Source organism: Colius striatus, chromosome 11 (genome assembly GCF_028858725.1).
Source record: "Colius striatus isolate bColStr4 chromosome 11, bColStr4.1.hap1, whole genome shotgun sequence".
NCBI classification, from domain to species: domain Eukaryota; kingdom Metazoa; phylum Chordata; class Aves; order Coliiformes; family Coliidae; genus Colius; species Colius striatus.
The window spans coordinates 13149501-13220553 of record NC_084769.1 but is presented as its reverse complement, the minus strand read 5'-3'; the positions used below and the strand labels follow the sequence as shown (position 1 = coordinate 13220553).

The 71053-nt window shown below is 43.8% G+C and overlaps 2 protein-coding genes across 6 annotated transcripts; one reads left to right on the top strand and one right to left on the bottom strand.

Moving 5' to 3' along the window:
- Positions 1-28134: 28134 nt before the first annotated feature.
- On the bottom strand, positions 28135-49008 carry IQCB1 (IQ motif containing B1). 4 transcript variants are annotated; one of them, XM_062004732.1, is made up of 14 exons: positions 48940-49008; positions 48308-48581; positions 47331-47493; positions 45564-45693; positions 43307-43400; positions 42161-42260; positions 41198-41370; positions 38406-38518; positions 37260-37369; positions 32351-32493; positions 31776-31924; positions 31194-31322; positions 30658-30814; positions 28135-29591 (listed from the first exon to the last, which is right to left on the bottom strand). In XM_062004732.1, exons 2-14 carry the CDS (start codon positions 48423-48425, stop codon positions 29365-29367), a joined length of 1806 nt encoding a protein of 601 aa, XP_061860716.1. In that variant the 5' UTR covers positions 48426-48581; positions 48940-49008; the 3' UTR covers positions 28135-29364. The 4 variants fall into 4 exon arrangements, with proteins under 4 accessions (XP_061860716.1, XP_061860717.1, XP_010204049.2 ...); XM_062004733.1 differs by having other exon boundaries at positions 48308-48575; XM_010205747.2 differs by having other exon boundaries at positions 48308-49008.
- A 289-nt stretch (positions 49009-49297) lies between these two features.
- On the top strand, positions 49298-62996 carry EAF2 (ELL associated factor 2). 2 transcript variants are annotated; one of them, XM_010195404.2, is made up of 6 exons: positions 49298-49481; positions 51969-52063; positions 52725-52861; positions 53784-53929; positions 57480-57746; positions 62200-62996. In XM_010195404.2, exons 1-6 carry the CDS (start codon positions 49379-49381, stop codon positions 62244-62246), a joined length of 795 nt encoding a protein of 264 aa, XP_010193706.1. In that variant the 5' UTR covers positions 49298-49378; the 3' UTR covers positions 62247-62996. The 2 variants fall into 2 exon arrangements, with proteins under 2 accessions (XP_010193706.1, XP_061860760.1); XM_062004776.1 differs by lacking the exon at positions 49298-49481 and adding an exon at positions 49708-50666.
- Positions 62997-71053: the final 8057 nt, after the last annotated feature.

The following is a 71053-nucleotide window of genomic DNA, read 5'->3' as shown; positions in this document are numbered from 1 at the left end:
ACCTTGACTCTCTCTTTTGCATCTTTTGATAACCATAATTTTATGGGACTCTGGAGTCAGAAACTACTCTACATCAGGAACAGATCCCAAGAGCAAAATTCAGATAGTTTCTCCTACATCACGTGTTGCTCTTCATCAAATTTATTGGGCAAGGTTCCTAAGCATGTGGAGGCCTGACTGGCACTGACAGAGGCTCTCTCTGGTATAGCAACCCTTTAATCAGACTGTCAGAATCATTTATTTGCTTGTGTCTCATGTTCTTGAATACTTCAGTAAATTATTTTTTCCCAGTTGACTATCAGAGGCAGAGGCTGCTCTTTCAAGTTGGATTTGCACCTCTTCCATTCCCCTTCATTTCAATTAGCTATGGAAATGATTTTTGTCCCAGCTCCTTTTGCCTGTCTGCCTATATCAGAAGCTTCAGGAACACCAATGGCTGGAGAAGACTCCAGTTAGCGTCTTCCCAGCAGAAAAGCTTGTGGCTTGCAATTAGTAATCTTAATAGCACTGCTTGACCTGCTGCTGGACAGGTTGGAGAGCACAGAACCAGCTGCAGCATCCTGCCTTTCCCCAGCTGGAAGCAAGTGCTGTGGGTGGTAGGAAGAAGGGAGGTGGTACCACAAACCGGTGGGGCCGGCCACGGGCAGGACCTGGTTTATTGCACTGGGAGACAGAGGAGGCTACAGGAACATAATAGCTTCTTGAAATTAGATCTCTGCCTGTGGGGAACTGTTCCATGGTGTATGCAGCTATTATTTTTCTGCTAACGACTCTGTGACTGCAGAGACGTGGCAGCTGGTGAACTGCCCAGAGCAGCTTAGGGCTGAGCAAAAGTAGTCAGTTTGGACAGGGCAGGAGCTTGAGTTCGTCCACTTAGAGACACCGGGGTAAAAATGCCATTGGGCACAAATGTCAACAAGCTGGAAAGAGCACATACTCCAGAGGGCAATGTCCCAAGTGTGGTCTGCTCTAAACAGCTGGTCACTAAAGGTTTCTCAGAGTGGATTCCTTATATCAAGATATTTAACTGAAATGGTATCAGATATATTCATGACAATAATTTCTCTGGGCTGTCTTTGACCCTAGATAGGCAGTAACTCCCAGGTGACTCCAGGGGAAAGGGATTTGGGAGAGATCAGACTGGAGACCATTTAAATCTATGTGACTTCTCACCACACACAAACCTGGCCTCACCTGCCCCAGTGTGCATCATGTCATGTGCAGTTTACTGGCCATGTTTTTAAAGTCATCATTAAGAAACAAAATCTATGACTGATTAATACCAACAGATGTGCTCTTGGTATGCTTCTAACCACATCTATGTGTTTTAACTTATCAGTATTGCCAAAAGACTCTCTTGTTTTGGTGGTCCACCAATTCTTACCCTACAGTGAAAGTTGATGGAGGAGGAGGCAGGACATGACACTTTGTCTAGAGCCTGCTGTTAAAAAAAAAAAAGCATTTTTCTGTTCAAATGCACTGGATACTTTCTGCAAGTGAGCTGCATTTTCTTGTACTGCCAGTTAGCCATTGCACATGTAAAACCGTGAAGAAAGGTGAAGAATAAATGCAGCAGTTCTGCAGCTCTGACTGATGAAGAACAGTAGATGAGACCCCTTCCTCCTGTGCTGTGGATCTCAGATACTAGCTACAACACACAGTCCCTATGACATTTAAGTGTGAAGGAGACTCACCTTGGATCCACAGTCACAAGACACCCCAAGCCCCTTGCTAGGGCACTGAATTGCTGCAGGATCTGAAGCTGGCTGCTCCAAATCAGTTCTGGGCTCTGTCAGAGTGTGGTATCATTGCTTTGATGCTATTCTGCAAAATGTTCCAAGTGTCTCATGAAGGTTGCTATATTCATTGTTGGGTTTTTTTTTTATAACTGGGAAAAAATAAGGCACAGATCATAGCAGCTGATGAAAGCCATTGCATATGCATTTGAATTACCAAGGCAGTCCTAAGAACTGAACCAAGAGCATCGTGGCTGAATTGCAGGCAACCTACTGGCTTTGGTCTAATAATTTGGCTCCTGCACAGCACTGAAAGTCTTCAGGCCTTTGGGGTTATCTCAAAGTACCCACAAGGAGAGACAGAACCACTGCATAGATACAACTTGGTGATACCAATCAAAAGAGGAGAAATATTGTCTACGTGGACACCCAGCCACTCATGGGAAACAGACACAGATCCTTTGTAAACACCTTTTATAAGGAGAACTCTGAGAAGACAGGTTGGAGGATGCTGCAACCAATGTGATGGTAAAAATCTCACACAACCCAGCATCTCAGAAAAGGTTTTAACCTCAACTTTATAAATACCACCCATCAACAATTCCTGCATGTAGCTATAACACCTCAGGAAGTTTAATTACCACGTAAGAAATATAAGATAAAATGAGCTACGTGACCTTTCCCACCCCAGATCCTGTAGGTCAGCATTATTTAAGACAATTGGGAACCTGAAAAGCTAAACATTAGTGTTGGCAGATGAACAGATGGATGGATTGCTGCCAGCAGAATCCATCTTCCCACTTGCCTCCATAGGACTGGGTGACATTCAAAAGTAACTACTTCCCTATGCAAAGAGAAATGCATTCCATGCAATGAGCAGGCTTTAAAATGGACTCATTAGCTGGCAGGACCAGTGGCAAAATGCTTTATGGCTGCTCCTTAATGTTGCAGGCGAGGCTGTAAACAACAGACGTCAGGCTGTGACAGAAGTGGGGAATGTAGTGACCACAGTGGATCTGCTGTAAGCCAACCCCCAAGCAAGCTGTAAAAATCTGTCTGGATACTGTCATTTTCCCTTTGTTTATAGATGCTCTCAATCTAATTAACTTTTTAATCAGAGCAGATAAAATATTGTCATTAAAGGTGATGCTCCATCTACAGTTTCATGAAAAAATTCCATCTGTGTTGAACTTGGAATTTTTGCTTTTTTTTTCACTCAAACCCCCAAACACTGGAAAGCAGAGGAAAGTTCATTTTGCAGATTTCTTAACCCGGCCAGTGACTGTGCATGGAAGTCACATCAGCGTGCCTGGAAGTTGCCAGATGGCACTTGGTCCAGAGCCGTCAGACTCAGCTCAAATACCCGCTGCCTAGGTGCAGAGGACACTCCTGCTCCCTGAGCAGGGCAGGCACCACAGGAGCTGTGACATGATGCACCAGAATCACAGAATCATAGAATGGTAGGGTTGGAAGGGACCTTTAGAGATCATCTAGTCCAACCCCCCTGCAGAAGCAGGTTCAACCAGATCAGGTCGCACAGGAATGCGTCCAGGCGGGTCTCAAAGGCCTCCAAGGAAGGAGACTCCACACCCTCCCTGGGCAGCCTGTGCCAGGGCTCCCTCAGCTCAACACTGAAATAGTTTTTTCTTAGGTTTAAGTGGAACTTTTTGTGTTCCAGCTTCATCCCATTACCCCTTGTCCTGTTGCTAGCTACTATAGAAAAAAGGGATGTCCCAGCCTCCTGACACCCACCCTTTAGATATTTATAAATGTTAATAAGATCTCCCTTCAATCTCCTCCAGACTAAACAGCCCCAGTTCCCGCAGTCTTTCCTCGTATGAAAGATGTTCCATTCCCCTGATCACCTTGGTGGCCCTGTTCTGGATTCTCTCCATCACTTCCCTGTCCCTCTTGAGCTGAGGAGCCCAGAACTGGACACAGGACTCCAGATGAGGCCTCACCAGGGCAGAGCAGAGGGGGAGAAGAACCTCCCTTGACCCGCTGGCCACATCTTGATGCATCCAGTGAATCACCTTTCCTTCCCTGATAGACAGGGTACTGAAACCCACAGACTCACATATATCCCAGGACTTTCTGAGGCTCAGTAAGGTTTCAAAGCTAGAAGAATTTCCTTCATCTATTAACTATCACAGTCAGCTCTTAGACTACAACACGTTTCTAAACCAAAACCAATGACTAATGTGTACATTTGTACCTATAGTACCCCAAGGGACAGAGATCTCTGACTGGCCTACAGTTACACTCAGATTGTCAGACTGTTTTTTTTACAACTGCTGAAGTCTTCAGGATTTTTCATATGTGTTGCCAAACATCAGTACTGTTGAAAAAGTCACCCAGCACAGTCAAGTGCAGAAATAGCCCCAACCAACACCTGAACCTGGGACTCCCGGTCAATGAAGCTTCCTGACTAACCCACTGCAGCATCTGGCTTCACTGAACTTGCCTGTGTAATCTGAACCAAAAAGCACTCATTTCCATCTACTGTTGCCCATATGCCACCTCTAACTATACTTACATATCAGCATTTATGCAGCATTCAGTACAAAATCCATATGGCTCCTTTCAGCAAGCAGCAACAGCAAGAAGAGTGAGCTGCAAAGACAGTCTGGAGATGGAGCTTGTAGTGATTTATTTTAAACACCATATAACATTCATTGCAGATGGACAGTGATGGAAGAGCTATTACAACCTGCTCCAGATGGGCCATGTTTTCTTTTTTGCATGTAGCTAAAATGGATTTCTTTTAAATGATGCATGCTACTGACCCCCTGGAACATGAGTCGGGTAGCAGCTCAGATCCAGGCCTAGGTGTGACACTCCAGAGTGTCAGAGCCTATAGTACAACACTGTGAGAAGAGGGTGGCTCCTCACAGTGTAGGAAATAGAAACAACCTCTAATAGTACAACAACCTCTAATGACCTTGACCAGCCTCATCTGCGCCCTCCACCCTTGCTCCTGACACTCCTGGCCACTTGACTTCTTGGGGTGACATCAGCACTGTATTGGCATTGTGGCTTTCTCTGGGGCTTATTAGGCTGTTGTTTGAGCCCTGACACAGTCATGGAGCCCACTCTGCTCTTCCCATTTAGGCGCAGTGGGACTGTACCGTTTGTCCAAGGTTGCTGTCTCAGCCTGCCCTGTTGCCTGGTGTCCACCTCATCTTCCTTTCCAGAGACATCCATCCTTACTTGCTCCCTGATAAGGAGTTCTCTGAGCCCTTGAGCCTGGGAATTATTACTTTCCCAGGTTAAACGAGGAAAAAAAATGTTCACATGGAACACAAAAGTAGAAAGTCCAGTTTTTTAACGTGCCATGCAGCAACCACTGCCAGACTTTCCAGGATGTAGGAGCAAAGTATCACCCAGATGGGAGCCTTTGAATGTTAACAATTTGCTTTAACAGATAAAGGGTAGAAGTGTGTTTGCTGCAATAGCCTAAATCATAGAAAAAAGCAAGTGGCAGTCAATTAACTATTTCAGAGAATCATAGAATGGTAGGGGTTGGAAGGGACCTTTAGAGATCATCTAGTCCACCCCCCTGCAGAAGCAGGGTCACCTAGATCAGGGCGCATAGGAACATGTCCAGGAGGGTCTTGAAGACCTCCAAGGAAGGAGACTCCACAACCCCTCTGGGCAGCCTGTGCCACTGCTCCATCACCCTCACAATGAAATAGTTTTTTTCATATATTTAAGTGGAACTTTTTGTGTTTCTGGATAATGCTTACCTTAACCATCAAGACTACAAGATCATTACACTTTCACATCCACTGAAAGATAAAAAGGCTACATGTCCGTCAGAGATTGAAGTCAGAGTGGTGAGTCAGGGGCCTCATGCTGCTATTATCCCCAATCTTACAGATGATGAGTTCTTAACTCCAAAAATTGTTGTATCCCTTGCAGGCACATGCTGTGTTAGACTTAATCTTGACAGATAGCAAGGAATTGATCACAGAATTAAAAACATAACTGGTTGCTTAGTTACCAGTGATCACTACACAGTTATATTTGCTGTGTGCAAACACAGCCCAGCGCAAACCAATTATCCATCATTATGACTCTAAAAATGTCAATTTCGGAGAGCTGAAAACAACTGTCAGGAAGGTAATAAAGGAAATTTGAGTAGAAAAAATACAAATGATAACTAGGAGCCTGTTTTTTTTTTTTGCTAAACATTCAAATACCCACAATCCTGTGACTGAGGAAAGTAAATATGTTGGTTTGAAAAAAACAGGAATCTTGTCTATTGGGAAAGTAAAAGCAAGCATGTTACATGACTAAACACTGGGAAAATGGTAGTAAATAAAAATGACAAGCTAAGAATTGCACAAAACCGATAAGAGAAAAAAGACATTGGGAGAATGAAAGAGCTTCGGGATTAATGATGACATGAAGGAGCTGAAGTAAGTTGGGTGCTAAAAACAGCATAGTGTCATTCCAAGAATGAAGTGGAACTACAGTCAGTAGCGGTGCCATGAATGCTACCTCTGTCAGCTGCAATAACTGTCTTGGTAGCTCTGCAACATTAATCTGAGATTAATTTCTTTTTTTGGTTCTGTTAGAATGCTGAAACATGAGATAAGAGTGGCCTTGGATTTAGGGCAGTTTGGAAAATACATTTCATAAGAGCAGCACGTTCCTGTGTGGTTGTGAACAGAAGCTAAACTAAAGCAGACTACAGAAAGGTGCTTGATTTCATAGTGGAGATATTTAACCTCCAAAATAATTTTCTGGGGGCTGTGATGACCAGCGGGAATGGCTTGGGCATGGGACTGCCTTATGTCTACGTGAGGCAGTCTGTAAGAGCCAGCAGATGAAATGGCTGCAGGTATTTGCAAATGTCCCTCCCACTTCTTGAAACATAGATATATGGCTGTTGCTATTTCCTATGCTGTGATGAGACACCCTCTTACTTTGCACAATTGTGTGCTATTCTTTCATGTTCCATCCCCAAAGATCAAATCATTAATTTTCTCATAAGTGTGACCTTCCTTTAGCAAGGTCTGTCTTTCATCTATCAGTCAAACTGATGCCAAATCTGTGGATAAGCTGCTGTACTTGGATGCCTTAGCAGCAGCACATTCATGAGTATGCACCTCACAGATACCAGCAGGTTAGAAACTCATGGGCTAACCTATGTCCTGAATTTATTGCTATGGCTGTAAACAATTCGTGCTCAGCATTGTTGGTGTCCAGCCTCTCTTCTTCATCTTCCCTCTCCTATAGTATATGACAACAAAAACAGCTCCAGAGACTTCTGTCATCCTTGCATGTGTTCTGAAGTGCAGCTCTGCTATTCCTGATCATGTCCTCATGACAATTTAAGCTCTCTGAAGACAGGAATAGTCAGGGCTGAATGCAGCCACAGTAGAAACAGGTTTGAGCTGAACGCTCTGCTTCTTCCCAGTAAAAAATGCAAGTCCTGTGCCCAGGAATGATAAAAGCTGTATGGACTAAACCCTCTACAACTCCAGGGCTAGAGAAATCCCCTGCCTTGAGTAACCCACAGTTTGCAGAGGGGAAAAAAACCCAGAGGAAATAGGTCAATCTGACTTCTTTATGCAACACAGCACAACATGGTAAAAATAGATTCTGCAGGGGACATACAGCATCTTTTTTTTGCCTTTAACTCCATTATGAGATTGGTTCTTATTTGGCCAGGAGAGTGGAAGCACAGAACAGACTGAGCAATTTTGAGGTTGAGAGCAAAAGGATAGCGTGTTCCTGCCTACTTAAGACCCCTACAGAAAGTGCTAATAGTGCTTCGGTGTCACAAAGTATCTTCTGTTGTTGAGTTTGGGTAGAAGCTGAGGGAAAAATAGGCTACAAGAGTCACCAGGTAACTTTGCACTTGCTATGGCTGCTACTGCACTGTGAAGAAGTTTACCAGCAGCCTGGACAGGATTTATGCAGTGCACCAAGAGATGCTACTTGCATATGTTTAACAGTCATGCATGGCAATGTGTGCACGTGTTACATACAAGATTGATCCATACAGATGCTTACTAAGTGGGATTGGTTCATAAACATCACAATCTGCCTGCTCTGGAGAAATATTAGAGACTTATGAACAATTTCATGAGAGTAAGTCTGTATGAAGGATGGGAAGTGCCTCTCTCATCTGCTGTGGCATCCAGGCCATCTGTCTGAAGGACTGCACTGTACTGTGGAGGTCAGCATGTAGCAGCTGAGTCCATTTCTGTACACGCCAAGTCATCTTCCCCATGTGAAGACAGGACTTTACCACCTCCTGAGAGATGGGGGAGTTCTGTTACCTGTTCTGCCCACTGTAGATCTACCCCAAATTAGCATTGTCTCATACTAGTCTCCTGTTAACTATAAAGGCCCTTAACTATAAAGGTTTATGTAAACCTAGACCAAATGAAAAAGGCCCCAGGAAATAATGGGCTTACCTCATCATATCCCATCTGGAAGCACTGCCTAGAACATGGTAGAAAACTTGATTTATTAAAATTAATGAAGGAACTGGCTAGTCTTGAATAATTCATTACATATCAGCTGCTGCTGAGGTAATAGGAGCTCAGCAAGATCCTCTTCAGCACTGTCAGTGCCTAAAATCTTTAGATAAAATGAAGTAAAAGACTGGCCAGTGCAAGATTGAAGGGCTTTCTCCATGTGAAGTGAGAGGCACCAATTCCTGTCTCTGAGGTCATACAGCTGCCATCTATGAAAATCTATGAGGTCTCTCAGGTGGAAGCCAGCCTGCTACCACCACCAATTTTTGCAAGGGTACAAAGCATTTCTGCCTCAGCCATCAGCTTCTGCACAATATAATGGCTCTGTTTTTCATGATTCCTACTGAAATCCATATTTACCATAAGATAGGGATGGCTAAGGGTGTTGGTCTGCTTTTCTGATCATTATCTATGAAAATAAGTCAGCAGGGCATGCCAAGAAGTAGGCACATTCTGAGTATACAGATCTCAAGGTGCAACCTCTGATGCTGCTCAGGGCTTTTGTCAGCACCGGCACAATCAAATTACCACAGCTTGAGCAGCGTCAGAGCTGGATTTTGGAAGCATGTCAGAAGCCCTGGAACAGAATCCTACTAACTTAATCTGGTGCCACTTGAAAAAACAAGGGTTCTTTTTCAACTCTGATGAAGTCAAACCTTTGATAAATTTGTAAAAGCAGCAGCACAATCAGGCACTGTAATGAGATGCCTGACGCTCCTTTCCCTATATGTCCTCCTCCCGCAGAGGTCAGAGGAACCGCAGTTAATAAATGAAAGGACAAACAGGTAAATGCAATGAACTCCTTCATGCCTCCCAACTGCTTGTATAGGGCCTCCTAATGCAATCACAGAACTCACCACTAGACACAACTATAGACTCTCCCTGCAGTTAATCACTTTCTTTCCAACTGGGGAAGATGGAAACCGGTCCCATGGGCCAGCACTGTGTCTAGCGCTGCTCTCAGCTCCTGCTCTGTTTTGCATTGCCTTCCTTTGTTCCCCCCTTGGGGACCTGGGAATTTGTGATGGCCCAATGGTACAGCAGCTCTGGATTGTATTAACACAGCTGGACAAGGCAGCAATTGAATTGAGATCGTGATGAATAGGGAGAGAATCTGCTGCCTTGTTGATTGTCTTAAGACAGATTTTACTTCCAGATGCCATTCCTGCCTCAGCCAGAGCAAATGATTCTTCCCAGGCCTCGGTGCCTGAAATATTTTGGTAGAAGTACCCTGATGGAGGCAACTGGCATTAAGAGACATTTCATAGAATCACAGAATCATTACAATCACTTAAGACCTTTGAGTCCAACCACTCACCTCACACTGCCAAGCCCACCATGAAACTAAACCATGCTCCTCAACACCTCATCTATGTGTCTTTTGAATATATCTAGGGGTGCTGACTCCATCACTTCCCTGGGCAGCCTGTTCCAATGCTTAATAACCCTCTTGGTGAAAAAGTTCTTCCTAATGTCCAGTCTAAACCTCCGCTGGCGGAACATGAACCTATTACCTCATGTCATTTCATTCAACCTAGCTCTAGCCCTTTCCTCTCCTCTCCAAAAAACACTGCTTCATCAATCATCTGTGAGAATGTTTTAAACCTTAAAGCCAAATCCCCTTGCCTTGAAAAGAAAGGCAACACATTCTCCTCTTGCTGCCTGTTAAAAGCATCTCTGTGTGAGGTCACAGGATATTGATTTATACTCCTGAGCTTTTTGTGGACACAGGTTAAGATCGTTTGGAGAAGCTGTAAACTGATGTTGTGACTTCTCACTCTGAAGTATGTTACAAAGATTGTAACTCTAACAGCCTCAGAACGGGAGACGCTGTGAACAGGTTGTAACCTGGTAACATGTGAGACTGAAGTCTGGTCCCCAGTCTCCTGGGGTCCTCTCAGACAAGATACTCAAAATTCCAGTGTTTCAGCTCTGATATCTAAAAGAGGAGATAATAAAACTACTTTCCAGCATCTGTGAGAACTAGATGCTTCCATTCTTTGAAGTCTTTGAGCATTAAAGAAAGCCAGGTAAGGTTTCTTAAAACTGAAATGTAATTACTTGGAACTAACTGAACTCTAGGACCTGTGTTCAAGTGTAACATCTCCAAGCCACTGTCTGAGTACAAGCTGATAAGACTCTGGCTACCATGGGAATGAACTGTTAGAGAGTAATGAAAGGGATCTGAGGGTGCTGGTGGGCAGCAGGATGAGCATGAGCCAGCAATGTGCCCTGGTGGCCAAGAAGGCCAATGGCATCCTGGGGTGTATTAGAAGGGCTGTGGGCAGTAGGTTGAGAGAGATTCTCCTCCCCCTCTACTCTGCCTTTGTGAGACCACATCTGGAATTTTGTGTCCAGTTCTGGGCCCCTCAGTTCAAGACAGGGAGCTGCTGGAGAGAGTTCAGGACAGGGCCACAAAGATGACGGAGTGAGGCATCTCCCTTATAATGAAAGGCTGAGGGAGCTGGGGCTCCTAAGCTTCAAGGAGAGTGAGGGGTGATCTCATTAATGTTTAGGAATACGTAAAGGGTGGGTGTCAGGAGGATGGAGCCAGGCTGTTCGCAGTGATGGCCAATGATAGGACAAGGGGCAATGAGTACAAGCTGGAACATAAGAGGTTCCAAAAGAAACGTAAGGAAAAACTTCTTCCCTGTTCAGGTGAGGGAGCACTGGCACAGGCTGCCCAGATGGGTTGTTGAATCTCTTTCTCTGGAGACATTCAAAACCCACCTGGACGAGTTCCTGTGTGACCTACTCTAGGTGGTCCTCCTCTGGCAGGGGGGTTGGACTAGATGATCTTTTGTGGTCCCTTCCAAACCTTAAAGATTCTGTGATTCTGTGAAATGCAGGTGTGTGGGCAAGCACAGGGCTGTAGTATCCACAAGGCATACATGCCTTTTTCCACACACCACCAGGGTAACTATATGTGTGGTTGTGTCTATGCAGCTGCTTTTAGTTTTTCACTATTGTTTTCTTTCTCCCTCTTTTTTTTTTTAAAACAGTCATCTGTTATCTTCTGGAAAGAGCATCTCACTCGTGATGATGTACAATCGCTCTGGGAGCTGCTTTAAGAGACATGATGCCCCTCTGACTTTCCAGACAATAGCAGTTGCTATGCAGTTTCCTTTGCTTTGTTCCTTCAGGAGACAAGTTGGTATTTACAGCATTTTCTCTAAGCAAGGCACAGTCCCTGAGATATGCTCATGTGAGAGTGCTTCAGGGAATTCCAGCTGGGAGGTGAGAGTAAAGGATTTTATCATTAAAGAAACAAAAGACGGCACAAAAAAACCCTTAAAACCCCACAGGAATCCTGGAAGAGATGCTGTCCCTTCCAAGTGATTGTGTGAGGTAGGGACTGCAAGAGATGTAGGGAAGCAAGAGTTTTACCAGTTCCAATACAATCTCATTTTTTGTCAGGAAGATATTAAAAGCCCATTTCAATGCAAACCATTTTGAGGAAGGGTGGAGGTTGGAACCTGTTCAAACATTGACCCGGTTTCTACTTTCACAGCTTGAACGGCAAATAAAAGTTGGAGAAGGGCACAAAGCAACATAGTTCTTATTCCAGGCAGAAAGGAAAGCAAACATAGTGCAAGTCAAGAGTAGCACAATTTAGATGCTTCTGTTAAGTTTGTTTGTTGGTTTGTTGGATTTCTTTTTTTAATCTCAAAGATACGAAATAGATACACTTGAGCTGGTGAGAACTTTGGGGACACTGGTGAGGCTGGGCTGAGATCACAAAGAACTTTCTAAGTTGCTTGAAGAGACACCCTTGTTTCCTCGGGGTGTGACAGTGATGAGGGAACAGAAGGGCCCTTAGAATCACAGAATCGTTTCAGCTGGAAGAGACCTTTAAACTCATCGAGTCCAGCCTTTGTCCCAGCCCTATCAACCACTAGATCATTTCCCTAAGTGCCACATCCATCCCTTCTCCCATTTCTCCCAGTTCTGCCCCCAGTGGTGCTGTGCTGAAGGCACACTCGGTGCTGCAGATGGGTGAGCCCAGCTAAGTGTTAAAACTTGGCTTAGTCTAAGCAAGAAAAAAAAAGTCAAATGCTTTTTTGTTTTCTCAAAGGATATGGTGGCATTAAGGCAAAAGTGTGTGTTTGTTCTGCTTTGCCTACAGCAGCATAGGCACCTTCTCCAGTGAATCACAAAGTCCCCAAAGCTTTTTGCTCCTCCTAATTGAATGCCAAGTGTCCTGGGGATGTGCTGCCAGGTACAAGGACACTCTGACACTGCTTTGCTAATGTGTGATGGGTGCCTGTGGCTGAAGCTCTGCAGGATTCTGCCTCAGGTCTCTAGGATGATGACATTTGGGACCCAGTCCCCAGTATCTGACTTTTCACTGTGCCTCAGCTTACCTCAGCTTTTCCTCTTAGTGCTATTTTTAATTTTCCTAAAAGCATTTTCCCAGTCTGTTGCCCAGTATCTCTCAGGAAGCTGGTGACAGCAGTTCCTCACTGTCCTCAGGGGCCAGCATGCATGGGGTGTTGGCAGGTAGGTGCACAAGATAGCTTTGGAGGTGCAAGAAGATAGAAATGGACACAAGATTGCTGTTACCATGACGTTATGGATAAAACACACATAGCAAAGTGGTGGTTCTTCTGTGAGATGGAGATAGAAGGGGCAGGGCCAGACCCACTCAGATGAATCTGAGGCTTCCGTGAAGCTACAGCAGCCATGTTAATATGCATTAGATGAAGAACAGGTTAATGTTAATTGCCTGGCTGCTTTAATTGGATATAAGCTTCTGAGTCCTTAAGTCAGCTATGTAACAAGAGAAACTGATACTTACCCCTTATGTCCTTTACCTTGGCTTGCCCAGTGCTGCATGGTCAGTACGTACGTTCCTGAACATTAGAACTGTCACAGAGCTGATGAATTTTTTTGCAAGAGGAACAAGTAACACTTCATATCTAAAGTTACTGACCAGTCTCTGAGTTGAGGCAAAGCTACTTTGTGCTGAGTTCAGTTTCTGTTCTAGAGAATGCCTCCAAGGAACTGATAACCATCAGCAGCAGGAAGATAATAATGACTGAGCTGCAGGGCTGCTCATGGGCACTGCAGCACTGTACTTGGATATCCCATGGACTCTGATGGTGTGACATTTGCATCACTCCTGCAGTGCAGTCAATGTCCCTCTGGACTTGCTAAGGAACACGTTGGTTTACTGCAATGACACGTGGAGCTAGAGGATCAGCTACCACAAAGCAGTGTTTTGAGCTGGAAGGTTATGAGCATGGCTGAGGAGGAGGTAGCTTTCTAAGGTGCTGGCACGCTTGGCTTCCCGCTGCAGCCCGTGCCAAGGGTCTGGCATGCAAAGGCATGCAGGCTGCTGAGTCCAGCTTCAGCCTTTCTCCTCTCTTTCTCCTTTGGCTCCTTGCTATCCAAGATGATGTAGGACAGGAACACTGTGGGAGACAGAAAACACCCCAGTTGCTTCTGAGCACTGTACTGCCCTGTGAGCTAAGTGGATCAGGTGGTGCACCAGGTCTGCAGCTGGGTGATGTGGAGAAGGGCCAGGCAGTTCTGGGCTCAGGCTGCCTGGGGGCCCATGCCAGAACCCTGGCACACCGGCCTGACCCCACTGGGCTGGCTCTCAGCCTGCCAAGCAACTTCCTGCCCATGTGGCTGCAAGCTACCTTGCAGTCATCCCTTTACAATCAGCAAGACATTGTCTCAGTCTCCGTATCTCAGCCCCTGGTAGAGCTTTGTATTGAGAGACATTACAGCTCAAGTGTGTAAAAGACATTACAGCTTCAGTGGTGTAAAAGCAGAGGTGAAAAGACATTAATTACCATGTACTCAGGGTCTTTCTCTACAGAAAGTGTGGGAGGGTCCCTCAGTGGGATGCAGTCTCAAACAAGCATTGCTGACAGGTTCTGTCACTTGGAGAAAGGCCCTGAGGCTAAGAGTCTCCCTGCTGCTCCACAACCCCATGGACAACTGGCCAGAAGTGCAGTCGACCACATGCCCTTCAGCGAAGCTCAGAACACAGGAACATGGACAAGTGACTGGCCACTGCCTTGTGAAGGGGCTTTCCGGGCAGGCCTGTGTTTGCAGATGCACTGCTGGAAGATACTTCTGACTGCAGCTCTCTCCCTTTCCTGTAGGACAATTCCCCTCTGTGAGGGCCACCCCTGTGTGTTGGGCCTAGAAGCAGGTTCACCTCCATCAAATAACCCCAAACCTATCCTCACGTTTGGTACATCAAACAGAAAGGAAACTGGGAGATCTAGACTATTGCATGTAAAGAAGAGTTTATCCTCAGTTACATGGATGTAAATAACCTGACCAAATTCAAGCAAAGGTACCTGATTTTGGCTACTGCTGGAGCAAGGACACTGCACGGGGTACATAGCTACACAGGGAAGCTACAGTGAAGTCAGCCACCTCTTTGAGCCATTTACATCACGAGGCAGAATGAATCAATAACATGTATCGAGCTAGGAAAGTTAATCTGCATTCACAGCATCATAACAAATTAAAAGGAAATAAAATCAGTACAATTCCACCGGCTCTCATTACTATCACAGTAGAGAGTAATTAAAAGCCATAGGCCAAATTCAACACTGGAAGAACCCTCTCCTGAAGCCAGAGGCACTGTGCAAGGGCATTGCTTTTTCCAGATGCTATGTGTTTCAAACAGCAGCAGGAATGGCAAAATAGGCAGAGGGGGCAAGGTAAGAGGAGAACCCTCTTAGGAGTCAGGCATTCTGATGCTTGCTCTTCCTCACTTGCAGTTACGCTGCTCACCTGCTGCTTTGGTGCTTAATGGGCTGCATCTCAAAAGCTCCAGGTGTTTGCTCCAGGCGGACTACAAGGATTACAAGGCCTTCCAAACCAATACACAACTGTCACTCATCAGCCCTGGCTAACAGCCCATACTGCCCCTTCCCTGCTCCCTCTGAGCTCCTTTCTCCTCTCTACTCCTCAGCTCGGTCACCTCTGCTACACTCTCTTCCTTGCTACAGAAACTCATTTCCCTCCTACAGGGCATCCTCTGCTACCCTGTTGCCTGATGAGGCTCTCAAGTAATTTCTCAGTCTTTCTCTGCTTTCCTACAAACTCCTTGTCCTTTGGCCCTCCCATATCCCTGAAGAAGGAGCTGAAGGAGGTCTATCACTAAGGCCTAAAGCCTTAGCCACCTGCATTCCCATTAAAGCTTTGGTCCAGCCCTGCACGAATTATGAGCTGGAGCTGTGCTATGAAGCTGGAATTCAACTCAAAGCAGCATCCACTGCCTACACCTTGGTACCCTGCCTCTCTGTGAGGCCTCACGTGGCTCTGTCTCAGCTCAGTCCAGCAGCTGATTCCCGTTGAGTGGAAGGAGAATGTGTGATAAAGCACATCCCTCATCACCACACACAGCCCTGTGTCTGACTAATCGGCATGAGGTGGGAGCATAGCCACTGCACAGCCACCCAGGGAGGCAGCTGATGGGGACGTGGGCTGACAACCAGCGGGACTGGGGATGTGAATGCCAAAGTCTAGGTCACAGGGCTCAAGGGCTGCAAACAACCACCAGAGAGAGGCATTGGACAGAGAAATCAGTTTGGGGAAGTCCTGTTGCCATGTCTAGCCAAAGATTAGGTCTCAGCATTCTTGTCCAGCCTACAAGTTTATGAACCTCTCATCTCCTGCTACCACATCCCGTGCATGGCTTCCACCTATGGAAGCTACGCTGGCATCAGCAGGATTAGGTGGCTACTAAATACCACAAACTGCAGACTGCACATGTGTGTTACTGCTGAGGACTTTTACACATGGCCACATTTACTGTGTGATAATTGTGATAATCTACAGAGATAATCCAAAGTGGATTGTTAATGCCATTTTAGAAACTGATGTACCGTGGTCCTGCAGGTGGAACCATGGGCTGAGAGCTGTATTTCCAGAAATACCATGCTCTAGTTTGCTGTCAGGAAAGGCAGATATCTCACTTGACCTAGCTTTGCCTCAGTATGCCTTCCAAAAGTTCAGTCATTCTACTAACACATATCCACCTCAGTAATCATGCTCAGACTCACCAACGAACAGCACAAAAGCTTCATTCTTAAAAGCACTCAGCACTCACATGCATAGCCATATGATCACAAAAGGGACTACATCATTTCACCAAAAATAACCACTCATCTTTCAAAACAATACAGCAGAGACTGCAGAGACTCTGAAAATCTGCTCCTGAAGTAAGTGCTTATCTAGGAGTCAACCTCCCTCGTTTCTCTAACTTCCATCTGAGAATAGCAGGCCATGTCCCTGGTCCAGAAAGCCAAGACTTCTCTGCTAGGACACCTTTTTGGCTAGCTTGCTGAAAATGAGCAGCATGAGCTTCTGCTGTGTCATACAAGCACATACATTCACCTTGGCTACTGTGGGAAGGAAAGGCTGGGTCTTGTTCTGGGAGGAAAGTAGAAAGCATGACCAGGCAAGGGGAAGTGTTTCTTTTGCAGACCTTAAGAAGGGAAAGCATGTCTAAATTTTTCTCTTTATGGTGGACTAGGAACATTATTTTTAATGATGTACTAAGCATATATATATAGATATAGATCACTTGCCTTTTCTATTACAACTCTGAGTTGATTTGTACAACATTTAGACATTCTCAAAGGGATTACTCTTTATGATAGTGTTAGCTTGAGGCATAACTGGAATTTTGTCCTGAATATGACTTTGCTGAAAAGGGACTGTGTTTTGACAGTCTTTATATGAGGTGAGAGACAAGTAAAAGCATGGCTCCTATTGCAATGAGGAAATAAAGTTGCTGACTTTTATCCCTCTTGACAGGCCAGAGTGAGTAGGAAGCTTCTTCCCATGAAAAGCCACCCTGTAAAAAAACATCCAAGCTGCACTACTGCATACTGCATTGCCCTAAGCATGGAGAGGATGGCTGCCATGGTTCTGGGCTATCCTAGTGCCTGCAGTTGCTTCTGGCTAGTCTGGCTGTTGTATGAATTTGCTTCATGCTACTGCTATAATGAAGTAAAGCCTGAGGAGTGTGCTGAGAGACAGAACAAAAAATGTTGCAGAGTTATTGCTCTGCTGTTTGCATTTGACCAGAAATAACAATCAATGACCACTCCTTTGGGACATGGTTGTATGGTTACCAGGTAGGACAGAACCTGCAATAGAGGGCAGAAAATCTTCCTTAAAGACACAATTGGCTGTGGAGGCACTTTTATATTAGCAGACCTGGTTTTGAGATCCAGGAATGGGATGTAAGCTTCCCACACCTGCTGGAATGTGTCCTGAGACTCAAGTGGAAGATCAAACAAGTAAGCTATGCACCTTAATCTTAAAAAGCTAATCAACCCAGGGGCTGCTTATCAGTGAGGAGGGCTTCCACTGCCTACTCCTTTCAAAAACAGATCTCCTTTTTCTTTCTTTTTTTTTTTTCTCCTGTGACCTCAGTTGATATTTTATCTCAATGACACCAAATTTTCAGAGAAGCTGAACCACTGACTTGTGAGATCTCTCACTGCAGGTATGGCTTTTGCAAGCATAAAGCATCTCAATTTCCAAAACCATGTCTCGCCCTTCAACTAGGAAGAGCACTGCCACCCTGGGGCTCACAGACAGGTTATCTTGTGTTGTGGAAACCCAAACTCTGATTGTCCACAGAGAACTGAGCTGTTGCAACAGCTGTGGTAAAAAATGGGACATATCAGTGCAAAACAGTTAAGTACCACAAGCCAGAGCCCCTGAGGGAGTGCTCTCAGGTCTTCTTGTAATTGAGATGCCTTGGTTCTCTTCAGGGCTGAGGTTTTTCCAGGTTTAACTACCACAGCACAGATTAGCAGTGACACTCTATTGATTCTTTATGAGCAGCATTTACCTCCCTAGCTCTTGAAAGGAACTTTCTTGACAAGGGTCTTTCAATAGGGATCTCCTCTTGAAAGGAGTTGCTTCTATCTACTCCTAGAAGCAGGCTAGATCATCCACATCACTATGAGTGACATGAGCACTTCAGCACAGAGCTGATCACTATCCCCAGGCATCAATGTCCTGTTAGTGCAGAGGGCTCAGCTTCAACCCAGTGCCAGCCATGGCTGGTGCTAATTCTGCTCCAGCCAAATTCTGAACCACTGCTTTGCTTCTAGACCCCTCTGCAGGACGGGTTTATTGAGCAAGGTGTTTGAGATGCAGAGATCCTCAAGCTGAGTGAAGACTTCATTAGAGGGAATGGTAGGTGAGTTGTCCTTGAGACAGGCTACAAAGTCAGCAGATCAATCTGTCACAGCAGCTCTGACTGGCTGTGACACTAGCAACTAATGTATATCACATCTGTGTTAGGTCTGAATGTAGCTGTCTCTCCTTAGTGTCTGAGGGTCTTTAATTCCTTTCTTCCTGGGGGTAGAATCATGCATTAAAGTTCAGCTGTATGTATGCCAAGGTCTTGCGAATCACTCACTTGTGGTCAAAGCCACTGTCATCTTTCAGTTGCTAACAGGCTTCCTAAACATGCCTGTAGAAACAGCCAGATTGTTACATTGCAGACAAATGAGTTTTGACAGGACACTGCCAGCACTGCTCCCAGATATCAGGGAAGCTGCAAGATGGACTGCATGGTGTCTGACTGGAGCAGTTCTAGCACTGCATCTACAGCTAGCGCAGTGTCTGGCTGCTTCTGCAAGCACTGACAAAGAACCAAGCCTGTAAACTCCCACTAGCATCTGCTGAAGCTTCATATCCTACAGGAAAAATGGATCTGTGCTTACACGTTAAGCATTTCAGCAGCACAGAAAGCAAGGGCGTAGACACTCTCTCTAGCTAAAAACACCAAGCTGTGTTTTTTCTTTATAAGGAAAAATGTACTGCTGCTCCTTGACTTCCTGTCTAGGACAGGAGATGGAGAAGGATTTCAAAAGCTTAGTTCCTTTAGTTCCTTCCTGTCTTTTGGATAGGAGCTGTTTAATTCCCAATCAAGTTATTTCTAGAAGGTGAGGGGACTGTCTCAAACACTGGTTCCACAGGGAGGAGGGCTACAAGTTGTTACATGGCAAAATGAGTAACAGCAGACCTTGGAGAATTGTTTTTTCTTTTTCCCCTTGTGTTTCACCTTGAAGCAGCTGTTAGCAAAGTCAGAAAACTCCTCTGTCCCTCAGTGTATACAATGCAGCTTGGGCAAAGGGGCTGCAATCTGTCATCTCATGAATATGGGAATTGTCTAATTCTCCAGCTATTCTTATTACCTCAGCCTGAGGGTCCCAGTTTTCCATAACTAACTCATGAAATCACAGACTTTCCACTGTCCTTGCTGTCCTTGAGCAGCAAATCACTGCTCCTCCTATAACCAATGCTGGCGTCTGCTGTGGTGACAGAGGTTTTGCCAATGCCCTTCTTGAGCAGGGGTGGCACAGTGAACAAGGCTACTGACTAGATCACTCCTGTGCAGTTCCCAGAGTTACCTTTTGTTGCTGTAACTTACAGCAGGGTGTTTTGAAAATAACAAATACTGTGTGTCACTCTGCAGTGGCTCAGGGCTTGCTGAACAGCTCTGAAGCCTGGGCAGCAGGCTGGCAGCATTAACACAGACCATCCTTGGCAGCAGAGATCCATCATCCTGTTCCTACAAGTCTCAGAGCTCCCTGTCTCCTTCCACATCCCACCTTTGAATGCACATCCTTTGAATGCTGGCACGTGATATTTGAGCAGGAAAGTCACCAAGCTGTGGACAGCTTTACAACCCTGGTTGCAGAGTACTGCATGTGATGCCTCCTCATCTCACAAACACCCACGACTGCTGCTGCCAGGCTGCTCTGGACAAAAAGAACGTGCTCATGCGCTGCAGTAGCAGCTGACGAAACCTTAACGCTGGTTTCAAGGGCTAGGTTCCTGCAGAGCACAGGCAGCTAAGAGCTTTTCTCAGAGGCCATGAAGTAGCTACAGCAGCACAAGCTACTGAGTCAGGATCATGGCAAGCTGAAACAAAAAAAAAGTTAGTTCTTTTTGTTCTTTTGTAATACTGGATTTTATTTCACCTAGAGTTTGCCAAAAGGTAATATTGCATCAACGGCAAATAGAAACTGGATTTTGTCTTCTAGTAGTTTGTTTCTTCTTCATGTTTCAAAACCAGTCCATACAGAAGACACAGAAGGAATCACCTTGGAAGTCCATGGTTTTGTGATCAGAACCTCTCTTTCAATTAGTCACATTACAGGACTGTAAATACAATAATTCCATCAATACTATGGAACAGTCATGCTGCATTTGTATTAACATAAATGAGTGCTAATGTACCATAGAGCTAATGTGACATGACAGTAATTGGCTGATGCCCAGCCATAGAGGCCCTGGAGCTACGCTTGTTTTCTCTTCTCTAAAAGAACTGTCCTCTGAAACACTGGAAAGGAAACAAACTGTGCTACCACATGTTGCCTGCCAGCAATGAACAACACTTCTTACAACTGCAGAACCAAGGTGTTTGTGGTTCAGGGAGAGGTGTAATATGTTTCGGGGAGAAGCATATTTAAAGTGGAACTTGATCCCCTACAAACTTAGGTATTAAGAAATCAGGATTTCTAGAACATCTTGTAAGACTAAATCAGCCTCGGCAAGCACCCAATGGATATTAAACCCAGAAAAGCTATAAAAGCATTCAATCTGCTCCTTTCCCTCTGTGAATACTGGGAGCTGTACATCACCACCTAGTCTGCAGTAGGCTTTTCTTACACAGATGAAGCTTAAGAAGATTAAAACTTTATAAATGCTTTGGGGTTACCGTTGTTGTCTTGTGCAGTGCTCTAAAGACAGGGCAGCAAGACTTAAATCTGAGACTGCAGCTGGGGTCCTCTAGTTAAAGGCCCTAAAGGAGCTCAACATAAGCAATGCCTAAGGATGGGAATCAGATCTCAAACACAGTCTATTTTGTGTCTCGGCCATACAAACAAGGGGACAGACTCAAAACCAGGCTAGGATCAGGAGCCTTCTGGGTTAGAGCTACAACAGGGACCACTTACTTTGCTTTTGGAAATATGTCCTTCAAAGAGTCTTAGTGAGGAGAGAGCCTCTCTCTTTTGTGATGGAAGCTGTCAAAGAAGTCGGAGCAGATATTCAGGCTTTCTGTGTTTGTCTCATCAGCAGTCTGAATGCTTTGCTGCCTGGCTGTACCCCACTGTCTAACGCATCCTCATCCATGATGGAACTCTTGAGTTCTACCCCAGCATAAACCAAAGAACCATCAGAGAGTTGATTTAATCAGAAACCATTCTTCTCAACAGCATGGCACTAAATGAACATAATTTTTGGCAATACACAACAGCAGTATCTCAAAATCCCAACGTACACATGGCATGTCAGCAACCAAACCAGCTCCAGCAGCCAGTGAAATTAAGAGAGAATGTCATTATGGAAGGTGGGAAAGAATATTCTAAACAGAGGATTTAGAATCTGTGAGATGATGGCTTACATTCTGAATTTGACTTAAATCTTTGTAGGTCTCTGATCTGCTCCTCCATCTGTAAAACAGGATCAATAAAACCTCACTATCTTGCAGCAGAGCTTCCAGTCTTAATTGACATGTGCCAAGCATTTTGAGAGCCATGAATGAAAGAAACCCTTACCAAGCCCTCAGGCCTTACTATAATACCAGCAAACAATGCAGAGTTGTTTATAATGCTTTTCAGTGCCACAATGACTAGGAAATAAGGGAAGGCAAAAGTGTAGATGCACCCAGCACTGCTTTACTGCAGCGTAAATAAAGATGGTAGCAGCGGGTTTTATAGATTTTTCCCTCCAGGGAATTCTGTCGTAGCTACTGTTTTCAATAATGCAGTAAAACTTATGCCTCTGTGGATTCAAACAGATGCCCTTGCTAACAGCTCAGGTATCAAAACCTATTATGCACTGGAAAAACGCATCTTGGAGTTGAAAAATGCAATAAATCACATGGAAACGAATTAAGAAATGACTCACTTGCACCCGCAGATTTAGAGAGAGTTGCTGCTCAGCCACCCCTTACAACAATTAAATGCCGTACCAGCACGCAATATTCCACCTTGCACAGGACAAAAGCCCCCCAGGCATCTAAAGGACTCTCAGCTGCCAATCTGCAAAGTTGTCTCTGCGGCTGCTGCTTTAGGACGCGAGCAGAAAAAGCCGGGGGCTGCCGCGACGCCCCGCGCAGCGAGGGGAGGCGGGCAGGGAGCCGGGCCAGCCATTCGCCCCGTGCAGAGCCACCGCCAAGCGCTGCGAGTGAGGGGCGAGCAAATGCAGAGGGTGGGGGGTATGCGGGTCCCCCGGCACGGAGCGGGTGTCCGCCGGGAAAGGCGCGGGGAAGGGTTTGGGGTGTCCGCCCCTCCACACCCCACATCGGTCCCGCAGCGCTCCCTGGGCTGGGTGCGGAGGCAGCGGCTGTACCCGAGGCGCGCCGCCGGGACGGGCTGAAGGACCGGGAGAACGACACCTCACGAACAAATAAATACATAAAAGGCTGCGCCCGGTTCCGCCCCGTGTGCCGCCCGGAGAGAGGGGCAAAAGCCGGGCTGAGCGCGGAGGCCAGCGCCGGCCCCGCAGCCATTCGCCTTTGTTGCAGCCCCGCGCCCGCAAGGTGCGGCGCCGGGCCGGGGCTGAGGCTGGAGCCCGCATCACTCTCCCCTGAGGGGAACGAGCCGCGCAGCGCGGCGGACAGCACACGTCTCGCGGGAGCGGCCGCCCAGAGCGACCTGCCCGCGCCTGCCCACCCGCCCGGCCGCAGCCCGCACCCACCTACCTGCGGAGCCCGCCCGGGACGCCTCGCCTCCCGCCTTTGTTGTGCATGCCCCGGCAGCGCCGAGCCGCCGGCCCGCCGCCGCCGCCCGCCGCCCCCTCAGCGCCCGCCGAGCCGCAGCCAGGCCCCGGCTTAGCCCGTCGCTACGGCAACGGCGGGCGCGCGGCAGCGCGTGCGGCGCGGGCAGGGTAACGGCCGCCGCGCGACAGCCGCGCGCCCCGCCCGCGGGGAGGGGGCGCAGTGAGGAGAGGCGGGCGGCGGCTGAGGGGCAGAGCGGGGCGGCTCCGCAGCTCGGCCTCCTGGGCACGGCGGCACCGCGCCGGCCCCTCACCGGCCACCGTGCCACCGGGCACGGCGGGCAAGGCCGGCGGCTCCGCGGCTCGCAGCATCCAGCCCGGAGAGCAGGAGGCCACTCGGCTTGGCATCCGCCAGCCCTGCTGCCCTCCTTGCCCAGCGTGCCTCGAGTTTCCGAGCTGCGTTTGGGTTAACTCTCGGCTTCCTCTTAGGGTGCTCGAGATCCCTCATTTCCCATACGTAGTAGCTCGACCACATTGAAAGTCCCTGATACCTGGTTACAGATGGCATGCTCTTTCATCCTGAAGCAAGCGTGGCTGTGGTGACCTCGGTGACTACCTGCCTTCCTCTGTCACCTTCAGGGCTTTTACACCAGATGGCCAGTCTTGCTGGAAACTGGAGCTGTTTAGAGAGTAGAGACAAAGTAACAGTAATGCCTCTGACTTTCCCTGTTCCTGAGCGCAGAAATGACTTGTCTCCTGCATTTGCAACTATTATAACTTGCCATTCATTTTAGGGGTAGCAGTGCCAGCTTGAACGCCTCTTCCCTTTCAGACAGTAAGGACTTGGCAAAGTTAATGGCTGCTTGGATTGTTCCTAGGATTAGGTGTCACGGTTCACTGGCTCTATCATGCAATGTGAGACAGAGCTGGGTCTTGCCATCCCACTTGTAGGTGTGTATGTTCATCTCAGTTCTGAGCAGGCAGGTTCTGCCTTGGTGAGATGAAGTTTCCCTGATCAGAACTGCTTGTTTTCATGGGTTTCATGAAGTAAAAAGACATTGTTTCTGTTTGAGGATTTAGATAAATAGAAAAAACATTGTGTAGAAAAAAGAGGGGGGAAAAAAGCCGAATTTGGAGAGAAATAACTAGCATGGCAACCCCGAGCTCTTTTTGGGTCTTCAACATCTGATTATACTCATGTTTTTTTCTTTCTGGGGCCTGTCAAACTCCCATTTCACCTTAAGAGAAAGGTATTTTAGTAGGACACTGCATCCTCCATGGAGGGCTCTTAAAACAAATTACAAATGCGACACAGGAAACCTCCTCAGTAAGCCTCATCTGAGAGAGGAAAAGAGAGGCAGAAACAGAGTGTGCTGAAGGTCACAGGGTTCTGCAGCACAGCTGGGAAAAATTGCAGAGGCGGGGTGTCCTGTCCTTGGTCCTCACCTGCCCAACTCTGCCCTTCTGACCTGAGAAGGCAGCTGAAGAGAACCCAGCTCTGCCTTCAAGGAGGGCGGGCACCCATCCCTTAGTTCCATAAGGTAAATCTGGGCTCTGTGTTGCCCGTAGTAAAGGATACCTGGAGGAGGACCCAGCATTACTATGCTATGAAGAAGAAACTTGGAGACCAACTGCAAAGAGCTGCCTTCTTTTCTGATGCATGCTAATTTATATATAGCTCTGACTCTTCTACTTGGAGAAAGCTTTTGTTTCTCCTGGTACTTGATGTACAGGAAACTCAGTGCTGGAGAGCAGATGTTTATACCAGATTCTCCTCCCATGGAAAGCAGCAGTGGAAGACTAAAGGTGAGAGGTGAAATAGCTTCAGGATTATCTCCTGTCCTCAGCTCAGAGCTCCAATTACAGCCAGGCTGAAGAGCCAGGAGATGCCCTTGGATTCAGCAGTGTAGTCTCAAGCACATGCTGCAGATGAGCATCCTGTTGTTTGCAGAGTCCAGTTACAGATAAAGTGTCTGTCTGCACAAACAGGATTTTTCCTCAGTTGCAGGAGCCAGCAGAGCTTTGTCTCAGGCTCTGAAACTGATTTGCTGTTCCTTTTGCTGTCTTCTTCCTGTTCCATGACTCTTGTGGCACCTTTGGCAGAACAGTCCCTGTCCCTTCTTTTTCATCCATATCCATCAGAGGATTTTGCTTTCCAGACTGTTTGCTGCTGCTGAAGCTGTAGCAATAATGCTCCTGTATAGCTTTACTTAAGGGAGGGAAGAAACAAAACCACATGACAAATTGGTCCAATTTATCACAGCAACAGAAACCTGCAATTCAGCTAAACGGCCCCCACAGGTCAGCTTAGACTGCGTCAATATTTAATGACCTGAGTGCTGCTGCCTTCGCAGCTCCGACTTTGCCTCTTTGCCCCTCCCCATAGCACAGCGTGCCTCCTGGCTTGTCACCCCCTGGTCTGTGGGGAGAGCACCCTGTGCTTTCTCTAGAGTGAGCAGGGTCTGTCTCTAGGTTGCCAGGGCAGGCTGTGCCATCCAAAATGCAGCCTCTTTTCCTACCTGTCAGGGCCACACGTGCAGCACATTTGTGTGCAAGGAACAGCTCCCAGCTTTCTGGCCATGGCTGTGGTCTTTGGCTAGTAAACAAGGAGGAGCAGGTCTGGACCCATCTCAGCTTATGGCCTTTCCTACAGTCTTTTTTTGGTGATTGTATTACCCAGACAGGACTGTGCACCTGGTAGCAGGCTGGAGCTAGGCTGAGGGAGCTGGGGCTCTTTAGCTTGGAGGAGACTGAGGGGTGACCTCATTAATGTTTACAAATATGTGAAGGGTGGGTGTAGGAGGATGGAGCCAGGCAGTTCTCAGTGATGTCCAATGATAGGATGAGGGAGGATGGGTACAAGCTGGAACATAAGAGATTCCAAAGAAACAGAAGGAAAAACTTCTCCACTGTTCAGGTGAGGGAGTACTGGCACAGGCTGCCCAAATGGGTTGTGGAGTCTCCTTCTCTGGAGACATTCAGTACCCACCTGGACAAGTTCCTGTGTGACTTAGTGTAGGTGGCCTGCTCTGGCAGGGAGGTTAGACTGGATGATCTTTCAAGGTCTCTTCCAACCCTGAAGATTCTGTGATTCTGTGGATGGGGGTTCTGCTCAGTTGATTAAATCTCTTCCCATTATCCAGGCAGAAGTATTTTATCTCTGGAGCTGCAGTGAAATAAATCACCAGCAACACATCCTGCATATGGCACAGAAGGACCTGAAAAGAGGATGAGCCAAGCTATTGCCAAATTCCTCCCACTCATAAGCAAAGGCGGGGAGCTGAGGGAATCTCTTTTGCTGGGCCCAGGCTGGAAGCTGGCCACAGTGAGCTTTCAAGAGCATCTCCCAGCTCCACCCTGGCACATTGCAGTGGCTCCATTCTGGCTTGCTCTGCCTGGGACAGTAACAGAAACAAGTGACAGGTTGTACGGTTATATATGGCCACCAGCACTTTCCCCCACAGCCCTCTTGCCTTGCATTTCCTGGTCTGTAAAATGGAGATGACTGAGAGCTTCTGGTGAAAAGCACAAAGTAAGAACAGGCATTTTTATTTCTCAGGGCAGTAGCGGAGCAGGGGAATTGGTGCTGGGGGGCTGTGGCACAAACGAGTGATCTAGATCACTTGGTGAAACACTGTCAAAGGAATTAGCCAAAGTGTTTTTAGCATGATTTGTAAAAGTGAGACCTAAAGTCTGGTGGCAAGGTTCAGTCTATTGCTACATGGCAGAAACTTAGAAAGAAAAATTGAAATAGAATCTAGCTAAAATGATTTACAGAGACTAGACAGACAAAAGGGTAAGGAAGACCCTCCTGTTGAGTCATGAGGTTCAGAGTGGAGCCTCTTGCTTCCTAAACTGAAGGAGCTTAGGTGTCTGGGCCCAGCCTTAGTCTGAGACTCAGTGAACAGTTTATGTACAGAATAAGCTACATGGATTTCATTAGCATGAATTCAGCACACCATCAGTCACTTACTGATGATCTGTTGTGAAGAAGGAGTCTCTGCACCTTGGGTAAAGAAGGATCTCTTAGTCTCTGGTAAGGAATCTCAAGCCTTGAGAAGGTGCCCTGGCTCCCGGAAAGTCACCTGATGTGCAGTCCAGTTGCAATTCAGGGAGAACTCACATTGGGCTCATCCAACAATCTGTCCTTTGTAAAAGCTCTCTCTGCCCCAAAGAGCAAACTTGAGAGGCATCCCAGCTCCAGGGAAGACCACCGCTCTGCAGCCATGCTGCCCAGCAGTGAGAGCTCAGAGAAGGCTCCCTTTGGCTGTCACATTTATGGGGTAAAGTGGTTGGCCTGCAGTCAAAGCACATGCAACGGGAGAAGTACGCGAGGTGTCCACTGCTTGCTTTGCTCCTTGACACATGAGCCTTGGAAAAGCCACCTGCTATTCATGTGTTAAGCACCCGGTTGCTGATCCAAGCTCACTGTGTCACTCTGCCCCTCTGTGGGTTTCCTAAGAGTTCTTGGCTGGTACCAAACCACTGCTAGTTAAGGGGTTCAAGTGCATTCATCACAGGCTCATATAAACCCAGCAACTTGAATTCCTTCAGCAAGACTGCACCTCCCACCATGCTTTCTGTTCACTTAAAACCCCCCAGCAAATGGCATTTTCCAAAGAGGGAGTTCATTATCCACTCCAATGGCAGTGAGTGGCACAGGCCAGAACAATAAACAGCTTTGTGTTAAAAGGGCTCTATAACTCACTTGGTATTTAACACCGGCCAGGTCTCTCATCTTTACATAAAATACATTAAGCAAAGCACCTTTGTGAACATCCTCCTGAACTAAAGAGCTGTGATAATGAGGGTGATTAAGAATAAACATAACAGCAGAGGCTGCTGTCTCAAAATAGTTTGGGTCAGTGGCTGCAGGGCAGAAAGGATTATGATGTGCACAGAGGGACATCTATATATGCACACAGATTTGCGAGGGAACAGCTGGCTTGCTGCAGTTCAGCCATGGATGCTGAGCCTGTTCCAGCTGCTGGGAGGCAGCTTCCATCCCCCAGAGTACTTTGTGACTGCTCCCCAGCCCCCCTACTCTGGTAGTTGTAGGGCACCTGTCTTGTGTTGGGCACAGCCTAAATCTAATTGCAGGGCTGTGCAGAACAAGATGTAACTCGACAGACACATGCAAGTGCCCTGGCAAACACTTCATGGATTGTTCCACCAGTTAATGCTACAAGAAAGGAACCAAGAGCCAATTCAGTGCTATCCAAATCACAGCTCTGTTAAAAAAACTGACATAGAGCAAAGCTCTTCCTCTTGGCAGCTGCCCAGTTATTAATTTCAATGTATCTGAATAGGCCTGGGCTTCTGCCCACAATTTCTATTTATTTGTTTTCCATTCATCTCCACTAAAACTAAAACTCAAAACCTTCTAGACAGAATGGAAAACAAACATGCTGAACCAGCATAGTTGCCCACACACAACTGGCAGAAATCCCTGCACTTTTTGCTCCTCTGCAGTGAGGCAAGATGTAATTCTTAAGACTCTCTGGGCCTCTCACTTAAAAAATAGTGCAGGCACCTATAGCAGGCTGCAGCCTCGAGTTCTCCTTGCTTTCTGGGCACATGAGCAAGCAGCAGCCTTTGGCTCTTAACTGCCAGTTTTCACTGTGTATGAGGCCACAGTGACTGCAGAGGCCATGTGCTGGAGACCTTTCTGGATTAATCTGCATCTGCATGGCCTAAGATGACAGAGCTGATGGTCCAGATGGTCACGCTGAGGTTACGGTGCCATCAGTTTGGACTGCACTCACGTTACAATGTACTGCATTGGCTGGGGAAAGAACTGCATGCTTTTAAAAGGAAAATACACAGAATCCAAGGGTACTGGCATTCTTTCTCCTCCCCTTGCTCTTTCCCCTGCTGCTCTCCAGAGGCTGGCAGAGGTTCCTCAGGCCAAGCTTCGCCTGTGTGCTATTTGAGTCAGCTGTTCTACCCTTCAGTAAGCACCCAGCCTGCCTAGCGCTTGCTTGACTGGCATTTTGGTTTGTTCTGAACCCATCTTTATCTCAAAGCACATCACCTGAAAACATATTTTGCTATAAAAGCCCAATCTTTTGCAATGGCATGACTTCTTTACACATTTAAGTGTGAATAAACACTGAAAAGACAAAGGTTATGAACTTACTTTTAAAGTGACACACATTAGAAAATACTCTCATTTACAACTACAGAACTTAAATCCCATTTGCAGCAGTACAATCGATAGGATGTAACTGCTGATGTACTGGAAAAGATACTTAATAAGAGAAGTGAAATACACTAAAATAAGGCTTTGGTCTTTTTCAGTGCTTTGTCTTACAAGTCAAATGTTTTCCTTCCTTAAAAACACATGCAAGTGAATGCACAGTGCAAGATCTGAGTCTGGTTCAGCAAGAAATTCTTCTGCCTGTCACCTAAAATTTCCTTCCACCAATAAATAAAGTTCCCAGTTCAGCATGTAGGGCATCATCAGGAATGACATCATCGTCCATAAACTCATCTCCAAGCTTCTTCCACCATGGCAAGCGATTGTATTTCAGCATAGTGTTGTGGGTTTGTCTTGCCTTGGTAGCTACAGGGATTGATCGACTCATGAAGACATCAAGATCTTTTTCCGTGGTCTCTGCTAACCCTGGAGCATCTGTAAGAACAAGTAGAAGAGTTTTCTGTATTTTATTTGCAGTTTTATGAGTATTTAAAACACAAAAGAGCAGCAGCACTACCCTCCCACTTCCTGCTGTCCCAGGTCCCTCCTTTCCCCATGCTAGCATTACAATTTTATGGCTGCACGATAAACCTGATTGGAGAAGCAATCCAAACTAAGGTTAATCTGAACACAGAAATGTAAAATGGTGGGGAGAAGAAGGAGGGAAAGGTGAGAGGACTACTTCATTCAGGTACAGTGGTGGCATTCACCAAAATGTGAATCTATGACCTAAGAGACAGAGGAATCCCTGGTGACAGCTGCTGGATCAGTGCTCCTGGCACAGGGTGACAGCACCACTGGGGCAGCAGCACGCGTGTGCCCTGCCCAGGCACGCAGCACAGTGTCACAGGGTGTTGGTGTGATTTGCCTGGCAGGGAGCAACTAGCTGCAGTGACACAGCATGTGAAAGGCTAAATCATGGAATTTGGTAACTTGATCAATTTTGTCCAGCTTGGGTGCTCTCTGGTGGCTGCACTTTGCTACTCTCGCTCACACACTCAGGACTACTTGTCGGGAACTAAGACAGCACACTAGTGAATTCCATTTCAAGTAAAACCACACCAGTTAAACATGCAAACATGACTAAAAAATTCATAGTTCAAAGATTTCCCTCTTTATCTGGAAGAGGGGAGAGCATTTCAACTAGCAACCTACCTACAGCACAAGAGAATACAACAAAACAAAACAAATGTAGAGGAAGTGGTTGTGCAAGGTCCCCCTCTTAGACATTTTAATGCCTTTTTACAGGGTCGTTGCTTTTCTCATGAACATATCAGAGAGAGACTTTAGGAGAAGATGCTGCTCCTTGAAAAGCAGGTGTGTACCCTTAACCTATAGCAGCCCTTGTGTAATTAATACCAAGCCCAAATCTCAAGAGAAGGCATATGGCAAAGGAAGAAAGACATTTCCATTTTGAAACGAAGCTTTACCACTCTAATTTTCTCTCTAAATTAGTAAAACCCAAATGGTAATCAAAACTATGACCAGAGCAGTCACATACTCATTAGCAGCTCCACATCGGTGTTGACCTGCGCCAATAACGCCTGTCTCCGCTGCGCTGCTCTCTGATCCAGCTTGTTCCTCAACAGGAACTGGGCCAGCTTTTCCTGGGCCTGCAGATGTAATTCTTTACTCATTTCTTCTGACATTTTGGAAGCCTGGAGGAAAACAACAGTTTATTACCATTAGGGACTGGTTATTTCAAATTTTCTGGGGGCAGAATAATGTCTAACCAAGGAATGCAAATGCTGTTCTTAATTGTTAACCAATAATTTTGCTTCCTCTGCAGCTCTCTCAAAAGCTATCCATCATCAAGTATGTAATTTTTCCAATTATACTTTGTTTTGAGCCTTTTTATTAGATTAATGGTTAAAATTCCCAATATCCTAGTGCCTTGCTGTCAAACAAGCAGGGTTAACATATGCATACCTCATATGGATTACATTAATCAGAATTTATAAAGCTGAATGTATTTCATCCCTACGGTATTTCATGTTGCATCATTAATGCCAATTATGAAATGACTAAGAAACAGACCGGATGCAATTTGATGTAGTCATCCACCTTCTGCTGCAAAGCTACTCTCTGCTCATCAGTCAGTCCCTTGGGATCTTTCCAAGGAGAGAGAGGTCTCCTCCTTCTTCTTCTTTCCAAGAATTTACAAGCCTTTGTAAAGAACATAGGAGAATATGACAATCATGGGCTGGAAGTTTGTCTTCTCACTTTGTAATGAAACAGTGAAAGGAAAATGTTTCAGTCCTGCACCGTGGAAGTGTAAATTTGGCTATGATGCTGAAAAGACAACATAGGATGGTCACCGTGAACAGGAAACTGTAAGTAAGAACACTCATGATAAATTACTGACTCATCTGTAATGTGATGAAATTCCAACCTTAGCTTTCAAAGTGGCAACTCGTATTTTAGCTCCAAATTAGGCTTTGTAACCCATGCAAGGTTTAACCCATCTAAGCAACTTGTTGCTCTAGACTATCATCCTCTGAATAATTTTTTAACTGAATTATGGCTACATCAACAGTAAGAGAATAAACAGAGCTTTCTGAGGCATGGCAATCATCCTCTTGCTCCCATCTAATGGTAGAACAAAGTGTATGTACTTACTGCTCGCTGAATGACAACAGCTGCTTTATACTCCTTAAGGGACTGTCTCTGTTGATGAAAATTTCTTCTTGCTCTATAGCCTCGCCAGAATCTCTGGATGGTTAATGCTGATTTCCCTTCCATTTCCTCCAGGTACTTATTTACCTGACCTACAAAGGTAACAAAAATCCAGTTAGAAGACAGTGGGTTGGCATCCCTTAACAATTTACATTTTCAGTCCTCAAACTAGATAGTACCAAACAAGCTTGGGGTGCTACCAGTTAAAACCTCCCCTTCACCCGAGCTTCATTAGCTGTGGGCTATGTCTCAGAGATCTGTAGCTGCAATGGAGCCTTGTAACATGAGAAAACTGGGTGTCCCTTTCTCCTACACCATTTTGAAAGCAACTGTTCCTCACCAGTAGTTACTGAGCCCTCAGAGAATTAGCATGTTCTGTCAGATAATTGGGTCAGGAGAAGAGACAGTAAGACTGCAGTGCAAACAGACATACAAAGTTAGGAAATACATTTGAGGAAACCATTCTTCAGGAGAAACAGTTGGTTTAATCTTCTGATAGAGTTTAACATAAATCGTACTGGCATGGATTATTTCCAGTAAGGCCAGCTGTCGTTCATGGAAGAGTCTCATGGCCTTCTGCCTCTGAAGTTGCATTTGCAGTTTTAGAGCTTCATCTTCCTTCTGTGTTTGTAAATGCTGCAGCTCTTGTTCCCGTTTAGCTCTGCAATACACAAATACATTAACAATTACCTTAAGTTGTATATTTCTTAAAAGCATCTTTCTCTCCTGTGTTAACTGGTTCAGCATGTAGGGAGGAAATCCACAAAATAATCTGCCCTCCCAACTGTTGGTTGCAGGACCACAGCAATCAACATGAAATCATCTGCAAGCTAACAAAAATTTCTGAGCCACTCCCTCAATCTGGTATCAAATCAAAGGATTTATTTTCACTTAAGAGAGTTCTAAGGACCTTGAAGGGAATGATGCTCCACATGGGACATTCACAGCCAGCAGAAATTAGAACAACAATTTCTACTCCATCATCTGAGGCAGAGGTAAAGCACCATTGGCCTCTGCTCCAGGGCACCAACCAGCATGCATGGCACCTGCCTTCCACAATGCATACTATGATTTTTGTAGTGACTGCAAGAGTAGATCAGAACGCTGGCTGTCAAAGCTCACTTCTGAGATGTGGAGGGATGTTTTTTCCTCCAGAAAATATGGACAGACACATTTTCTCCATCCACTTTAACAGAACAGTAGGAAATAATTTTCTTGCAAATACTTCCTGATCTGTACAAGTAGCTGCAATATGGTGTTAGGGTGTTGCCCTGCTGTGCTTGGCGTTGGAAAAACCTCAGTGGATGTTTCACAGGAAACAACCAAAAACTCTGTAGCTGGCCCTAGAGCATTTAAGCTAACAATAGCTTGGATATCAACTATCTATATGCTAACATGTTCATATAGAAACTAGTATATTAATACTTAACATACTGATGTATTGATAGAATAATTACTGAGACCACTTGGACATGGTCTATGAGAAGATGTGAGCTTGGCATCACCTTCCCTTCACTGCCCCTTTTTATCCCAACAGACCTGACCTCGTTAGCAACTTAACACTTGAGACTTCAAGTTCACCCCACAATGAGGTAATGATGTGTGACTTCTCCTCTTCTCCTGCTGCTGCAAAATGACTTGCCCACTCGGTACCTGAGTATTCCCCTGGGCCCACAGCCCTGAGTCCTGCTCTTCTCTTGCACTTTTCCAGTGATAATGGAAGGAGCACCTCAAGCCCTAGGAAAAGGAACAAACTGCCAGAGCACAGGCAGAAGGGGTGCTGGAAAAGGCCAGAGACTAGAACTAATGTCCAGCAATGGTGTCATTGCTGCATGTCACACACCTTTACATTTGCAGTACTGAGGAGTTATTTGTGTGTTTCCCATTGCCAGGATAAATCGAGTTGTAATTCTTCCACCAACTATGCTTTCTCCTTGCTCTCTGAAACTGGGTGGGGAGAGATGGGATGAAGCTATTTTGTAAAAGAGATGGTCTGGATTTAGAGATCTGGCCTTAAGCAATGAAACAGCCTCAACCACGATCTAAGACACCATAATCCTGCTATGACAGTAATGCAGACCTGAAGTATGCTCACATATCTACCTACAGAGACAGACCATGATGTATTGATTACATCAGAACAGTCTCTAGGAAAATTAGAGGCTTTAAGCCCACACATTTTTGCAAATTAGAGCTGTAAATCTTTGCATTTTTAATCCAGGCACATATTCTACTTCTAAGTGGAATGATGTCACGGGATCAAACAGGACTCTTGAACACATTTGCTTGATAAAACTATTAATAATGTTGCCTAGGAATTTTTATGAGCTCTACAAGGTGAAAAACTATTAAAACGTTTCATGAACTTCTCCATGTGCATCTGTGAAGCCACCAACAGAGGCTGTCAGGTATTTAAATGTTTCTTTCATAGTGATACTTTCCTGTATCTGCAAAACACATGTTCTTCTTCATTCCCTGTTCCTCTAACGATAAGACACATTTCTTCCCACAAGACCACACTGTGACAGGGAAATGCCTCTGAACAGAAGCAGAACACACACAGAGTTAGATTCAAGCTTTCTTCATCAGATCATGGCACAGATCAGCCTCCCTCTGATCATCTCTTTATGTATATAACATTATTTGATTTTGATGCATAATCAATACCAATTATTGCCATTTTAGCAGTTCTACAATTAGCTATGTAACAGTGAGCTAACTTCAAGGGGAGATTTCAGGCTTTAATATTTGCTGAGGAGACATTTCTGAAACCCCAGAGTTTCAGAGGTTTATAACTTGCAGAGTTGAAGATCTACAGCTGCAGGTGAGCCAAGTTTTGAGTTTCAGCCTCAGCAGTGTTTAACCACACTTGTTCTAAAATAAATCTGTGAATTTAACCAAACTCTGATTGTTAAAAATTTTTAAATCCTCTTGAAAGCTTCTCTAAAGTCATGCTTACAGTATTCCAAACATATTTTTCAGTGTGAGCTAGACAAAAAAAACCCAACACTCGAGCTGTACAGTTACTATATTGTACCTAGGACATTGGGACTGGCTAAGCCACAAACACACACTGTAAGGATATTCATACATTTCCATTCCTCTCAAGATTAAACACATTCAAAAGTCAATTTAAATGACTCAAGAACTACTTAAGAGGCATGCACTAATGCCTGCAACACTGAAAATACAAGACAAAAAAGACAAATAGCTTGTTGGTTGCTGATAGCCCTTCCACTCTCTCACTTCACCATGTTATGTCTTAATCCATCATCCAAGTTTTCTGGGCCACAATTTTGGCTTGCAGGCTTGCAAGGTGCATGATGAAGGCAGAAACGTTGGCTCGAAGTGTAGAGAAGGGTAAAAAGGAGTGACAAGGATGTCATTCTTGGCGTTTCAGCACAATGTTAGAGGGGCTGGTGGCCTTCCTTGCCCCTGCAAATCTTCCAGAATTTAAAGGTGATACCCTAGAAAGTTCAATATCTTCTTAATTCCAGGCTAGATGACAAATCACAACTGCCTGCTCTCTATCACCTTGATCATGATGCAATGTGATTTGACTAATTGCCACATCAAGTCAGTTAATTTCTAAGGTCTAGTTTTGAGATGGTAACGGTCCACATGTTGAGAAAACCTGCTGTGGAGTCTGAACTCAATTTAGATCCCTTAACCATGTTACGTTCACATTAAGTTTCTCCAAAGAGTTAGGATAACATGTAGTAACATTACTGCTGAAATCCTGCTTCAAGTAAGACAAATGTTATTTCCATGGCCTCATTCTTCTGTGGTGCTCCAAGCCAGCAGAAACTATTTCTAGGTCACTGAAGTGGCTCCATTTCCTAATCAAAGAGTTCAAATATTAATGAAGGACAAGGTCTTGCACGCACTACACAGAGCAAGCACTATGGGCCTTGGTTTCTGCAGAACTCTGGAATGGCAGATTGAAAACTCCAGGAGCACCCCACATTCAACTTACAGTGGAATTTTGTGTCAAGTGAACTGTGAAGCTGCTAACTGTTCTACCATCAGTACGTCATCTTCTAGTGCTATTTCATGTAATCCCATGCTACAGTGTGCCATGCTTCTAGTTTTCCATATGCCATCAATTTTTACACAGAAAGCATACAAAGGCATCACAAGTAATTTTTTTCATGGAGAAGTTTGGCAGCTGGGAAACGGACAGTTGGAGCTTTTGGCATCAGAAGTGGCAGTGTGGTACTGCTGGAAAAGCACATTGTTTGGATGTTTCTGCTAAAAGAGTCTGTAATGAAGCAGCTCATATTGGCATTATAACCTTTATGTTTCAGAAATAATAGCTGACTGGGAAAAGCCATCTTCAAGATGAAGAAACTCTTGGTCAGCCCAAACTTATGCCCTGGGACACAGGAACAAAACCTCGGGTAAGCTGTTTTCTAGAAGGACAGGAAGGTGAATGGGAATAGCCAGCATTGATTTATTCCAGGAAAATCGTGTTTGACCAGCCTGGTCGCCTTCTGTGATGAGAAGATTGGCTCTGTGAGCAAGAGGAGAGCGGTGCATGTCATTTTTCCTGAGTTTATCAAGGCTGTCATCACAGTCTGCCGTGCAGGGCAGAGCTGACACTGAGAAGAACCTCCACAAACACAGAAAATGAGTCCACAGAAACCACATGAAGTTCGAATGGGAAGTTCTACACGTGGTACAATATAACCTCATGAACTAGTACAGACTGGGCACTGACCACCTGGACAGCAGCTCCAATGAAAAGCACCCAAGGTTGCTGGTGACAAGTTGAACACGAGGTAGCAGTGTCCCCCTGCAGCACCAAAGGCTACCTGCATACTGGCTGTATGAGCAAAAGCAGAGGCAGCAGGGCAAAGAGGATGATTGTTCTGCTTTACTCAGCACTCTGAAAGGCATGTCTGGAATATTGGTCACACTGTACTGGGCTCCCCAGCAGAAGACAGATATTAAACTGGAGAGATAGAGACAATTAGGGCTATGGGACATATGATACACAAGGACAGGCAAAAAGATGGGTTTGTTCAGCATAAAGGAAGGGAAATCTAATTTCCTTAGGTAGTGGAAGACACAAAGTGCTATAGAGAATTCAGAGTCAGACTGTTAGAGATGCACAGAAACAAAGACGAGAGGCTGTGGTAAAGAGCTGCAACAAGGAAATTCCCACTGGCTGTAATAGAAGAATTCTTCTCAAGGCAAGTCATTGAGAGATGGTGGAATCTCCATCCTTGAAGACCTCTAGAACTGGATACAGCCCTGAGCAGCCAGATCCCATTTTGAGGCTGGCCCTACTTCAAACAGGACATTGGATTAGATAACTTAAATTTCTCCTGTCACCCTGTGGCCTGAGAAAAACCAAACCAAACCAAACAAACCTCCTTATTAGTTTCCTCTTTATAGAGTTTTTTACAAAGTTATACTGTTTACCTGAAGCTCCTCTGTAAAGTGGTCACTGCTTGAGGTAGTTTTTTCAGCCTTTTCCTCGTCTGATGTCCCCTCCACATAGCCTGGATTATACAAGCTGCTTGATGCTGGCTCTGAAATTAATAAAACAGTTGGTAGAATATTTTCTCTGCATATAAAAACTCTATGACTGCTTTGCATATTTGAAACAATCTCATCATTTGGCCAAAAAGCATCAGTTTTCAATTGTAGCAAAATTCAGTATTTGCAACAGCTTGGGGTCTTATAAGAGAGTTCTTATCATGAATACTGTGCTTGCACCAAAGGTAGCCAATCTGATCATCTAGATTGATACTCTCTGTGGTAAAATTAGTCTACAGCACAAATATAAATTAGCTGCATTAACCAATGTTAGAAATTTGATTTAAAACACCTGAAGCACTTGATGTTTCAAATAGTGATTCAATCAAAATACCCACATTAGAGATGACAGGAAGACAAGTTTGGAAAATTGGCAGCAAGACGACATTATTATGATCAGAAATCACTGAAATGCCACAGACATTAAAAAAAATCTATTCTTAAAGAGATTTTAAAAAATTCCAAATACAAAACACCCTCCTCTGTTGAAGATGAAAGCAGACCTGATTCTCTTTAAACTATTCTGAGAAGCTTGCATGTAAATCTTTTTAAGTTCATAAAGCCCATATTATCTCTTTTATTGGGAAGACCGTCCAAAAGGTGTTCTTACTGAACATTTTCTTTATGTGACTTAATTCTACACAAATGCTGCCCAGAATTCAGAGTTCTAAATTTGTAACACTGAGGTGAGAAAAGCAGATAAAGTCATTGTTTTATAGTTAGCAAAATTGTTCTGTTTTTTTCTTCTCCTATGGCTGGATAGAAATCTATGGTGAACCTGCACCAGGAAACCAATTTCTTGGATCACAGTTCCATTCTTTAATCACTAAACAATTTCTTGATGTCTTCAAAAGTGACAAAGGGAAAAGAAATTAATAACCAGGAAATTTTAAAGTCTATTAATAAAGTAAAAATATAACTCAGGCTTTGAAAAGAATCACCAAAGTGATAAAGTAATCCCATTCTAAAGATATATAAATCACATATAAATAGGATTTCACATATTAAAATCTCATTAAACTTCAGCACCTGCAATTCTCCTTTTCCATTGGATTGTTCCAAGTACAGCAGGTCCAAGAGTTGACTGAGATCCCTGTCAAAACCTTTGCCAGCCCACTGTTTACTTAAAAGCCCTTTTAATCCTAAGAGAGAGAGAAGAAGCACGTGATACCTACTGCTAAGCTGAATTTTCCTTTTCAGGATTTCAAACTATCAGTTTTCAGGCTGAAAAATCAAATCTGGTTGCAAAGGAACTCTAGAGCTGAACATCATCAGGCAGTTTTGAGTTTCAATGCAAAATATTATCAATGAATGGCTGCTCTCCAACCATCACAGAGAAGTATTATAGAGTGATTGCAATCTTGTACGTCCAAGTCACTATTGCATCTGCATAATTGGCAGTTAAATCATCAAGGTACTTTCAGCACCTTATCAGTAAGTCACTGTAAGGTACTAAAAGGATGTAAAGCACCATCCAAGTGCTAGGTTTTATTAGCACTGCTTTCATATTTTTCACAATAAAACTTATTTATCTCTAACTGAAGTTCTTCAATGCCTCATCTGTATAGCACAGTCTATATGTGCATCTAATCTCCTAGACAAAAATTGCTTTTCTGGTTTGCAGTAGCTAAAAAGCACACTTGTGCTCCCCCCACAGCACAAACACACACACACACAAACACGTTTCCTGTGCTGTGCACAGGACACAGGTAGATAGATTTGTATCAGACAAATCTCAGAGCCTGAGGGTTCTGAGAGAAGCTGGAGGGAAAAGGAAGGAGGACAGGAAATAGATGTGTTTGGACAGCCTCCTGAAGAACTGCACATTCAAATAACTTTTCCATCTTCAAATCATTGTCCATAAGCATATTCCTACACTGGACAACTCCAACACTCATATATACTTGCAAGATCCTTCATGCAAACAGAAATGGCACCTCTGTTCTATCACATGTGCACATGCACCATTATGGGAAGATGATGATGGTATACGTACTGCAGGAGAGAGACAGGTGAAACTCCAAATGGAGTCAGTGGGTGCCCTAAGGCTGCAAAAGCACATAACCTGGCTACAAAAGGCAGCTCCCTCACAAAAGGCCTGCGGGTCTGACACTACCCCTTCTCAATTCCTGCAGAGACTATGCAGCCATGTGCACCCTTCAGCTACTGACAGGGAGTACCTCAAGCATCCCTCGTGGATTTGTCAACACATGCAGACAAAAAGACCAGATTCTCCTGAAAACCTGCTGTGAAGACTGTGCTAGTCTGGGAGCTGTGAGGTCCAGGTGATGCCTGGCCCTCCAGCACAGGCTGCCTGCAGTGATGGAAAGCTGATGCCGAAATACCTCACACTGGCAACAGCTCTCAGACACTCAGCCAAGTTACTTCAATGAGATAGCCAGATGGTGGAAATGTAATGTTTTCTCTGTTGCTGCCATTCCTTCAAACTGTCTAAAGGATTTCAAAGCCTGGCTGAAAACTAACATAAGGACTTCACTTCAAAAGAAAAGGTGGAAAACATCATGTTTTTTTTTCTCAGAGGAAATGTACAGAAGAGAGATGAAGTGTCTCTAAAGGACAGTTCCATGTTGTGGTTCTAGAGAAAAATAAAGTAGAATCACAGAATCATAGAATGGTAGGGGTTAGAAGGGACCTCCAGAGATCACCTAGTCCAACCACCTGCAGAAGCAGGTTCACCTAGATCAGGTCACATAGGAACACTTGCACCTCTTCAGACAAGCCAGCATTCTACAGCTGGGATAATCAGACCATCACAGAAGCTTCATAAGAACCTGCAACATGATACCTGCCTTAGGCATGTTGTATTTAACTCTCACACCAAAAGGAAGCTCTCCTCTCTCAACTCTGTAGTCAAAAGGGTGCAAAAGCTGCCCATCTGGTCCAGAAATTTACCTGGCTGGTACTGCCTACTAAGTAGTCAGTACAAGTATAAAAAAAGGGAACTGGATCTTTTTGTCTAGCACATCCATTTCTCACTGTCCTTGTCTATAAAGGGCTGAGGCTGCTCACAACTAGTATGACCATCAATAACATCCAAAATATAAAAGACCTGACAAACATCAAAGCCTCTTCTTTGTCTCCATGAGCATGACAACGGGCAAAGGGGTCTCCTGGAGCTCCCTGTTAGTCTAGGGACAGAAACATTAAATGAGACACCTCACTAAATAATGAACAAGCAACATACAACAAGCTACATGTATACTCAGCCTCTTTATCTAAAGACATCAAAAGTCAACCTCATTTCACGCATTTTTGGAAAAAGTTCATTCCAATTACTTGCCCACAGAAAGACAGTCAGCTCCTCAGTCACAGAACAGCACCTAGTAGAGGAGCAAACCTGTAACAGCCAGGGTCAGAAGCTGGCTTTAAGTAACGCCTTCATGCCTCTGGACTAGTGAGCCTTAGCACACTGATAGATGCCTGATACATGACCGTGGCAGTACAGGCACCTGCTACTAGATTCTCTCAATATCCAACCTCTGCAGGAAAAAAGGTGCAGAATATCACACAGAAAGAAGTAAAGCCCAGCATGCTGGAAATGACAAATAGCAGCTTTAAGAGACGAGTTGCCATATGCAGAATCCTCAATACACAGAAGAAAATAACTCCAGCAAACAGAAAGAGGAGCAGCACCTTAAGCTACAATGAAAATAAACAAAAGGAAAACCAAAAGCCCAACACAGCACTGCAGTTTCCTTCTGGATTGGCTAATTATTGAACTGAGATGAGAAACTCTCTTTGTATTTTTACAATGAATGTAAGAGGAGGCCAAGAGATGGGCCCCATGCATGCTTACAAACCTTTGTAGCGAGTGGTGAGTAACTCCACAAGCTGCTTGCAGAATTTTACCACCAACAACAGTACTTTTGTAGCAGCATTTCCTACAACAGGATTGGTGGTAGACGAAAGCTTATAAACAAGTTCATCCAAAACAGAGTGAAGGGTCTCTTCACCAACGTGAAGCAAGACAGAACTTAAAAGAGAAAAAAAAGATACAAGGTTAGGGGGACAGATAATATGTCAATAAGTTAATTACAAACTAGGAGCTTTGAAGCAATGACTGATTTCTTTTTCATAGAATCATAGAATGGATAGGATTTGGAAGGGACCTTTAGAGATCATCTAGTCCAGCCCCCCTGCAGAAGCAGGTTAATCTACATCTGGTCACACAGGAAAATGACCAGGTGGGTCTTGAAGACCTCCAAGGAAGGAGACTCCACAATCCCACCGGGCAGCCTGTGCCAGGGCTCCCTCACCTGAACAGTGAAATAGTTTTTCTTATGTTTAAATGGAACTTTGTGTTCCAGCTTCATCCCATTACCCCTTGTCCTGTTGCTAGATACCATAGAAAAAAAGGATGCCCCAACCTCCCGACAACCACCATTTAGATATTCGTAAATATTAATGAGATCCCCCCTCAATCTCCTCTTCTCCAGACTGAACAGCCCCAGTTCCTGCAGCCTTTCCTCATAGAAAGATTTTTTTAGATACATCAGGTATTCAGCAAATGAACATTCTCAGCTGGCTGGCCCAGCAATCTGACCCAGGCACTAACGCTGTTTCAATCAACTTATTCCCATTCCCTCGATTTAACAAGAAGATAAAGACAGCTATTTCTTTTATTTCTACAACAGAGACTAGGAAAAAAACCCAGCCCCACAACAATTCTTGTATATGAAAAAGTTGTATTTTATCAAGTAGTAAAGAACTGAGTTTTAAAGTTAAAATTCACAGAAATCAACACAATGAAATCAACAACTAACCTATTGACTGTCAAAATTCTGTGTAAAACAGACATCATTGTAACTGCTGCTTCCACATCATCTGTTATTAACAACTGCAGGAAGTGACTGTTTTGCAGTACTGCAAAAAGAAACAAAACCAAGCAAGTAAGAAATCACTCCATCAGAAACAGAGTTGAAAATATCATAAACCAAATAAACTTCATTATGGAACATAAGCCATAGCAAGTAAAGCCAGAGACTGTTTCTCAAACAAATTCCCTCTTCTATAATTTTTACACTGAAACTTACTGGAATAAGTAAACTACTTCAACAGCCAAACAACGTGCCGAGCCTCGTTTTTTCTGTCTTTAGATACCCCTCAGGCACTGGTGTTGCAACGGAAGAAAAGCTTTAACTCCTTTTATGTTACCAGTTTCTTAATACAACAGTGGAATTATCACTGAGGCAATGATAGCTGGAAAGATAAGGACTTCAACCTCGACAGCGTGTTATCCCAGGTTTATTCAGTGTAAGTCCACTGATGTCATTAAAGCACCATCATTTTATTCCAGTGTATCACTGTCTATACATTCAGTAATTTATCTGGCCATGCGTGTTTTTAGTTACACATCTGATGATCTTTAGGGCTTTATTCTACATTAGACATAAAACCATGTTCTGCTTTTTAAAATCAAGTGTGATTAACATGGGTTTAATGGAAAGCTTATTTTGGTCAGAAGTGTATAGTGACATTTGTTAGATATTTGTAACATTCCCTGGCATGGCAACAACTTCAGAAATCTGCTTTCAACTCTATCCACTTTTCAGGATGGCCAATGTACTGTGGTCATGTTAATCACACACAGGTAAAAAGATCAACTTTATCTCATCAGGAAAAAACAAATCTGATTTTTCTAAGGTACAGAATTACAAAGGCAAATATCAGGAAAACACTTCAAATGTTTGTATCTGAAAGAGCAGAAGGAGAACTCTGGTACTACCCTTCAGTAGAGCTTTTCCACTTTAAATATTGCTGTTTCTGCTGAGTGGGCTACTTTAAGAGACTGTTTTAACATCTACTCCAATTTAGAAAACTAGGTGGGGATTAGCTTAAGAATGATTCTTGGTATCTGTAATTGCCACAAATACGTTTTCAGGTGCTTTAAGGGTTTACTTTTGCCTTACCACATGCTGCCAGCTGCACGTGCCCGCCGAGCAGCCAGCAGATGGCATCAGTAACTGTTTGGAACCAGCATAAAAAATCCTGTTTTTCTTCAGCCTAAACAAAAGAGAAGTAAGTAAAAGCATATGTATATAAAGCATGTGTACATATTTTCACTGAGGATTTCAGCTGGGTGTAGTGGAAAGGTTTGTATGCTTCGGGAATTTGGAGACCAAAACTCCATCAAATTCCTGGATGAGGCTGGTGAAACTGTAGGAATCAGACAAGAAAAAAAAAAAGCCTTGTGTCCTTCAAGGCCAGAGATCAATCAAGAAAATCTAAACATACTTAAAAAAGGCACTCAGTCCTGAAGTACTCATAAAAGGGAGAGAGAAGTCTTGTCTACTCTTAAAAAATATTTGATAGTACAGGAGGGCTACGAAGACAAATAACAGCTCAGTATAAATGCATCACAGATTTAACCCACAAAGTGTGAAATATATTATTTAAGATTAAAGCACAGGATAAAAAGGTACAACGTGGCCAAGGACATGGTTAAAATGGAAAAGGTTCCTAAAAACTGGCACGGTGAGGCTTCAGAAGCACCTTCCTGTTGAAGGCCTGGGAGCAAACAGCAAAGCCCCATTAAGCTGCAGTTTGATCAGTTTGCCAAACAGACTACGTTACACGCTTGCCTCTGACGACACCAGACTGGAAAAAATGACCAGGAAGAATCCAGGTTTTAACATGGCAACACACACGCACACTGCCTGCAGTCTGTATTCCAGGTGTGAGCCACAGGCCATTGGAAAGCTAAGATCTCAGTGTGGGGGTCAGGAAAGGGGCTTTTGATAGTACTACATTGCTGACAAATGTTCTAAAGCAATGGCCTGGTACTTCCCACATTAATTGAGACTCCACAAATGAAGCTCTGGAAAGCCTACTCCTAGATCTATGCTGTAAGTTCCAGCTGTCAGTCATGGTTTAACTTTGTAGTTGGTTCTTACTGACAATGAGAGATATAAAATCACAGTCATAAGTTACACTGGAATGTTATCTGTTCTGTGTTTTGGCAACATGGCAGTTTCTGAAAGTTATTTCAGTACTTCCCTTGACTTCAAAGACTTGTGCAAAAAGCAAACGAGGGCAGAGCAAACTACAAAACTCCACTGGTAGAGTGGGATTTCCAAAGTTCCTCTGAGCAAGCACCAAGTCTGGCTGCCCAGTCACCTCTGAGACCACAAGGTTTAAAAGCCAAAGTACTAATTATAATGTAGACTACATTTGCATTCAAAAGAAATCTTTGCCCACAAGCATGACTCAAGTAGCATATATGCTGAGACATAATAAGAAAGTGTGAGGGAAATTACATATTGTGGATAAGACTTGAGTCTCCCGGAATGTCCTTCGGGAAGCTTCCTTCTGAAGAACTAAATGCCCTTTCAAAGTATTGAATTCAAATAAGATATGTTCCTCTGCTGATGCCTTCTGAGAACTGATTGTGTTTGTGGTGTTTTTGAAACTATCAGAATCCATGAGGTTGGTTATTTAAATTATTAGTGGGCTTGTTTATTGTGGGTTTTTTCCCTTCTGGTTCTGGAAGTTGGAATGCTTCAGAAGCATGAGGGGACCTAGCAAACCCCCTCTTCTCTGTAAAGAGGGAGAGAAATGTGAGAAAGTGGTCAAATTTACAAATGCACAGTCTGCCTTTGAGGTTCCCAATGTGCAGATTCAGAAGCAGTGAGTATTTTTGGAATTTCTAACCAATTTTGAGGCAGAAATTGTGTGGCAAAATAAACGTCAACAAATCTGATTAAAAATCTTAAGACTTCCTAAACCTTTTTGTTGTCAAGCTGAACAATGCAGTGAGAACAGCTGTTACAAAGACTGAACTAATTCTATGCAAAGTTAAAAAGACACTACTGTGACTGGGATGCTGCCTCTTGTAAGGCTTTTTTTGGTTTTTTTATCACACTGCTCTAACTCTTCTATCCTACTTATAATTGCATTTCTTCCCCCTAGTTTTAAAACATGTAAGAAGTAGTCACCAAGCTCTCTGGATGAACCTATGGTACCAACCAACCTTTCAGTCAGGGACCGAACACTCTACAATGACAGAGTTCAGTTTCAAAGCTCCAAGGTGTAAAAATAGCTGCTGTAATTTCTGGACCATACACTTTCATATCACAGTGTCCCTAGAACGATATCCTACTTATACAATATGTGATCCTGGAAGTTTAGAGAGGTTCTTTACCCTTTTTAACTATGAAATGTAAATACCTTGATTGCTCGGATAAATCGTGCCTGCAAGCGTCTTCCCAAAAACAGCAGGTTGTCTATAGCCGAAGGAAGAAACTTCTTGTAAAATTCCTCAGGATCTTCTTTCACCTCTAGTCCTACACAACAATGGCTGAAATGGAAAAAAAACAACCCAGAAGGGGGGAAAAAAAAAATCAATTGAATAGTGGAGGGCCTGTTTGAACAGCTTTGAATGAATGTCACGTCATTGGAGAAGAAATGCTTCATTGGCATGGGACAATTCAACACTGAACAACAGTTAACTGCTGTGACTGGCTCCAAGGTAGCTGTCTCAAAAAGAAGAGGAATCACTGGCAGGCTGGAGACAGCAAGTATATTACTACTTATAGCATGTCTCAGTTCAAAACATATGCAAGGCACTTTCTCCTTTAGCTTCATAGGATCTGTTCAGGCTTGTTCTATGTGCTTGGGAAGGGCTCTGATGGTCATAAAGAAAAGGTAGACAAAAGGCTGATAACCGAAGGCTGATGATCAGGCAACAAAAACACGTATTAAAAAAATACCGTTTACCACAAAATCTTCAGCAAATCTGTCTACAACTTTCCTCTAACTGAGGAATACATGTGGGCTAGAAATCAGTTCTTTGAATCTCAGTTCCCTTGTTTTACTCACTGCAAGGACGTCAGTCATTTCGGGAAGGCTTTTGACAAGAAACTGCACGTTTCACAACTGGAAGTTTTTCAGTTCTGTACTTCACACTGATACTAGTGCGATCAAAGAGTCTTCCTAACTTATAATGAGTTTAGCTTTCTGACATCTCATCCAGGCTTTGCTAGCTTTTTGCAAATGCACACACGTAAAGCTTTGCTTACCAAAGCCCTCAGAACGCAAATTCTAGGCATGGAGCTGAGATTCATCTAGTTAAAAAAGGACATTTTTATAGCCAAAATAAATTTCAGTTTTCTCTGCAAACTGAAATAGCTTATAGGAGATGATTTAAGCATCCCATAACTCTGGTGATAAATCTTGCATCTCTCAGTGAAATTCCTGGCATTAAAAATTCATACTGCAGATATGGCATAAATAAGAGACGGTTGCCTAATTGCTTCATGCCTTAGAATTCTGCTCCCTACTTAAGCCAAAATCAAGTAGAATTTGGGGGAAAATGTAAAACTTATTATTTTTCCTGACATTGAAAATTGAGATTGGATCACTGGGGATTTGAGTGTAAAGTTGTCTTATTTATGAGCTATGAATTAAACTTAATAATGCAGTTCTCACAGTATCACTCCATCAAGCTATCTGTCTGTATGAACCGTGTCCTCTGTTATGCTTAAAATGTTAATAGATATTTAAAACAGGTATATCAAAGAGACGATTAAATCGAGTCACACCAAGCTGAGTCAATCAGGCTGAAGACTTTTTTGCAAGATGACATCTAAGCAAACAAACAATTTTAAAGAACTGCAATTGGAAATTAGCAATTACTGGGTAAGACCTGTGACACTGATGAGTGCTGTTGACAAAGAAAAAGGTAAAGCCAACACAAAACCCTTTCTCACCACACAGTTTACCCAGCTCAACGAAACACAATGCAAATGAATTCAACAGGACCAACTGGGCTATGCCTGACCACTCTGCCCTTCACTGCTCCCTGCACTTTAACCCTGGCCTTTCCTGAACAACAAGAGTTGTTCTGGAGGGGAGCCAAGGTATTATGGCTTGGAGAGAAAAAGAGTAAGATGAAAGGCCAGAAAGAAAACAATTAGCACTTTTTTTTCCCCTTACCTTAGTATCTCTGCTAGCTGGACAGCAGTAGCCCAGCCTCCACGCAGTCGAGAGTGGTCTTGTCTAAGCACCAGCAAGCAGTACTGAGTCAGATCATAGCTGTATATATCATGCTTAATTCTTTTTGATTCTTCACATCCCAAGGAAGCACTATTTAAAATGTCTGTGGGAAGAAAGCAGGAGAAAGACAGGCAGGAGCAAAGGATTGTGATATGCAAGATTGGTTTTTCCCTTTTTCCAAAACAGGTGAGGAATATGTGTATAGAGAGCCAGGATTAAGGGAATTCTAACAATTCTAACAACAGCACTAACCATTTTGGCAGCATTTTTCACTCCTACAGCTACTATCCATCTGTTACACAATGTGACAATTGGGAAGGATAGCTAAACTTAGGTTTCTACTTTCTCATTACACATTTAGCAGTAAAACACACACTACCTGGGATATGGACCATTTGTATGAATTTCCTAGGCCAGATAAAAATCACAGCCACTATGAAGCATATAGCTTCCTTATAATTACATCCCAATTTAGAACAGGACCTAACTTGTTTCTACCATTTCTATGAGCAGTGACTATGTGGCAAAAGGAAAGTCAGGGGGAGTCACACAGGAGTTCACAACTGCATTTCCACATTAAGGCCTAAAAATTGCTCTGCTGCTATACCCAAAAGCACAGAGAGAAACGATCTGTGCAAGTGTAAGATCCACACCCGTATCAACAGGGGTCCCACAAACACGGTGACAGCCAAGAGGGAGAAAAGGCTTCCTCTAGGTTTTCTTCCCAGCCACTCCTTCTTACTGTTGCCAAGCCAAATGCTGCTCCATACCACTCTCAGGAAAACAATATTACCAGCATTACAGAACTTCCAGCTCTGATGGAAACATTCAGAGAACAACTTGAAGGCGACAGAAGAATGAGGGGCTGTCCATACCTCACTACCTCATCTGATTATTTCATAAACTGTATTAATTACCCTTTAACTTCAGTAGTAGCAGGGGGGTGTCCTGTTCTGTGCTTTCTGTGACCTGAGCAGCTAAGGCCAGCACCCGGGGGTCCGCAGTTGCCAGTCCTGCGCTGGATGCCTTGGCCATAGGAAACACAACGCCACCGATTCGGGCCTCTTTCCTTTTTGTAATGTCTTTGGCACGGGAGCGAGGTCCTTAAGCCACTACTTCCATCAAAGCTCCAGCTCCTGCACCATCAGCTGGAAGCTGACGCTCACTGCGCCTCGGGCCGCACGTCTGCCTCTGAGGAAGGAAACAAACATGGAGGAAGGCCCATCCACGCTCCCTCGTCACCTCTCGAGGCCGCGGGCAGCACGACTGGCTCTGCCGGCAGCGCCGGGCTCCAGCAAGGCGGCCCGAGAGAGGCCCCGCGGGGAGGGCTGCGTGTGAGGCCTCTCGGGGGCCTGTCACGGGCGGGGTGTGGGGGACGGCCGCGGACAGGCGATGGCCGCCAGCAGGGCGGCGAGGCAGAGGCCCCCACGGCCTCTACCAGTGACGGTCCCGACGCCGCGGAGCCGCGGGGAGCGGGAACCCCCCGCGCGGGCCCGGCACGGACCGTCTGAGGGAAGGGAAGCCCAAGCCCACCGCCGATCGCTCTCACCGCCGCGCGGGGGCTCCCCCGCTGCAGGGGGCATACTGGAGGACGGAACCTACCGGCTCTAACCCGGCCGCTCCCCCACACCCCCCTTCCCCTCCCAGCTGTGTGGTGGCGGCCGCTCTCCGCCAACCAGAGCTCTCCGCTGGAGGAGGAGGGTGTAATTTGCATATCCGCGTGCGCGGGCCGGCGCTTCCACTCGCGGAGAACTACGGGGGGGGGGAAGGAGGGAGCGGGACGCCTGGCGGCCCAATCCAAACCCACGCTGCTAGTGACGTGTCCCCTGGGGGCGTGGCTTCGAGAGCCCGGGCGAGCCCGGCCTATCCCCGTGGAGGGGGCGTGCCCGTGGCCGTGGCGGGGGGGCGGTGCGAGAGATGTTCGGCGACAGCAGCGGCGCTGGCCGCTCGGGCTCGCCATGGTCTGAGAGGCCGTTTGAGGCGCCGCGATGAACGGAGCGGTCCCGTCGGTTTTCGATCCCAAGGAACGAGTGTTGAAGCTGGGAGAGACCTTCGAGAAACAACCGCGCTGCGCCTTCCACACCGTCCGCTGTAAGCGTGGGGCTGAGGCAGCCCCTCAGGGAGGCCGGGCAGGAGGGGCGTGGGGGGTCGGGTGCTGCTGTCCGGCGGCACCCAGCCTCCCCCCTCCCGCCTCCTCTCCGGCCCCTTGAGGGGCCGAGGAGTTGTCCGGGTGGGCGTCGGTGTGAGGTGAGCCCGCGGGGAAATGGAAGGAGGTGGCCGCCTTCCTCCCGGGATTCTGGGAGTGCCGATGGCCGAGCTGCTGGGCTGGGATGTCGGGAGCAGCACGGTGCAGATCGGGCTCTCCCGAGACAGTGTTGCCGGTGAGGTGTTACGGGCGGTCGTATCCCGTCGCTGCCCCTCACTGCTTTTCTGGGCACTAACTTCACTCTTTACACTTTTGATTTTGGTTTTTTTTTTCCCTTTTTGCATCCAGCATATTGTCTCGATGCAGTTTCTCTGAAAACCGAACTGGGCTGAAGCTCTGGCTTTGCCCTCTTTCCTTGTGCTTAGAAGTTAAGTAGAATTCAGCAATTGAAGGTTAAAGGCAGTATTAATCACAAAGCTGTATACCCTCCCTGAGTACATAATTACTATCTAGAGAGATGTGTGCTCAAAGATTCCGAGGGTAGCTAGGAAACAAATGCTCTTAGGATTATAGTTCTGGTAATTTAGGACTGCTGCTTCTGCTTTTGATGTCTCATTATTTATAGACTGATCCCCAAGACTCAGACTTGCGTACGTTCTCTGGAGACTGTCCTGTGTGCTTTCACGCAGTGCAGAGGGATGGGTAATGTGCTTTCTGTGAGCAACTGGAATGGCACTTAGTAGAATTGTCTGCAGCTGTGGGAGGGGAGGAGCAATGCAAAAAAGTGGGCAAAAGCTATAAATGGTTTTAAACAAACGGTGTAACTTGAAATTCACCCTAATTTTAAAGAGGACTAAAACCCACGTCTGGTAGTTCTTACCCTTACAATTTATTCTGTGGCTCTTGCTGACTCCTGTGATTTCGTGATTTATTCTGAAATCTGTTTTGAAATCTCTCTTCCTTTCCAACAAATGAGACATAGAAACTGGCACATTCATCAGTTCTGTCCAATGCTCCTGCAAAAATACCCTTCTCTGACACCTGAAGGTTAAGTTAGCAAATGAGTGAAGGGGAAGACATCTGCGTGTTAGAAGTTGAGATCAGAAGTCAATTTACGGACACTGGAATCGGTACCTTAATCTTCTAAAGTATTAGCTACCCACTGGCCTTATATCAGAGCAAACATTCTCTAATTTGGTGAGAAACTTTGGAACTAGCGTACTCTTATGCCTGTGAGACGACACCTGGGATTTTGCTGTAAACAAGGTTAGCAGCGGCTGTTCCTGGTGTCCTAGCTCAAAGCCTTCTGCTGCATGCATAGTCCTGCCCACCGGCTTCAGAAGCTTGGTTTTCTTGCCCGGTTGGTGTGCAAGCTGGAGCCAGGGTTCCTGGCTGTGGTCTGTGCCGCCTGGCCCGTGGGTTGCAGGCAGTGTTCCTGAGCTGGGAAGCTCCCCAGCCAAAACAACAGTGCTGCCTGGGCCCAGCAGTGAGTTATGTGTGGGGCTGTGAGGCAAGGGCCATGTGCCAGCCTGTGTCTGGGGAGCGTGGCCTCTGATGGGTCCCCTCTCTATGCCAGGACATCCTCAGAGTGTGAGACTGGCCCTGCGCCTGCATTCACTGGAACCGAAGGTTCAAACCCACAGATGTTGCCACGTGTCTTGCAGAGCCTCTTGATACCCTCTTATCTCCCTAGGTCTGTGCAGGCTGGCCTTTTAGCTGTAGTCCTTCCCAATTTATTTGTGGGGGGAGTGATATTTTATAGAGCACATTGTGTTACATAGCTGCAGTGCTGATGCCTGAACACCTGCTCATTTTCAGCAACTCAGATTTTTTTTAAAAGGACCAAAAATTGAAATCTTACTTTGATTAAAATTTTTAATTGATACTTTAGATGTTGAAAAGGACAAAAACAAAATGTGTATCTAATTGTCGAAAGTAAAGTTACTTCCCAAAAAGAAATACACTGAACCTCAAGTTTTTGTCAGGTTCAGTTACATTCAAATCAGAAATGGATAGAGATATTAATATCAGGAATCAATGTTGTTTTTGCATTTTCAGTCTCATTTCATTTCCCAAACATCTCCCATGTTTGGGATCAAAATTTTTCAAGAAGTATTTATTGAGTTTTTTGAAAGGAGTTACATTAGAATTTTCCTTTTGAAATCTAACACAGCCTGTTCAGCCTCTTTATCCATTAAAATCTAAAAGCAGTTTTCTAATTTGAACTGAAAGGTTTTAACACTTATACTGAATCATGAGAAAACCACCTTCACTTTGAATTCTGCTGACTTATGGAATCATCTGCTCAGGAGAAGGGTAGATGATAACACTAGCAAAAAGGGCTTAAGTGTCTTCAACTGCAATTAAAAGGTGTCTGCATTTATAAGATTCCTGCAAAGCCTGTAAATAATACAGTTTGGTTTTCTATTTAGATGACTTTAAGCCCGCATCTATTGATATGTCCTGTGAAGGAGACCTTGAAGTTGGCAAAGGTGAACAGGTGACAATAACACTGCCAAATATTGAGGTGAGTGGGGTGGCTGCAGGCCTAAGGGAGTGATTTCTTTTCTTGTCACAAGCATATACTGACTATAGAAGGATATAACGTTTAGTGATGTTTTAGAGCTGCTTGTCTGACTTTCAGAGTAGAAAACCAATTGCTTTAAGAATGTAAAATTGCAAAACACCTAAAGGTTAAACAGTTGTGCTGTCACTTTAAATGTATTCACTGCATTGGAAATATGCTGTAGGATGACCCAGAAGTGTTGCGTACACAGAAAAGCTTCGTGTGGATGTTGGCAGTGCAAGTTTCCCCTTGGTATTTATTGCTCTAGTGCAGTTCTAAAGCAGGAAAGACTGGAAAGGGAAAATTTACTACCTGCCATGCTTTACTGCTCTGCTGATATGGCAACTGAAACCCCTTTTGGTAAAAGGAGTCCTACAGTGAGCACGCTCTCCTTGGGAAATAAGCATTTAATCGGTTTCACACTAAGCTAAACTGAGTGAAATCCTGTTCCAGTCAAACACCAGCTGCCTTGGGTCAATGCTACTGTGAATCTAATCTGAATTAACCAATAACATTTTTAAAGGCTAGAAATAATCACTTGTTATAGACTTGTCATCGTTGTGCTGTATTGCTGTTTCTAAGAAAGAAAACAACAAGTAACACTGGACTTCTGATTTAACAGGGGTCAACTCCACCAGTGACTGTGTTCAAGGGCTCAAAAAAGCCTTACCTAAAAGAATGTATCTTAATTATCAACCATGACACTGGAGAATGTCGCCTAGAAAAACTTAGTAGCAACATCACTGTGAAAAAAACCAGGTGAGTGATTAACAGAAGAAACAACTGCACTTCACTCATTGTGAAAATCGATTTGCTAATGAGTCAAAATTGAGATGCGTAACTACTCCTTGCTATTTTTAGCAAAACATCATTTTTAGAAAGTACCTGGCCTTGTTCAATAGAGTGAAAAGCCTGCTTTCTCTGCACAACTTTTGAGTTTTCACTGGCAGAAGAAAGGGTAATGTTTGGTGGTTTTTTTTAATCAAAAAGTGTTACATTGTTGAAAGAGATGATAAATATTTTCTGATGAGTTTGGAGTGGGGGGTGGAATCTGTTTGGAAGATAGCTGCCTACTGGCTTCTGACTTCTAAATGAGGAGATTTTAAAAAATATTGACTCTGACATGTTTCAGTAATATTTATTGGCTTATTTTCCTCATACCAAGTTTTAGTTTTTTTGTTTTCTGCTGCAGAGTCCATATAAATAATTTCCAGCAGGATTATTATTATTAGGTGATCCTGGGTAACCAGGTGTAAAACCAAATCAGTTAACGGTGTACTAAAAAGTTATTAGCACTGTATTAGAAAACAATTTTTAATACATCTTTATAGAATTTTATGCCACTATAGTAATCATAGAATCATAGAATGGTATACAAGGTGACCAGAGTAGTGGATGAGGGAAAGGCTGTGGGTGTGGTCTTCCTGGATTTCAGTAAGGTCTTTGATACAGTCTCCCACAGCACAGGGAGTTGGACTAGATGACCTCTAAAGGTCCCTTCCAACCCCTACCATTCTATGATTCAATATATGGGAAAGAATATACCTAGAAATCCAATGTTGCTATTTAGAAAGGCATGGCAAATATTTCCCTAACTTAAGGTACTCTGTCCTCTGTATTCTTGCCTTTTCTCTTGCATTTTGTCTTTTAGTAATTAAAAATCTGTTGGTTTTACACACAGAGCTGAAGGAAGCAGTAAAGTCCAGTCTCGCATAGACCAGCAACAGCAGCAAATGCGAAATGCAGTGAAAGTTCCAAACAACATCAAAAGTTCTCCACCGAAAGAAAAGATGTTTCCATCTTCTCCTATGGATGATATTGAACGAGGTAAACTCCCAAGCAGAAAATTTGCTCTTAACTAGCAATTAGTTTTTAAGAGAAAAGGTTGTTTATTTGTGTGGGTTTTGGTGTGGTTTGGGTATTTTTTTAATTTGAGATTCACACTGGAAGCTGATTATGTAAGCACTTTACCCAGCTCTGGAAATGACTGCTCTGGCTCAAGTGGTAACAAAGCAGTATTTGAAACTTGCTAAAGTAAAAAACATCAGATGAATCATTAGGCTTAATAATGTCCAGGATCCCACTGTGCGCTCTCTCCTTGATTCTATCCCCCACTGCTACTCTAATCAAGTATATAGCTGGTCATATTATGGCACTGGAACCAGCCGAGTCAATTCCATGTTGACATTGCTCCTCATTCTTTTTCTGTTACAGTGCTGTATGACTCAAAATATATTTTAAATTGCCAGACAAGACCTTTGAATGATGTTCAGATGTACAGATGAGGTTCCAGTGAAAAAGACAGCTAGAAACCTGAATAAATCAACCCTTGAACAGTACTATACACTGTATTTTTTTTTGAGATACTCTGGTTTGGTGTGACACTCATATTTCACTTAATAGGAGGCCTTATTTCCTTTTGGAGGACAAGGAAGATGGCAGGTGGTAATTACTTGCTACAGAAATGCTGACAGGTGGCAGTTTCACTGACTGGAATTGACATCTGCATCCCAAGATGTTCTGAATTCCTTTAAACATACTTTGTTTTTTAGAGATGTCATTATGAAGGGTTTGGGTTTTTTTTTTCCATTGTGGTCTTAAACTGTAAGCTAAACCATTATACTAACCATTTGGTCAGAACTCTGTACTACAGAACAGCACTGGAATATGTAAGGCTGCCAAGATGAAGTACTTGAGCACATGGAATAAAATAATGGGTTTTTTCCTTTTTTTTGGTGGTCTGTTTTGGGGGGAGTAGTGGTGTCAAACATATTGCTAGTTACCATGGTGGCTGCCAGCATGTATCAAACTATTGTGTAGTGCTAGTCCAACTTTGACTACTACTAAACAATGTGGAACAGTTGACAAATAGGAATGGTAGGGACCTTTTAGTCATCTAGTCCTTCTTTCTTGTTCTAAAGTCAGACTTCTGCCATACTTTTTTAATCTGCTCTTAAAGCCTGTCAGTGACTGATTCTGTGTTCTTTCTGGTAATCCATTCCAGGGTTTTTCCCTCCTTACTGTTCAAGTTCTTCCTAATAAATAATCTGACATTAAGCCCATTACTATTTATCATATAAGTATAGAGTGGATTACCTGTCTGCTTTTGTGTAGTCCATATACTCAGAAGCTGCTGTCTTTCCCATTCTTTATGCAAAAAAATACCACCTGGTTCTGTCTTTCCTTAGAAATTGTTTTCTAAGTCCCTGATTTATTGTCACTGTCCTTATCTAAAAACTTCCTGAAGTACAGTGCCTGAATACGTTCAGTATTTCAGCTGAGGTCTTAGCAGTGCCGAGTTAGCAAGACAACAGTTGTACAGGCACTATTCATCTTTATACACAAAGACTAAATAGTATCATGTCCCAACGTAATGCTTGTCATTTCTGCAACAGCGCAGTGTGGTAGAACTGTGTTTAGTGATCCAGCATAACTCACAGGCTCTTCAGAAGTATTGCTTACTTCATAGTTCTTCATCCCATGGTTGTGTAACTGACTATTCCTGCTTAAATACACTACCTGGAACTGGTTACTAACTTTGTTTTCTTGAGTGGGGGAAGGATCACTCTACCTTTTTTCCTGTGGTACACATACAGCCCTGTCTTCACTGCTTGAAAGGAATTGAAATTTAGTCAGATTAAATTATATCAAAATTCAAGGCAAGACGATCTCTAAAGATCCCTTCCAACCTCTGCCATTCTGCCATTTTGCCATTCTGCCATTCTTTGTGGTATTAACTGTTAGCTTTTCACTTAAAAGTTTTCTCATGTTAGAGGGCAGGGAGGCAGTGGAACTAAATGCACAGGGCTTGAGTGGTATCTTTCCACAGCTGCAAAGGTGTGATAGATAAGTTGGTTTTTTTGGCCTTTCTTCTCTAGAATGAATTTCTAATTGACTTCTTGGCCATTCTGTTAGCTGCATCCTAATTTTTGCCTTAGCTTTTCAGTCTTCTGGCAGTAATAACTGGAGGATGCTTATGTTCTTCTCTTCTTTTATGTTTGAGTCAGCCAGTATAGTCTTTTATTGTACTTTCTGTTCTTCCTTGGCATTGGGTTAATTTGTGCTTGTAGCTGTGGCAGTACTATTTCAGGTATCACTTTTCCTTGACAGCATTTTCCTTTACACTGGCCTTTGATAAGGCTGAACGGCCTGAATACCTTTCCTTTAGAATGGTCTTTGATAACTAAGAATTGGAAGGCTTCAGGGAAGTTTGTGTTGAAGTTTATTCTTCTGTTCTCACCTCTTCTCTTGTTAAGCTCTGATCCATTTTGCATCTTGGTGACTTTCATCTTCAACCCATTCTTCTGTATTGCATAAATTTGAAGTGAGATGAACCACTCTCCTACTTGCGTTTTATGTCTGCTATGTTGAAGCTGTTCCTGAAGTATTCCAGGTACTTGTAAGACCATCTTAACAAAGGTCTGGGTAGTTGCAGTCTTTTATAATGATGAACTTCTGCACTCTGGATAACTCCTCAAGTTGCTGTATAAAATCTCTGTCCACCATGATTCAGTGATCTGTTTCAGACTTCTCGCTTCAGCAGCATCCCTGTTTTGCACTGTTATTATGTACAACCTTTCTGCAAAGCATAACTTCCTCTGTATGTTGGACAGAATAATAACAAGTGTATACTATGCAGCATGATCTACCATATTCTTACGTGTGGTAGTCAGGTGAGTTATTTCATAAAGAATGCCCATGGGTTGAATCAGTTTGGTCTACTGATTTCCAATGTTTCTTATCTACCTCATGTTCTAGCTTCCCCCGACTCTCAAATCTATAAAGAGAGCAAGGATTTGGTGAAATCTTCCTAGTAGTAAACTGTGGATGGTTCCACTGGATATTTTTCATGCTTAACTTGTTTTTGAGCAAAGTGTCAGATAGTCTGAACAAGTATATTGATTGTAATGTTGAACTGCTGGGAGTAATTTTGAGTGCAGGTGTAGACATCTTATAGCTTACTTACCTGTGTGATTGTAACTGCAGTATTTATTCAGTGAAAGGCATCTTTAGAAGCGCTAAGGAAAATACAGAAGACTTGCTAGCTGCAGAAATTAAAGGCCATGAGGGATGCAGTACTCCGTGGAATGTGGGGTTAGCATTTGGGTTCACAGGCACCCTTGTTCTAGCACTTAGCTTGAAAGGGAGAAAGTGCCCAGACTATGAGTGAAGAAAACCACATGACAGGCTGGATGCTTGCTTGTGCCCTTTTCTTTGTCCTGGAGAGTTTGGGTGGTTTTTGTTTGGTGGGTTTTTTAGTTGCTATGACGCGTGTCCCTGACTTCTTCTGTTGATTTGTTTAATTATGATTTTTTTTCTCTCCTCGTATTTCATGTATGATGAATGTTAACTGAGAAACAAATCATGTTGTTTGCAGAGCTGAAAGCAGAAGCCAGTATCATGGACCAGCTGAGTAGTTCTGACAGTTCATCTGACTCTAAAAGTTCTTCATCCTCTTCATCAAGTAGCGAAAATAGTTCTAGTGATTCTGAAGACGAGGAAATGAAGCCCTCTCTTCCCATGTCAATGCCGTATGTGCAGCCGCAGCCTACTGTGTCTGCCATACCACAGCAGGCTGTCCCTGACAAAGATGCCAGTCATAACAGATCCCAAGAGAGCAGTGGTCATATGATGAATACACTACGTAAGTACAAAGCCTGTTCTTTTCTTAGTGCACAATTCCAGACATCAAGATTCTGAAAGGAAACCATATTGTTTTTAAGTATGTCTCTGTTATAATTAAAACTGTGGGAAGTGGTGCTGGGGTTTGATTGTTCAGCAGCGGTCTGAATTAGACACTGGGCTAGAAGGTTTTTTGTCTCCAGAGATATTAAATTAAAGCTGATGCAGTTGAAAATATTTCCTAAGCTCTTCTGGCTTCCTCCCAGTTATATACATTGGGACTAGAGAACAGTAATTTTGTATTGAAAATACTGGAACTGACAGGGCGCTCCCAAAACATATGCTTATAATTTCTTGGGTATGGGAAAGACACTATACTCACAGTACTCTGAATTACAGAAGAGGTGGTATATTCTTAGCTACTTAAGTTACTATTATTCTTGGCACTGTTCCACTGGACAGCATGGCAAAACTGACTTTTGCATATAGGGAAAAAGGCAATTTGCTTTCAGGTGATCCTATCTTATTTCACACAGCTCAGACAACTAAAATTGTAATTTGAAGAGTAGCTGTTATGTTCTTCAAGAAATGGTTGCTGCACAGCCTGGAGTTAAAAGCTTAGTGTATTCAGAAAAGGACAGTTTGGTTACAAAAAAAGATCCCACTAGGCAGAGACTCTTCAGTTTGCTACATAAATAGCAGGAGTACTCAGACGCAGAAGGGAGTATTTGGCTGTGGTGACTCGTTGAAAATGATTATGTTTTTAATGAGATGCTTAGCTGCAAGCTCCTGGGTTAAAGAGATTCCCATCAACACTGGTCTGCAGCCTAAAATCTTTTAGGTTTATCATTTATATGTAAACTTGTTATACTGAAGTTTTAGACTCTGGCAGATCTACTTTTATTTCAATATTTAATGGATAAGACGGACAGGGTTTTTTTGTAGCTGGTATTTAAATACTTAATTAAATATCTGTACTGGTGATTTATGTACTGCATTAGTAGATAAGATCAGACTGAAAAGTCCTGTGACTTTGTGCAGAGGACTAAATGTTGCTTTCATTTTACTGTCACTATAGAGAGCAACAACTTCATGTTTGTAATTTGCGTAACTTCAGAGCGTGACATTTATTTCAACCCTTAATCACAAATGGGATTTGTCATTTTTTAAAATAAAACCTGTTATGAAAACTAGATTAAGCTCTACCCTCAGTGACTGAATCCCACTTGGCAAAGCCTCCACTGAGAAATACACTTGCAAGTACAGGTGGCCAAGTCCACTGTTTCCAACAGTCATAGTGAGAAAACGTTGCTTAGAACATGATGTCATCAAAACTGTTGCAGGGGAAGGTGATGGCTTGATGGTGTTTGAGAACCATGTGGAGAAGTATAACCCCTATCTTGTAGCATCAAGCCTTGGCTTGGCTAGCTGGGCTTGCCTAGATCTTTAGCTTAGTCCCATTTATTTATGTTATGGTTACAGATCCATTTACTGTTTAAATCAGTTCTTTCCTCAACTTCCAGTATGTTTAACACTTAAAATATGTTTGAACTAGACAGAAATCAACCCAGTTACTTTCCAGGAGAATTTGTTTCTTTCGTTCTCTTGCTGAGGGAACTTGACAGGAGAGTGAAACCTGGAGAAACTGAGTGTATAGCACATGGTTCTAGCTTGAATGGCAAGACTTCTCAGTAGGGGTCCTGTACAGTCACTTCTTCCATGTCAAGTGATGTTTTATAGAAATAAAATACCGAGTCAACAAGTGTCAGCACAAACTCTTTGCTTGTCTAATCCTGTTTCGAGGTTTGACCGCTTACATGCGTGACTAGTTTTGTGCACCTCTGTAGAATTGGGTCCATACTGGGTAATTACTGAAGTTTGCCTTTGGCTCGTTGTGTGCAGGCAGGAGGCTGGAGGAAGGCTTAGAGAGCACAGTTTCTTCTTGCATGTAGAAATCATATAGCTGAGATTTTGCAGAACTTGGAAAGCACAGGAGGTGTTGTCTAGAGCATGGTAACCCCATACTTCTGTCAGATGCATAAGTTACTTCTCAGGAATCTGGGGTTCCAGACTGCCCCTCATGGCCAGAATCCTGCCTCTTTCCCTTTCTACCTTCAGAAGCTGGTCATATAGACTCACAGCTTGTTTCATGACAAAGTTTCTAAATGGTGGTACTAATAAACCTATTCTCTGTAAATATTTGATCACGTGTTGCTTTATTTCTGCTTTTTCTTCAAACAAGAGTTATGTCAAATTAAGTAATTTTTCCAAAGAAAAAAGCAGCATGGGTTGGCTATTCTGGAGCCTTGGGTTATGTACATAGTACTCAGCACAACTTCACTTTGGTACTTGCTGCTGGTACAAGCAGCTAGTCATGAAATCATTTTCCCTGGTGTGAGCTCGTGTGACTGCTGAGGTCTGTGACATGTGGGGCACTCCTGTGAGTTTCCCCATCCTTTATAACTCACAAGAATTTGATTGAATGTATTATAGTCACTGATGCAGAAGTTTAGGACATTTAATTCGCAGTGCAATCTGTTTCCACAGTTAACGTTACCTCTATGCAATTGGCACTTGTGGAAACTGAATCCAACAGTTTATCTCACTTTACTGCTGCCTCATAAGTACAACAGAGTGTGGATGTTTCTTCAGAGCCCTGGTTAAATGAACTTTCCATTCTTGCACCAAACTCATCTGAAAACTACCAAGTCTAGTCTGTGTTATTTTTGCCATCTCTCTGAAAGTGTTTTTGGAGGTAGGGTTATAAAAACGAGGCAGAAAGTTTTCCCTGAAGCAAATCCTCATGCATTATTTCTGACTCTGGAACTTGGAGTTCTTGCTTTTCCCATCTGCTGGTTTTCACAAGCATTGGTATTTTTGGCTGGTGTTAGAAGGTTTGTGTAATTTCGATTAACTATGTTGAAATAACTTTTGAAGGCTGCAGAATCACTATTTGGAAGGTTATCTTGTTTGTACTCCCAGTCCTCTCCTAAAGAAGGTAGTGCATAACAGGGCTGGGATTTCTAAGAATTGACTCCAAGTTTTCCTTTCAGTCTAATTTACTAATGCCGTTCTCTGCCTTGAAATATTATTTCTTAGGATAATACAATTAATGACAAATTACTTGATTTTTTTTCTTTCAAAATTGCTTTTTAAATTTACATTTAAGTAATATGGCTTTAAATGTTGCCTCCTATATAGAGATCTGGAAAAAAGTTGCCTACAGTAGCACTTTATTTTAAATGTTGCTGGAAACAGCTGTCTTCACTATTCTTGTCTTATATAAAGTGTTTTCTGTTTTGAGGCAGAGAATCGTGTACCACTTCCTAAGCTTTAGCAATGACACAGTGGAAAACAAAGGAGAGCTGAATGCAGCCATGTTAAAGGTTCAGTGTTCTGTCAGAAGTGATACACACGATAACAGAAGCTCCAATCTGAGTGCCCTGTTGCGTTTACTCTTGTGGTTACTTTTTTACCCATCTGCAAAAGTCATCTCTGATGAGTGCTGCAGCTGAGGAAAGGCCATGTGAAAATAGTGTGCCTACTCAGTTTCAGGGATGTTTTATTAGGTTTTTTTTTCTTCTTCTTTGCTTTTTTAAGGCCATTTCTGCACAATCTGAGATGCTTGGTTTGGTTTTCTTTTTTACATATCTGTTTGGCCAGGGATGTGTGAATAAAAGCATACTAGTTGGAATAAATGCTTATAAATGGAGTGAAGTTGCTAGATAAGATGTAGATTCTGTATAGCATATTGCTGTGTTTTTTGTTAGTTACCTGTCATCCTGGAAAGAGTCCCTCTTTCCACCCCCTAAGTTTATGGACATCCATTACAAGCACAATATAGTCTTTCTTCTTCTCCATTTTGAAATATATGTATAGCTACCAAATTAAAGTGCTGTGTAAAACGTCTTTTGATGTTTTGTTTGTTCACTTGTTCCTAAACCTGTTTGAAATAGTAGGTCACTGATACATCTTTAAATGGTACATCAAAGGGCTGCTGCTCTTGATTGAGACACCACTGTGTTTTCAAGCACAGCTGAGTAGCATTCAGATGTGTTTCAAAAACAACAACAACTCGTTTTTTCACAAAGCTGCATTCACCAGCAGTTTTCTCACTTATGAAGCATGAAATTGTGGGTGGCAAAGATAGCTAGGTGTTGTCTTTTGTGATCTGATGATATTAAATAAGTGCAGTTGTGGCTAATAAGCTAATGGCTGCCTTGCCAAGATTTTTAAATTGTAGAAAAGGAATCTTTCTGAGCTTTTGACGCTGGGGAGTTTCATTCTATACATATTAGTTCTCTTGCCATAGAATAGTTTGGGTTAGAAGGGGCCTTTAAAGATCGTCTAGTCCAGCCCCCCTGATGCGTTTGGTATTAGTTTCTGTAAGCCTTTAACTGGGAAAGGGAATATCTTGACAGAAGAAAAGTATTTCCTTGAAAATGACTAATACATTGACTCTCTCTTTCTTCTAGGAAATGACTTGCAGCTGAGTGAATCTGGAAGCGATAGTGATGACTGAACACATTTTTGGCCTTAAACGTATCACCTTTTTTGCTAAACATGTCTTAGCATCTGTTTTGCACTAAGATTAGATTACCAGAGACTGGAATGAATGTCCTTGATTTTGATAATAGACATCCTAATTTTCTACTGACATGTCATGTCTATAATACAGCAGCATTGATAACCTGTCAGTGCTATGGTTATGAGTTTATCTCTCAAATTACTGTATTTACAGTAAAATTGTGTATGACCTGATTTTGATTATTTTTGCCTCAGCCACCTGTTTTACTTGAAACTGATTTGTAACAGCTAGTTACTTTATATAAATAGTTATGGAATGGAGAAATTTCTGATATTTATGGAGGCGAGTTTCCTTCCTATGGTTGAAATGTTGAATGCTGATCTCACAGCTTTTACTTGGAGGGAGTGAAAGGGAGAACAACTAAATGAGGTCTGCTGTGTCAGCGACACTTTTTGTTCAGTTCACAGTTTATACCTTCAAGGAAACTGCTGAATAATGTGGTCCACTAGTGCAGTTACAGTTTACAATTGTTCAACACATTGCTGAAATCTTAATTTCATTGTATTATAGGACTTTATATTTCTGAGCCTCAAGATTCCTGAGGGAACTTGTCTATTCTCTGCCTTTTTTATGTAACTTGAATAGGCTGCTCTTTCTACAACCTTTTTGTACCTAAATTTAGATAACTGCAGAAACAGCAATGAATTTCCTTCATTTAATTGTCATGAGAATCAGAAATTTTCTTTGTAGAAGTATAAAAGTAATTTAATAAAGCAATATTTATCATTTTCGTGTCTGATTTCAGTTTTTACTCGTTAAGAACTCCACTTTCCTACCTATAATCATCATGACAGTGAAAAGGTCATGCAAAGAACTGGAAAGCAGTGAAATAGCAGCTCGTAGAGATCCTCCACTCTTCTGCAAGACTTCAGTCTTTGTTTTTGCCAACATTGAGACAATCTCTAATAAGAGCTCACCAAAAGTTCATGGCAGTGCTAGTGAACTGCTGAATGTTTATTACAGATTTTATCCAAATGCCATTGATAAGTGATAGTGTGTTAAGCAAGAAAAAGGTGGTTGCCTGGTGTCTTATTCATTTCCTCTTTTGAAATTATTTCAAGACCTGAAGAACTGCAAGTAGCAGTCCCAAGTCCCATCCTGCAATGTGCTACTGAAGAGTTTTTGTAACCACCACTTGCAAGCGTCTGTAGGATGAATTCTGATGAGATAAATCATCTCAGTCTTGCACAGAAGTCTCCTTTGCTAGATTGCAGTGATTGAATGGCAGCTCTGTCTAAACTGTGAGGATTGAATCCTATACATAAGCCTGAGTGTGCAGACATGAAAAATGCACACTCAGTAAATGTACACAATAGCTGGCACTAGACTAGCTTATTCTCTCAGCTGTGCTGTGAGCGTCAGCCTGTGCTTACCTCTAGACCAGTTAAGAGGCCAAAACCCTGTCCACTCCTCACAAAGGAGCTTTTATCAGTATCAGGCACAAATGAACTACTGGAAATGCTACTTTCTAATGCCTCCTCACCTTGTGCTCTGTACTCCAGACTATGGCATTAGTCCATGCTCTGCACCAGGTGACAGCTTGCCAGTCTTCCAGCTTCCTCGAGTTGGTATCAAAACATTGGCAAAACATGTTCTTATTTGTATGCAAAGGAAAAAGCTCAACTTAATAACCATGCAGGAACAGGTCTGTGAGAAGAAAAGGGCTAAGGAACAAGCTTGAGGAAGGATGCTAAGTTTTAACTCCCATAAGATGCTTGAAACTTTCTCTAGGGAAAGGCTATTGAGCTGTGTGATGGATCAGAGCTATTGTTTTGTGAGCTCTAGGTTGTGCATGAAGTCGGCTATGGCAATGTGATGAGCTGAGATGTTGCAGCTCACTTTAAGGCCAAACAGCAACTCTGTGTGTGCTGCACAGAAAGAGGTGAATGTTAATGCACTATCTGGTGCTGAAACATCCCTTCTTTGCCTTCTCCCTGCCCCTCATGGTTTACTTGCAACAAAGCCTTCCTTCAGGCCATCACTAAAACCTAATTCTAGCCAAAATGTTGGTGTTTTTTCTCTGAAAAACAATGCATTCAAGGTCCATGAGAGCAAACAGAGATGTGAGAGCACTCAGCAGGCCAGGGGCTAAATCATGGAGAATACTCATGTTTTATAGTCACTTCTTCAGCGCTAAAAGGTGAGCACAGTCTACCCATACCTGTATATAATTGCCCTCATGTGTATGCAGGTGCTTAAATATAGCTCTGGGAGTAAAGCAGATTGCCAGGTTCCAGGACTGTAACTAAGCCAATGCTATCTGTAGGATCTGATCTTTGCGTTGAAAGCCTTCAAGAATGGGAAGAGTCTCCATTAGGCTTTTACAAGTCAAGTAGTACAGAGTAAGTACTGGCCAGTCAGGCACTAGCCTGGGATCTAGCTGGAGTTTTCTGTCAAATGCACAGTTGTGATAATTCAGGAAAGGCTCCCTTTAAATATTGAGACGAGATAAAATGTTGAGACTGCAAGAGACTATTTAGTTAAGGGGAAAAAAGATAGCAGATGTTAAATGTGATGTACTGTTTCCAGCTCAAATGCGTGTGATCTGCCTCCCTTTCTCTACCTAAGTGTCACACACATGCAAGTGAGATTAAGAGCGGCTTGGGCAGAGGGCATTGGCTTGGGTCTCATTTGTGACTTGCTGGGGAATATTTGCTCCCCTAAGGCTGGGTTGTGTTCCTCAAGCGATGCTGAGCCCCTTTACCTCCTGCTGCAGGCTGTGAAATGGCAGGAGTGAGCAGGGGGTTGCATTGAGATTTAGAAGCATGAATAAGAAAGCTAAATCAGGTTTTCTCTTTTGATCTTGGATTTTTTTTTGCAGACCCTACTTTGAAACAATTTTAAAACAGTTTTATTCCTGTGATGCCAACTTAACTGGAAATCAGCAACTGCTTTAAGTTTGTATGACCACTGCTCCTACAACCTCCAATTAATCTCCTGAAATATATCTGGTTCTATCTTGTTGCTTTCAGCTCTTCTGTCTTTACATCCAGGGACTTAAAGAATACGTGTGTATGTATCTCTAAGCTGTAGATACACTTGAGAATATATAATTGTGATGTTACATATTTTATTGTGGCATGATAACTATTGTGTGTGTTTTAGATTTGAAGAACATCTGTGAATTGTTTATGTTAATAAATCAAAAATATCTTCCTCCAAAATATCTGTGACCTGATCTAGGTGAACCTACTTCTGCAGGGGGGTTGGAGTAGATGGTCTCTAAAGGTCCCTTCCAACCCCTACCATTCTGTGATTCTATGATCTTACCAAATGCAGCTGGAAAGTGTTGTAGTCTTCTGACTGCTGCAGTGCTAAGGACCACTGCAGCCACAGCTCACCCTGAGCCCTTCCCTTTGCATAGCACCTGGTATGTGCACAGTCTGTCTAGGATCTCTTCAGGGCTGTAGTATTCAACCCCTGTGAAGTCCTGAAACTGTGAGTATATATGCTTACCAGTTGTAACTATCTTGCTTGGCAGCTTCCAGTTTTTTTAAGTTCTCTGTCCTACCCTTATTTTTCATGAACCCTGCCTCAGGGCATGTGGAGAGGCTGAGGTGATCTCTGCAGGGCAGGCCTGACACCACTGCATTCCACAACTAACACTGGCACTGCTATTTACTGGGGAGTTTCTGCCTATTTGTAATTCCCTCTTGAGATCTTTGCTCCTTGTGCTGCAATGGGCCTTTAGGAAGCTCTAGTTTATAAGCATCAAGCTCGATGTAACATCCATGCATTTTGTATTTCTTTGGTAAGTAATAATCTTACTTCCCTCATAATCTGTGAAAATTAGTTTGATGCCTAGGCATGGACTACTGAAAATGGCTCCACATGGTATCAGCACCAGCTGGAGCATAGCTCATTGCAGAGTCTATGGTCAAGGCATCTGATACGATCAGTTTCACTGCATTTGCTTTGTTTTTGATGTTGGAGGAATGCAGGAGATAACAATTTTTCAGATTAAAGGACTTCAGTAAGTCACTTCTGTGCTAACAGTGAATCATCTTGAGAATGGAGCAACAGTATTTCCAAGAAGAATTATTTGTTGGGTCTTTCTTGACTTATTTCTGAGGAACAAAATATGAACAGATCAACTCAGATAATAGTTTGCTTTGGTTCTTGGGATTTTGGCCCACAAAAAAAGGTATCACTTCTGGCAAACACTTTTTATTTTCTTCAGAATTTCTACGGGAAGGTTTCTGAGAACAACCAAGCAGATTGTTGAGCCTCTCTTAAACAGAAGAGATGAGGACGTCAAGGCTGGACAGAAACAAAGCAGCTCAGAGGAAGAAAGAGACGATGACTTGGCTCATGATGGTTCCTAGGCTGAATGCTTGCAGTATGTGCAAATTCCTCCTCTCACCACTCTTTGAGGTCATTCAGATAACCATGTAACGTGCTGAGGACAGTGTAAGTAGAGTTCAGACCAGAGTTTCAAGGAGATGTAAGAAGAATGAGGAAAAGAGTTTTGAGTAAGAGTGTTTGTATCTCCTTAAAATACATATTCCTGCTGCTTTGGGGAGGTCGGGGAAATTAGAAAAGAAGGTGGGGAGGTATTGAAATGAGGAGAAAAAGTGTGAAATGATCATTTATTTCACAGTTTAGACCTAAAACTTGATAGCAGTGGTCATCCACATCTGAAGGGAAGACCGAAGGACCCATGTATCTCAGCTGTTACTCTACTCAGTTCAGTGAAACTGTGGTGACAGCTTCTCCTGGTTGTTAACTGGTTAGCTGTAATGTCCCCCTGCGTAAAAACAATTCATGAAGGCCTGGGTATTTACAGGCAGCAGCTCCTTGCCTACCACCTATATGCACAGGAACACGCTGCATTAATTGAGAGCTCTAAATAATCTGTTACTGTGGCTTTTATTTCACACTGTGCAGGTTCTCATGTTGAATAAAAGCTCCTGAAGTGCAGATGCAGAGCTCAGGGCTTGTGTCTGCAGGAAGAGAAATATTCAGCTCCTAAGCAGAGATACCAGCTTCATACAGGGTTTTCATAAACCCCATGCTACGCCTGCTGTAGTGAAGGGTCTGGCCTGTTGGGAACAGGGAAGGCTCAGGCTCTAGGGGTAGTTTTCTGAATCCATAGAAGAAATGAGTGTGTCTTCAGATTTTTCTTCTCTGAAAGCAAACCCCTCTGCTGCGGTGAGGAAGGAATGAAGGTTAGAGGCAAAGATGAAGGAGCCTTTCATTCTACAGAGAAGGCTTTGTTGATGTACAACGCATAGCTGGTGAGCTAGCTGCTGAGACCTCTCTTGACTTGCTTTGAACAGGAGCTCTTGTTACAGAACCTGTTCCCCATCTCTCATCTCCCATATGCTGTCTTTTCTGTGCAGTCTGGTTTGTCTCCTGAGAATTCATACCCAACTTGTTCTTATAAGTGTGCTTACACATGACAGGGTTGTTTGGGCCCTCTATGAGATGAGGCCTTCTTCATGCTGTTATTTAAAGAAAAGTGGAGTGTCTTAAAAAGGTAATTAAAGAAGACCCAACAACAACCCAAACTGTTCTTTAATCTCTTTAGTTTCACTTCCATATGCTGTGTATCTCGTTCTACCAGTTTCAATGCTCTTGCAAAACAGTTGCACAATGACTTCCTATTAGCAACCAACAGAATTAAACCTGAGATCACCTAACTGGCTGTAACTTTTCTAAGATCCTCAATGTATTGAGTTTCCAATAAACTCTGTAAACCCCCCTTCTTCCTCACCTTTTCATTGCCATGACTTTTGGAACAAGTACTTGTGGACATCCTCATATATGGCTCCCATACATACACAGGAGCCATTTGTAGCCTGAAATACCAAGTCATCCCTTCACCAATTTCCTTTTCACACCTGACTCCCTGCACATTGGCAATTTATGAAAAGATCTACACTTTTACCAGAGTTTTGATGCAACTGTTTATAGCAGGATTAAAAAAATCTCTCACTACAAAGTGTTCTAAAGGCTAAAGCTGTTTTAAAGGCCAATGTCCAACTGAGATTCCCCCTTCAAACAAAACCAGCTGTTGTGACAGTTTATGATTTTTCAAGAATGACAGGGGCACCACAGAGGCAGCACAAGGTGATGAGCCACTCAGAGCATCTGGCGCTCACAAACGATTTTGGAATTGGCTGTCCTTCAACAGCTCTTCTGGAAAGGTCTGTGTGCTTTATAATCCTCTCCCACCACAGCACGGAACAAATTCCACACCGAATGATAACTCAGGGTTTGGGTTTCTCCTCTGTCAGAAAGTTACCAGGCGAAACATGTCGATAATGTTTCATAAATGCTTTTGAAAATAAATAATGGTCATCAAAAATGTCTGTCAAATGGGACCTGAATGTAGGTGGGGAAAGTTCCATGCAGATTAGCAGCTGCACTGGTTTTGTTCTCTTATTTGAGCTCTCTCTTACAAGCCAAGCTTTGCCTAGTACCCTTCACCAGGAAACGATATTTGTCAAGGATACTGATGCTCAGTGGCTGTGTTTAACCGAGGATGCAAGACCGTTAAGCTATTTAAGAAGTTCTTGCCACAATGAGTGTATTTTAGAAAGTACCACCTGGAAGGAGAGTACTAGTGGGGACTTTTTATCCCCATTAATTTGTAAAACAAAACCACTGCTAAAATCTTAGAACTCATCCCTGCTTTTGTACTTTCCGTTTGACTCCCTCCTGATGACGAAACAACAGCTACTCACAGGTGAATAACTGAAGTTCCCGAGAGAGAAACTTGTTAAAATGTTAATAATGCCTTGGCTATATTTATAGTTCTGTAGAGAGGCTCTGAGCTGAGTGAGCCAAAGAAGCTGCCATGTTACATTAGAACCTTTGATCCAAATGAGCTCTGTTCCGGAAATGAGAAATGCTTAATGCTGCACAAACCTCTCTAAACCTAACAAAAACAGCTGTGAGGTTGCCTGTGCTGTACGGGAGAACAATCACTGTCAGGTAACTTCAGCTGCTGTTAAATGGGAGCAGCTCTGCCATGGGAGGTTGGCAAACAGCCAGTGTCCGTGGGATGGGTATGAATGTGCCGGTGGATTGATCTGAAGCTTCCTGGGACCTTGACAGCAACTCCCAGGCAGGCACGTTGGCTGCTAGAAGTGCAGAAACTGCAAACTGCTCCCTATTGCCTGGTAGCTTGTGAATCTCTTGGGTCTTATCAGCAACTCACACCACACAGAGAGCTCCTGCGTGGCAGAGATGCTCAGCTGCAAGAGGCTGCCTTGCAGCTGTGTTTTCTGCACCTTGTACTTCTTTGACAAGGAGGAAGGGCTGTACAAATGGTAAATTTGTTTTCCAAGCTAAAGGAAAACTGTAATTTCAAGCTTGCTTGCCTTGGCACCTCTTACACCTTTCCAGTTTACAGGAGTGGTGGCAGGGTGCTCAGCAGGGAGGGAAATATTTTGGCCATCCCACAATAAAGCGAGGTGACTGTTCAGGGTGGCGCAGAGACTCAGCAGCAGGACTCCTCGCTGCTGGCCTCTGCTCAGGTGACAACCCCATACAATTTAACACCCAGCCACCTTGCTGAGCTGCTACAGCCTTCCCAAGCTGGCACACAAAATGGTTCCAGTGAACTCAGGCCACTCAGTCTCACAGGCTTCTTTCTGCCTGAGCTCCCCTCCTCTACTCCCATGGGAGAGGGTATTTAGGGATTTTGTCAACTGCACTTTGGTAAGGGGAAGTTGAAATACACTGCTAGTCCTTACTGGCTTTGCTGAGGCCTCTTTAGCTAAACCACTGATGTTGCTGCCCTCCACCTTCCCACTGCAACAGGGGAGGAAATTAAAAGCACCTTTGCAATGTATACAGCTGCTCCACTCCTTTTGACTGGAGTTTCATGGAAACAACTCTTGTGTCCTTCAGCCTCTGTGGTGAGGACCAGGTCAAATACTTTCTCTGAAAGCATGACTATGCTGAAGGGAACAGAAGAGAACACCTGGCTCATCTTGCATGGTAGTGTGTGTGGTTGAGCTGCCCATGAGGTGAAAAGAGAAATGAGGCACCTGTGTGCCCTTTCCCCATCTCTCTCCATCCCTCTCCCCACTTGTCCCAGGGCAGCTCTAAGGCAGTGCTGCATTGCTTCCTTGCAGATATGCAGCTGCCATGGGTGGCAGGTCCTGTGTCCATAACCCAGAAGCATGAGTTTCTCACCCTACTCTTCATGCAGCTGCTCTATATTGGCCCTGTTGATGCTACAGCATTTCACACCATTGATGTATTCCTTCTGACAAAAGGCAGTGGGACCCAGTTTTCCTAGAGGTGCCATTTTCAAAGCACAAAGAGAAACTCAGAAGGGAGGCAAGCCATAGGAACCACACCAGGTAGTCCTTTCCCTCTGGGCCTGAGTTAGTCACACATCCAAGCTCACAGTCGTGTCAGGGCATAACCCACCCAGCTGCATGGTCTCCCACCCTCTGGCACTACAGTTCAAGAAGAAAGAAAAAGCATAAAATGCAAATGTTTGAGTCACAAACAAAGGGTGGGTGAGTAGGATTAGGTGAGGCTGTGCTGACTAACCCACCCCAGCAACAGGCAAGTATTGCTCCCAGTTTGTCCTGAAGGAGACAGATCTGAAGCCGAAAGTGGTGTTGGAAGGTGCTGCTGGTGCAGAAACATCTTAACTCTAGTCCTGGGCCACTCTGATGAAATAGGATCCCAGGCCTGAGTCTGTCTGGATTTATGTGAGAACATCACAAAATTGATGACAAAAAGCAAACCAGGGATATATCGCTGCTACTGTTGCA

Excerpts from the sequence above, each read along its gene's own strand:
- IQCB1 (XM_010205747.2), bottom strand. The coding sequence starts at position 48,425 with ATGGCCAAGGCATCCAGCGCAGGACTGGCAACTGCGGACCCCCGGGTG. Across the intron at positions 43,401-45,563 it reads GATTTATCCGAGCAATCAAG|GCTGAAGAAAAACAGGATTT; the intron begins GTATTTACATTT and ends TCTTTTGTTTAG. Across the intron at positions 30,815-31,193 it reads ACTACATCAAATTGCATCCG|GCTTCCAAAATGTCAGAAGA; the intron begins GTCTGTTTCTTA and ends GTTTTCCTCCAG.
- EAF2 (XM_010195404.2), top strand. The coding sequence starts at position 49,379 with ATGAACGGAGCGGTCCCGTCGGTTTTCGATCCCAAGGAACGAGTGTTG. Across the intron at positions 52,862-53,783 it reads ATCACTGTGAAAAAAACCAG|AGCTGAAGGAAGCAGTAAAG; the intron begins GTGAGTGATTAA and ends TTTTACACACAG. Across the intron at positions 57,747-62,199 it reads TCATATGATGAATACACTAC|GAAATGACTTGCAGCTGAGT; the intron begins GTAAGTACAAAG and ends TCTTTCTTCTAG.